At 36.9% G+C, this 72,089-nt stretch overlaps 4 protein-coding genes and 1 pseudogene across 7 annotated transcripts; 1 reads left to right on the plus strand and 4 right to left on the minus strand.

Moving 5' to 3' along the window:
• The first annotated feature begins 15,218 nt into the window (after nucleotides 1-15,218).
• Nucleotides 15,219-19,055, plus strand: LOC112733078 (U-box domain-containing protein 26-like). Of its 2 annotated transcripts, XM_072212426.1 has the most exons (3): nucleotides 15,219-15,726; nucleotides 17,616-18,000; nucleotides 18,523-19,055. In XM_072212426.1, exons 2-3 carry the CDS (start codon nucleotides 17,634-17,636, stop codon nucleotides 18,888-18,890), a joined length of 735 nt encoding a protein of 244 aa, XP_072068527.1. In that variant the 5' UTR covers nucleotides 15,219-15,726; nucleotides 17,616-17,633; the 3' UTR covers nucleotides 18,891-19,055. The 2 variants fall into 2 exon arrangements, with proteins under 2 accessions (XP_072068527.1, XP_025637729.3); XM_025781944.3 differs by having other exon boundaries at nucleotides 17,616-19,055.
• On the minus strand, nucleotides 18,458-21,147 carry LOC112733079 (uncharacterized). The gene is made up of 3 exons (XM_025781945.3): nucleotides 20,539-21,147; nucleotides 20,307-20,445; nucleotides 18,458-20,224 (listed from the first exon to the last, which is right to left on the minus strand). The coding sequence occupies exons 1-3, from the start codon at nucleotides 20,878-20,880 to the stop codon at nucleotides 20,040-20,042; spliced, it is 666 nt and encodes a 221-aa protein (XP_025637730.1). The 5' UTR covers nucleotides 20,881-21,147; the 3' UTR covers nucleotides 18,458-20,039.
• Nucleotides 21,148-21,531: 384 nt separating this feature from the next.
• Nucleotides 21,532-23,698, minus strand: LOC112733080 (ras-related protein RABC1). Of its 2 annotated transcripts, none has more exons than XM_025781946.3 (7): nucleotides 23,441-23,698; nucleotides 23,210-23,355; nucleotides 23,058-23,126; nucleotides 22,906-22,971; nucleotides 22,595-22,716; nucleotides 22,169-22,297; nucleotides 21,532-21,830 (listed from the first exon to the last, which is right to left on the minus strand). In XM_025781946.3, the coding sequence occupies exons 2-7, from the start codon at nucleotides 23,343-23,345 to the stop codon at nucleotides 21,723-21,725; spliced, it is 630 nt and encodes a 209-aa protein (XP_025637731.1). In that variant the 5' UTR covers nucleotides 23,346-23,355; nucleotides 23,441-23,698; the 3' UTR covers nucleotides 21,532-21,722. The 2 variants fall into 2 exon arrangements, with proteins under 2 accessions (XP_025637731.1, XP_025637732.1); XM_025781947.3 differs by having other exon boundaries at nucleotides 23,210-23,347; nucleotides 23,441-23,669.
• A 6,364-nt stretch (nucleotides 23,699-30,062) lies between these two features.
• On the minus strand, nucleotides 30,063-37,220 carry LOC112735343 (GDP-mannose transporter GONST1-like; annotated as a pseudogene).
• An 890-nt stretch (nucleotides 37,221-38,110) lies between these two features.
• On the minus strand, nucleotides 38,111-43,482 carry LOC112733082 (mitogen-activated protein kinase kinase kinase 3). Of its 2 annotated transcripts, XM_025781948.3 has the most exons (11): nucleotides 42,571-43,482; nucleotides 41,592-41,903; nucleotides 41,136-41,223; nucleotides 40,982-41,044; nucleotides 40,686-40,846; nucleotides 40,520-40,595; nucleotides 39,597-39,656; nucleotides 39,390-39,497; nucleotides 39,048-39,287; nucleotides 38,846-38,949; nucleotides 38,111-38,695 (listed from the first exon to the last, which is right to left on the minus strand). In XM_025781948.3, the coding sequence occupies exons 1-11, from the start codon at nucleotides 42,987-42,989 to the stop codon at nucleotides 38,431-38,433; spliced, it is 1,896 nt and encodes a 631-aa protein (XP_025637733.1). In that variant the 5' UTR covers nucleotides 42,990-43,482; the 3' UTR covers nucleotides 38,111-38,430. The 2 variants fall into 2 exon arrangements, with proteins under 2 accessions (XP_025637733.1, XP_025637734.1); XM_025781949.3 differs by lacking the exon at nucleotides 40,982-41,044.
• Between the last annotated feature and the right edge of the window lie 28,607 nt (nucleotides 43,483-72,089).

Below are 72,089 nucleotides of genomic sequence, written 5' to 3' on the forward strand. Positions count from 1 at the left end.
TCAGCTCATTATCATGGTGCAGCAAAGTTGCCAGTATTCTGGTCTTCCACAGGAAGAACCTACAGAGTTTCTGGCACAGTTTCTACAGATTGCTGACACAGTACATGATAAAGAAATAGATCAGGATGTCTACAGACTATTACTGTTTCCATTTGCTGTAAAAGATCAAGCTAAGAGGTGGTTGAATAACCAACCTAAGGCCAGCATAAAGACATGGAAACAGCTGACAGAAAAATTCCTGAATCAGTACTTTCCCCCAAAACGGATGACACAGCTAAGGCTGGACATCCAAGGCTTTAAACAAGGAGATAATGAATCTCTTTATGATGCCTGGGAGAGATACAGAGAGATGCTACGAAAATACCCCTCTGAAATGTTTTCAGAGTGGGTTCAGTTAGACATCTTCTATTATGGGATTGCAGAAGGAGCTCAGATGTCTCTTGATTACTCGGCTGGTGGATCTATCCACATGAGAAAGACAATTGAAGAGGCTCAAGAGCTCATTGATACAGTTGCCAGGAATCAGCATCTGTACCTAAGCAGCAACCCTTCCATGAATGAAGAGGTTAAAACAGTAACTACTGAACTCAGTCCTGTAAAACAAGCTGCTGAATTCAATCAGCAATTGGACTTTCTAACAAAGCAGCTAGCCGAATTTAAAGATAGGTTACAAGAGACAAGGATGGCTAATATACATATGGACGAACAGTTCAAGCAAACAAAGCAGCAGCTGTCAAAGCAAATAGCAGAGGAATGCCAAGCAGTTCAACTAAGAAGTGGGAAAACATTAAATACCCCACCTCAAGGCAGCAAAAAGCTAAGAAATGAGCAAACCACCCAAAATTCACCTGAGGACAGTAAGAGCCCAGGGAAAAATAATTCTGGCGCTAAAACGCCAGAAAATTGGTGGAAGGCTGGCGTTGAACGCCCAGACCATGGCCAAAACTGGCGTTCAACGCCAGAAATACAGCAGGACTGGCGTTCAACGCCAGAAATGGGCAGGATCTGGCGCTGAACGCCCAGAAAGAGCACAGTTCTGGCGTTCAGACGCCAGGAGCAGACAAGGAGCTGGCGTCCAGTTTCACTCCAGCTTCTAACTCTGGCACTCAAGTGCCAGTGAGGGAACAGACACACACAAATACTGATAACAATCCCTCTAAAAAGGCTTCTTCAACCACTTCTGTAGGCAATAAACCTGCAGCAACTAAGGTTGAAGAATATAAAGTCAAGATACCTTATCCTCAAAAACTCCGGAAAGAGGAGCAGGATAAGCAATTTGCTCGCTTTGCAGATTATCTCAGGACTCTTGAAATAAAGATTCCATTTGCGGAAGCACTTGAGCAAATACCTTCTTATGCCAAGTTCATGAAAGAGATCTTGAGTCATAAGAAGGATTGGAGAGAAACAGAAAGAGTTCTCCTCACTGAAGAATGCAGTGCAGTCATTCTGAAAAGCTTTCCTAAAAAGCTTAAAGACCCGGGGAGTTTTCTGATACCATGCATACTAGAAGGTAATTGCACCAAGACAGCTTTATACGATCTTGGGGCAAGCATCAACCTAATACCTGCATCCACTATCAGGAAGCTTGGCTTAACTGAAGAAGTTAAACCAACCCGGATATGTCTCCAACTTGCTGATGGTTCCACTAAATACCCTTCAGGCATGATTGAGGACATGATTGTCAGAGTTGGGCCATTCGCCTTTCCCACTGACTTTATTGTGCTGGAAATGGAGGAGCACAAGAGTGCTACTCTCATTCTAGGAAGACCCTTCCTAGCAACTGGACGATCCCTCATTGACGTCCAACAGGGGGAAATAACCCTGAGAGTCAACGATGATGAGTTCAAGTTGAACGCTGTCAAAGCCATGCAGCATCCAGACACATCAACAGACTGCATGAAAGTTGATCTTATTGACTCATTGGTAGAAGAGATCAACATGGCTGAGAGTCTCGAATCAGAGTTGGAAGACATCTTTAAAGATGTTCAACCTGACTTGGAGGATTCAAGGGACATGAAAGAGCCTCTGAACTTTCTTCTGAAAGAGGAAAAACCTCCTAAACCCGAGCTCAAGCCACTACCACCATCCTTGAAATATGCATTTCTGGGAGAAGGTGACACCCTTCCAGTGATCATAAGCTCTGCTTTAAATTCACAGGAAGAGGAAGCACTTATTCAAGTGCTAAGGACACACAAGACAGCTCTTGGGTGGTCCATAGGTGACCTTAAGGGCATAAGCCCAGCTAGATGCATGCACAAAATCCTATTGGAGGATAATGCCAAACCAGTGGTTCAACCACAGAGGCGGCTAAATCCAGCCATGAAGGAAGTGGTGCAGAAAGAGGTCACCAAGTTACTAGAGGCTAGGATTATTTATCCTATTTCTGATAGCCCCTGGGTGAGCCCTGTTCAAGTCGTCCCAAAAAAGGGAGGCATGACAGTGATTCATAATGAAAAAAATGAACTGGTTCCTACAAGAACAGTTACAGGGTGGCGCATGTGTATTGACTATAGAAGACTCAATACAGCCACCAGAAAGGATCATTTTCCTTTACCATTCATAGACCAGATGCTAGAAAGACTAGCAGGTCATGATTATTACTGCTTTTTGGATGGCTACTCAGGCTATAACCAGATTGCAGTAGATCCCCAGGATCAAGAGAAAACAGCATTCACATGTCCATCCGGAGTGTTTGCTTATAGAAGGATGCCATTTGGGCTATGTAATGCGCCTGTAACCTTCCAGAGATGCATGCTCTCTATTTTCTCTGACATGGTGGAAAAATTTCTGGAAGTCTTCATGGATGACTTCTCAGTATATGGAGACTCATTCAGCACCTGTCTTGAGCACCTGAAACTTGTTCTGAAAAGATGCCAAGAAACCAACCTAGTTTTAAACTGGGAAAAGTGTCACTTCATGGTGACTGAAGGAATTGTTCTTGGGCATAAAATCTCAAACAAGGGAATAGAGGTGGATCAAGCAAAAATAGAGGTAATTGAAAAATTACCACCACCTGCCAATGTTAAGTCAATCAGAAGCTTTCTGGGGTATGCAGGATTCTATAGGAGGTTTATAAAGGATTTTTCAAAAATCGCAAAACCTCTAAGCAATCTGCTAGCTGCTGACACGCCATTTGTGTTTGACACAAAATGCCTGCAGGCGTTTGAAACACTGAAAGCTAAGCTGGTCACAGCACCAGTCATTTCTGCACCAGACTGGACATTACCATTTGAGCTAATGTGTGATGCCAGTGATCATGCCATTGGTGCAGTATTGGGACAGAGACATGACAAGCTTCTGCATGTCATCTATTATGCCAGTCGCGTTCTAAATGATGCCCAAAAAAATTACACAACCACAGAAAAAGAACTACTTGCAGTGGTTTACGCCATTGACAAGTTCAGATCATACTTAGTAGGATCAAAAGTGATTGTGTATACTGACCATGCTGCTCTTAAATATCTACTCACAAAGCAGGATTCAAAACCCAGGCTCATCAGATGGGTATTGCTTCTGCAAGAGTTTGATATAGAAATAAGAGACAGAAAAGGGACAGAGAACCAAGTGGCTGATCATCTGTCCCGGATAGAGCCAGTGGAAGGGACGTCCCTCCCTTCTCTTGAGATCTCTGAGACGTTTCCTGATGAGCATTTATTCGCCATTCAGGAAGCACCATGGTTTGCCGATATTGCAAACTATAAAGCTGCAAGGTTCATACCCAAGGAGTACAACAGGATACAAAAGAAGAAATTAATTACTGATGCAAAGTACTACTTGTGGGATGAACCTTATCTCTTTAAGAGATGTGCAGACGGAATTATCCGTAGGTGTGTGCCTAGAGAAGAAGCACAGAGGATCCTGTGGCATTGCCACGGATCTCAATATGGAGGCCATTTCGGAGGTGAGCGAACAGCCACCAAGGTCCTCCAATGTGGCTTCTATTGGCCCACACTCTATAAAGATTCCCGAGAGTTTGTACGCAATTGTGACAGTTGCCAAAGAGCTGGTAATCTGCCTCATGGTTACGCCATGCCTCAACAAGGAATCTTGGAAATTGAGTTGTTTGACGTATGGGGAATTGACTTCATGGGACCTTTCCCACCATCATACTCAAACACTTATATTCTGGTGGCAGTTGACTATGTATCAAAATGGGTTGAGGCTATTGCCACACCCACCAATGATACTAAAACAGTGCTGAAGTTCCTCCAGAAACATATCTTTAGCAGGTTTGGTGTCCCTAGAGTACTAATCAGTGATGGGGGCACTCACTTCTGCAATAAACAGCTTTACTCTGCCATGGTTCGGTATGGAATTCGCCACAAGGTGGCCACTCCATATCATCCACAAACCAATAGGCAAGCTGAAGTCTCTAACAGAGAATTAAAGAGAATCCTGGAACGGACAGTAAATACCCGTAGAAAGGATTGGGCACGGAGCTTGGATGATGCTCTGTGGGCTTACAGGACAGCATTCAAGACCCCCATAGGGACATCTCCATACCAACTCGTGTATGGTAAGGCATGTCACCTGCCCGTGGAACTAGAACATAAGGCCTACTGGGCAACCAGATTCCTAAACTTTGATGCCAAATTAGCAGGAGAAAAACGATTGCTCCAGCTAAATGAGCTAGAGGAATTCAGATTCACAGCTTTCAAAAATGCCAAGCTTTATAAAGAAAAATAAAAAAATGGCATGACAGAAAGCTGTCATCTAGAATCTTTGAACCAGGACAGAAGGTCCTGTTGTTTAACTCTAGACTCAGGCTATTCCCCGGGAAACTAAAATCCCGGTGGAGGGGACCATACGTGATTACAAGTGTATCACCATATGGTTATGTGGAGCTTCAAGATATTGATTCTGATAAGAAGTTCCTTGTCAATGGACAGAGAATCAAGCATTATCTTGAAGGCAACATTGAGCAAGAATGCTCAAGGCTGAAGCTAGATTAAAAGCTCAGCAAGGTCCAGCTAAAGACAATAAAGAAGCGCTTGCTGGGAGGCAACCCAGCCATGGGGCAACAATCCTCTAAGCATTTTGCCCTATTTCTATTTTTATTTTTATTTGTTTATATGGAGTTCATTGACAACAAGGTAAATAATCATTTACAGAAGACCTCGGCACACAAAACAAAGAAAAAGAGCTCATTGGCAAGAAAACGCCAGTAAAAGTATATTTTGGGCGTTCAACGCCCAAAATGGGCATCCACTGGGCGTTGAACGCCAGTAATGGTAGCAATCTGGGCGTTCAACGCCAGAAAGGGGCACCCACTGGGCGTTGAACGCCAGTAATGGCAGCAGCTGGGCGTTGAACGCCCAGAAGAGCAGCATTTGGGCGCTGAACGCCCAAAACAGGCAGTGTTTGGGCGTTCAAACGCCAGGAGAGCATGGTGGAGCCAAATCCATTTTTCTACACGTATTTCCATTCTAATTTCAAATTTTATGTTTCAATGCATGATTTTTACATAAACATGTTAAGAACCCTGATTTCTAAAATCCTTAAAATCTAAAATCCATCTTTCCAAATTCAATCCAACTCTTTTCAAATCTTTTCTGAAAACAAATCTATCTTTTTCACTCTAAAATCTTTTCAACTAATCCATATCTTTTTCAAATCTCCATATTATCTTTTTCAAAAATTCAGATTTATCTTTTTCAAAAATCTATCATATCTTTTCAAAATTAAACTATATCTTCTATCTTATCTTTTTCAACTCAATCTTTTTATCTTATCTTTTCCAATTTTTCAAAAACCCACCCCCCATCCCTTTAAATTTGGGTTCGGCCTCCCTCCTCCTCCATCAACAACTGCACCTATCTCTCCTTCTATCCCTCTCCTTTCTTTTCTTTTGCTTGAGGACAAGCAAACCTCTAAATTTGGTGTGTTTATCCGAGATCACTAAGATCATGGCTCCTAAAGGAAAACAACCCACTCCAAGAGGCAAGAAAGAGAGCGTTCCAAAACCACTTTAGAATCAAGGGAAGTTCTTATCTAAAGAACATTCAGACCATTATCTTAAAGTAATGGGTCTGAGATCAGTGATCCCGGAAGTTAGATTCGATCTGAAAGAAGATGAATATCCAGAGATCCAGGAGCAAATTTGAATCAGGAACTGGGAAGTCCTAGCTAATCCTGAAACGAAAGTGGGAAGGAACATGGTCCAGGAGTTCTATGCTAATATGTGGCAGACTGACAAGCAAAAACTATCTGGAACTGCCTTCTATGAATTTCGGACCATGGTCAGAGGGAAGATTGTTCATACCACCCCTGACAAGATCAGAGAGATCTTAAAGCTACCTCAGCTAAAGGATGATCCAGACTCCTTCAACAGGAGGATGATGAGAGCAGACATTGACCTGGATAAGATTCTAGAGGACATATGTATCCCTGGAGCCAGGTGGACCACCAACACAAAGGGTGTCCCAAATCAACTCAAGAGAGAGGATCTCAAACCAGTCGCCAGAGGATGGCTGGACTTCATTGGGCGTTCTCTGTTGCCTACTAGCAACCGTTCTGAAGTCACAGTTAAAAGAGCAGTGATGATCCATTGCATCATGATGGGAAAGGAAGTGGCGGTTCATCAGTTGATTTCAACTGAACTCTACAAGATTGCTAACAAAAATTCAAAAGAGGCCAGGTTGGCTTATCCAAACGTGATTTCTCTGCTCTGCAAGGACGCTGGAGTAAGGATGGGAATAACTGAGTATATCCTAATTGAAAAGCCAATCACCAAAGCATCAATGGAAAAACAACAAGCACAGGAGGATCCCATCAAGAAGAGAGCACAGGAATTCCTCCCAGAGATCCCTCAAGCTGAATACTGGGAGTATCTTGAGACGTCCGTTACCAAGATACGGGAAGCTATGGAGCAAATAATAAAAGAATAGAAGGAACACAGTCAAATGCTGACCTATATGTTTAAAGAACAAGAGGAACAAGGGCGTGACTTAAGGGAATTGAAGCACCAAAAGTCTTCTCTTGTAGGACCAAGCACCCCAAGGATCAGAGGAACCCCCGTTCCCCCAGAATAAAGGTTGTTAAATTCCAATCTCTGCCTTAACTCTGTGACAGTGTCCTTATAGAAGTTTACCTTAGGAGTCATATAGTAGTAATTAGTATCTATTTTGATTTTATCTCCAATTAAGCTATAGTTTATTTTTCTCATCATCAGCAAAAATGAATAAAGTATTAGATCTTTTGAATAAGAGGCAATAAAATTTCGAGTTTTAATAAGAGAAATTCTAATTAGTTAAATGTGGTGGCAATGCTTTCTGTCTTCTGAATGAATGCTTGAACAGTGCATATGTCTTTTGAATTTGTTGCTTAAGACTGTTAAATATGTTGGCTCTTGAAAGAATGATGAACATGAGACATGTTATTGATAATCTGAAAAATCATAAAAATGATTCTTGAAGCAAGAAAAAGTAGCAAAGAACAAAGCTTGCAGAAAAAAAAAAGAGAAGCGAAAAAAAAAGATAGAAAGAAAAAGAAAAAGCAAGCAGAAAAAGCCAATAACCCTTAAAACCAAAAGGCAAGGGCAAATAAAAAGGATCCCAAGGCTTTGAGCATCAGTGGATAGGAGGGCCTAAAGGAATAAAATCCTGGCCTAAGCGGCTAAACCAAGCTGTCCCTAACCATGTGCTTGTGGCGTGAAGGTGTCAAGTGAAAACTTGAGACTGAGCGGTTAAAGTCAAGATCCAAGCAAAAAGAAGAGTGTGCTTAAGAACCCTGGACACCTCTAACTGGGGACTTTAGCAAAGCTGAGTCACAATCTGAAAAGGTTCACCCAATTATGTGTCTGTGGCATTTATGTATCCGGTGGTAATACTGGAAAACAAAGTGCTTAGGGCCACGGCCAAGACTCATAAAGAAGCTGTGTTCAAGAATCATCACGCTGAACTAAGATAATCAATAACATTATCTGAATTCTGAGTTCCTATAGATGCCAATCACTCTGAGCTTCAATGGATAAAGTGAGATGCCAAAACTGTTCAGAAGCAAAAAGCTACTAGTCCCGCTCATCTAATTAGAATCTGAGCTTCAATCAAAAACTCTGAGATATTATTGCTTCTCAACCTATTAGTCTTCTATTTTATTTGTCTAGTTTCTTGAGGACAAGCAACAGTTTAAGTTTGGTGTTGTGATGAGCGGATATTTTATACGCTTTTTGGGGTTAATTTCATATAGTTTTGAGTATGTTTTAGTGAGTTTTTAGTCTATTTTCATTAGTTTTTAGGAAAAATTCATATTTCTGGACTTTACTATGAGTTGTGTGTTTTTCTGTAATTTCAGGTATTTTTCTGGCTGAAATTGAGGGAGCTGAGCAAAAATCTGATTCAGGCTGAAAAAGAACTGCTGATGCTGTTGGATTCTGACCTCCCTGCACTCAAAGTGGATTTTCTGGAGCTACTGAACTCGAAATGGCATGCTTCCAATTGTGTTGGAAAGTAGACATCCAGGGCTTTCCAGCAATATATAATAGTCCATACTTTGCACAAGTATAGATGACGTAAACTGGCGTTCAACGCCAGTTCTCTGCCCAATTCTGGCGTCCAGCGCCAGAAAAGGATCAAAAGCTGGAGTTGAACGCCCAAACTGGCACAAAAACTGGCGTTCAACTCCACAAATGGCCTCTGCACGTGACTCATTTAAATCCCAGCCCCAGCACACACCAAGTGGGCCCCAGAAGTGGATCTCTGCATCATCCATTATAGTCTACTCATTTTTTGTAAACCTAGGCTACTAGTTTAGTATTTAAACAACTTTTAGAGACTTATTTGGGACCTCATGACATTTTAGATCTAAACTTTGTATTCTCTGACGGCATGAGTCTCTAAACCCCATTGTTGGGGGTGAGGAGCTCTGCTGTGTCTCGATGAATTAATGCAAGTATTTCTGTTTTCCATTCAAAAACGCTTGTTCCTATCTAAGATGTTCATTCGTGCTTAACTGTGATGGAGGTGATGATCTGTGACACTCATCACCTTCCTCAAATCATGAACGTGTGCCTGACAACCACCTCCGTTCTATATACGATTGAATGAGAATCTCTTAGATTCCTTAATCAGAATCTCCGTGGTATAAGCTAGAACTGAGGGCGGCATTCATGAGAATCCGGAAAGTCTAAACCTTGTCTGTGGTATTCCGAGTAGGATTCAAGGATTGAATGACTGTGACGAGTTTCAAACTCCTGAGGGCTGGGCGTTAGTGACAGACGCAAAAGGATAGTAAATCCTATTCCAACCGGATCGAGAACTAACCGGTGATTAGCCGTGCTGTGACAGAGCGCGTGAGCATAGTTTTCACTGGAAGGATGGAAGGTAGCCATTGACAACGGTGATCCACCAACACACAGCTTGCCATAGGAGGACGTGCGTGCGTGAACAAGAAGACAGAGGAAAGCAGAGATTCAGAAGACAAAGCATCTCCAAAACTCCAACATATTCTCCATTACTGCATAACAAGTAACCTTTAATTTATGCTCTCTTGGTTATTCGCAATTCAACTGATAAACATAATTGACTTCCTGACTAAGATTTACAAGATAACCATAGATTGCTTCAAACCAACAATCTCCGTGGGATTCAACCCTTACTCACGTAAGGTATTACTTGGACGACCCAGTGCACTTGCTGGTTAGTGGTACGAGTTGTGAAAAGTGTGATTCATAATTCGTGCACCAATATGCCTTCTGCAATTTGCTTTATTTGCAAGCCTAGAAAGAAATTGAGCTCTCCCATCATGCTCATATCAAATTCATTTGTCATAAGCTTAGCAAAATCTACACACAAGTCCTCATTAGCTGAACCAAAGATAATATCATCAACATAGACTTGCACAAGAATAAAATGATCATTATAATTCTTAATAAATAAAGTGGTGTCAGTGGCTCCTCTTTGAAATTGGTTTTTCAATAAAAATGAGCTAAGCCTCTCATACCAAGCTCTAGGAGCTTGTCTCAAACCATATAAAGCTTTAGCTAGTTTGAAAACATGGTTAGGAAAAGATTTGTTTCCAAACCCAGGTGGTTGAGCCACATAAACCTCTCTATCTATTATGCCATTGAGAAAAGCACACTTTACGTCCATTTGAAATAGCTTGAAGCCACAATGAGCTGCATAAGCAAGGAGCAATCTGATGGCTTCCATTCGAGCTACTGGTGCAAAGGATTCATCGAAGTCAATCCCTTCTTCTTGATCATAGCCTTGAGCTACTAATCTGGCTTTGTTTCTGACAATGGTTCCATCTTCTCCCAACTTGTTTCTGAAAATCCATTTAGTGCCAGTAACCTTCTTCCCATTTGAGTGAGGCACCAATGTCCAGACCTGATTTTTCTCAAACTGCTGCAATTCCTCCTCCATGGCTAACACCCAAGATGGATCAACAAGAGCTTCTTGGACATTTTGAGGTTCAATCTTTGATATAAGAGCTAAGTTGTTGGTTTCATTTCTTTTCAAAGATGATCTAGTTGATATTCCTTTGTAGGGATCACCAATTATGAATTTCTTAGGATAGTTTTTAAGAAACTTTCATTCCCTGGGCCTTCTGTTTTGGGTTGAGGATTCAGATTCCTCTTGATCAACAATGGCCTCTGCATCAGTATTTTCTGTTGCGACAGGAGATAATTCCAAATTGTCTCCTGCAGAATTGGGATTTTTGCTGCTAGCAGGTGTGGCTTCATGAGAACTTGAATTTTGTGGAACTGACTCAGCATTCTTGGACAAGTCAGCTTCAAAACCTGGACTATCATCAATGCAAATACTAGAAACAGTGTTAGACTCACAGAATGTGACATGCATGGTTTCCTCAACAGTTTTGGAGTTCTTGTTATAAATTCTATAGGCCTTACTAAGAGTGGAATAACCCAGAAAAATACCTTCATGTGTTTTAGGATCAAATTTTCCTAGATTTTCTTTGATATTCAGTATGAAACACTTGCAGCCAAACACATGAAAATAACTAAGATTGGGAGGATGCCCTTTCCAAAGTTCATATGGGATTTTCTTCAAAAACTTCCTAATGATGGTTCTATTTAAAACATAGCAAGCTATATTCACAGCTTCAGCCCATAAGAACTTGGGAATTTTATATTCACATAACATAGCTCTAGCCATTTCTTGTAAACTTCTATTTCTTCTTTTCACAACACCATTTTTTTGAGGTGTTCTTGGAAAAGAGAAGTTATGTGATATGCCTTGTTCATCACAAAAGGATTCAAAGTATTTATTTTCAAATTCTTTACCATGATCACTTCTAATTGAAACAATTTTTAAACCTTTTTCATTTTGAATCTTTTTGCTGAATTTCTCAAAAACAGAAAAGGCCTCATGTTTATGAGCAAGAAAGAACACCCAACCAAATCTAGTATATTCATCCACAATTACCATGCCATAACTCTTTCCTCTAAGACTTTGAGTCCTAGTTGGTCCAAACAGATCAAGATGTAACAACTCCAATGGTTTCTTAGTAGAGACATCTTCCTTGGGTTTGAAAGAGGTTTTTATTTGTTTACCCATTTGACAAGCATCATAAATGATGTCCTTATCAAATTTTATATTAGGAAGACCTCTAACTAAGCCTCTCTTTACAAGCTTAGAGATTTGGAACATGCTAGCATGTCCTAACCTCTTATGCCACATCCATTTTTCAGATTCCATTGAAGAGAAACAAGTTACATTTTGAACTTTTAGATCATCTAGAGTGATACCATACACATTGTCACTTCTTTTGACAACAAATAAAACAGCCCCTGTTTTCTCATTTATGACTCTACAATCAGATTTCCTAAAAGTTACAGGCCTACAGCATATCTAAGGTCACACAATTGACATATGGTCAATAGATTATGCTTCAACCCATCAACTAAAAAGACACTATCAATGCAAGTAGAAAAATCTTTGCCAACCTTACCAATGGCAATTATTTTACCTTTACCATTATCTCCAAAAGTGACAAATCCTCCATCATACTTGTTGAGTTTAATGAAGAAAGTATCCCTTCCGGTCATATGCCTTGAACATCCACTATCAAGATACCACATGTCCATTTTCTTCTTGGATGTAAGGCAAACCTGCATGCTCTTCAACTAACCTTAGGTATCCAAATCCATTTGGATCCTTTGATGTGAATTCTTCTTGGTTGCCCAAGAGCATTAAAATCATGAACAACTTTATATAATTTACTATCATTACCAAAGGACTTAAAAAAGATGAAACATTGAGGAGGATTATGACCATTTCTATTGCACTTGTAGCATTGATTCTTGCTCACTAATTTTTGAGGTTTGCTGAATCCTTTTGGTTTGAAAAGCTTGGAAGAGGAGGCTTCGGATTTTTTAAAGTTTTGTTTGAAAACAGCCTTATTTTCCTCTTTGAATCCAAGTCCAGATTTTTTAGACCCAAACCTTTGACAAGCAAGCAGTTTGTTCAGATTTTGAGAACCTTGAACAAACTTTGCTAAGTCTTCATTCAAATTTTTTATTTGTTTATTCAACTTTTTGTTTTCAGAAATCAAATCAGTGGAAGCAGTAACTTCATGCTTGAGTTTGAATTTCTCTAATTCAGCTCGCAAAGAACTATTTTCTTCTTTTAAAAAATTTTCATACCTGTTTCAGTAGCTTTAACCTTTTTCAAAAGAAGATCATTTTTTGTCATCAATGCCTCGTTTTCTTTCTTGTATTTAGCATACTTATACAAGAGTTTCTTAGAGTTCACAGAAATGTCTTTGATAATATAGTGAAGTTCATCAATAGATAAGTCAGAGAGATCTACCTCATTTTCATCATCATGATCTGCCATCAGACATAGCTGAGCTTCTTAATCTGAGCTCTCTGAGCTGGTGTCGTTCTCCAAGTCCTCCCATGTTGCCATCATCACCTTCTTTTTGTCTTTCTTGGATTTTTCGCCTTTCTTAAGTTGAGGGCAATCTGACTTGAAGTGACCTGGTTCTTTGCAGTGATGGCATGTGAACTTGACTTGATCCTTTTTGACGTCTTTGGATGAAGAGCTTCCTTTGCCTTTGCTTTTGAATATAAGTAACCTTCTCATTTTTCTTGCAAAGAGCACCATTTCTTCATCTAAGAAACTGTCATCAGATTCTTCTTCCTTTGCTGTCATTCTTGATTTTAGTGCTATACTTTTCTTTTTGTCATCTTTGTCTTGAGACATGTGAGTGGTTTCATAAGCCAGCAGCTTGCCTCTTAGCTCATCATAGGTGATTTTGATCAAATCATTCCTTTCAGAGATGGTTGTGCTTTTTACTTCCCATTTCTTAGTAAGACTTCTCAGGATCTTCCTTACTAAGGTTTCTTCAGAGTAGTTTCTTCCCATGGCGTCCAAATTGTTGATGATTATTGAGAACCTTTCGAACATTTGATCGATGCTCTCATCCTCCTTCATACTGAACATTTCATACTCTTTCATCAGCATGTCGATTCTGATTTTCCTCACTTGCTTAGTGCCTTCATGAGTGAGTCTGAGCTTGTCCCATATTTCTTTAGCCGTCTTGCACCTTGACACTTTTCTGAATTCTTCAAAACTGATTGCACAGTGCATCAGGTTGATAGCCTTGGCCTTTAGTTCAACCTTCTTCTTTTCTTCCTCTGTCCACTCATTGTCTTCTTTTGCCACAACTTCTCCATCAGAATTTTACTTTGTGGGAACGTCTGGTCCGTTGAGGATAATCTTCCAGATGTTGTAGTCGATTGACTACACGAAGATTCTCATTCTTTCTTTCCAGTAGGAATAGTTGCTGCCATTGAAATAGGGAGGTCTATTATTAGACTGTCCTTCAGTGAGAGTGAAAGCCACGATGTTGGGATTCATGTTGTTGGCCATGGATCTTTACTCCAAGCTGTGAAGCTTGACTCCTTGAGACCTTGCTCTGGATACCAATTGATGGTTCTAGTTGAACTTGAGAAGGGGGGTTGAATCAAGTTGGCTTAAAACTTAAAGTTTCAAACTCTGTTTCAGCTGTTGCTCGAGTTGCAGGAGATTATTTTATTTTATCTCATGTGCAGAATGAGTAAAGAGTAGGGATGAAAAGATGAAGACCAGCATATATCCTGGTTCGGATTCAACGTGCAATGAATCCTACATCCAGTCTCCACCACAAACTATGGTAGAATTTTCACTAAAATTCTCATATTACATACACCAATACTATTGAATTACTCCCTAATTCAACTAGTATCTACCCCTAAGCTTTCTACACCAAAACTTAGCTTCCCATAGTGCTGACCCAACTAGGAAGGGGAATCTAAACAGATTCAGACTCACCAAGTGCTCACCCAACTTGGCAAAGGGCAATACATCAGAAATCAGTGGCTATTCTGCATCACTCATGCCTTTTCTCTCTTGGCTTTTTCAACCTCTCAATATTTGCCTTTTAAAACAGAAAATGACACAAGACAACCGTAACACAAAGATCAGAAATTAAGCTCGAGTAGAAGAAAAAGATTCCAGCTCAATGTTTGAGATGGTGCTCTGAATGTGTGCTTTCTTTTTCTTGCTTTGAAATGATGGAATGAAGCTTCTTATATATCTTCTGCTTGCCTTGATTTTTGCTTCTTCCTTTTGCTTGTCCTTGCTGCCCGTTGTAGCTGTCACAACTAGCAAGTAGTCCTTCTTCCTCATGCTCTACTATCTCTGCTGGATGAGGAGCTCGTCCACTACCTCTGTGGTCCTTGGCTTGGCTTTCTTCCTTAGCATGCTCTCCTTTTTTATTTTGCTCCATTTTTCTACTGCTGCTGCTCTATGCAAGTTTGTGTTTTGCTCAACCACGATCCAAGGTGGTGCTCTGCTGATGTCCTTGGGTTAGTGGGGTGTACCAGCTGTCCTTCTTGCTTTATTAGAGTAACACATGTCCTTTCTCTTTTTTCCAGCTGCCCTCTTGTTACTTTTAGCAAATACATAACCATATAATTGCTGAATGGTGACACAAGGAGGAGTTTTGGCTCTTTTACATTGCTGAAACATAAGCTAGTTTTGGGCTTGTTTATATGCTTGAATAATCACATGGACCAGCTTCATTGTTTGTTTGGTAATGAGATGTGTTATGGGTCTGACATAATAAAGCACACATTAAACAATATTGGGCTTTCAATCCAAAAAATATTTGTCATCATTTATACAATTCAAAATCAACTTAAACTTAACAGTAGAAATGAAGGGGTTGATGAATTTGAAATATTAGGACTGGGACCATTGTTGCGCAGCTTTGCTAATGTTTTTTTCTCTGTGAATCACTAATAGGAAATTTTGTGTTGTTAGAAAAATTTCAACCTATTTTGACATCGATAATGAAATATATGGAAACTGCAGCTCACCACTTCAATAGAGATAATTTGTATGAGATAACTACAGATAAGTCGCAGATGATCCAGAAAACAAGCTCAAAAACTGTACAGCAAAAAATGCAATTGAAATCTTTAAGGCACCTATGTTGTCTGATTTGAGCAGGTGGTCTCGCTGGGTTTTTATGTTTGAACCCTTCTTAGGCTAACTTATATCATGGTTGTTTAATGACGTGGATACCAAGGAGCTGTTGTGTTGTTCTGTTCAATGAAGGGGTTGAAAATTCAAATGTTGAATCTATCAGTGGCTCCCCCAAATAGTCATTTAAACTTGTTGAAGATATTGATGCAACATGTTCAATTGGGGAGAGCACTGTGTTGCCTTTCAGATGAGCTATTTTATTTTCCCAGGATTCACATTTATTCCTGCATTGGTAAGGAATATCTCTTTAATTATTTTTTATTCTATTTAAAATGAAAGAGGAATGGATGGATATTCATTGGTTCCCTGTCAACTGCTCTTGCTTCATTTTGTTAAGACTGAGGTTTAAAGTTTATAATCTGATTGACATCATGTGTTGATTTTTGTTTGTCATATTTGATTGAATTTCTTGATGTAAAATGTTGATAACATCATAGCCACTTCATTTTAATTATTTTCTGTAACATTCCAAATACACTGTATATATCTCAACATTACAATTAAAAACTTAATTAAATCTTTAAACAAATAATTTTTTTAGAAGAATATTCCGTTAATTTTAATGTTTTTGACACAGAAAGAATCTAATTACAGAATTAAAAAAAGTGTAAGAATCCAATTGAAAGAAAAAAAAAAAGTATAAAGACCTAATTATAAATTTGGTAAAACTATAGAAACCAACAAAATAATTAAACCTTCTCCTTAACAAGTTCCCTTGGAGGATTTGTTAGCTAAATACATACTTTCTTTCAGTTCTTTCTTATACCACCAGAATTGCTTCATAGCATCATTTTCATTTTTTAATATTGCTCTAGTTCAAACACCAATTATTCAGGATATGGTTCAACTCACAGAACCGAAAACAAATGACAGCCATCAAGATTGCTTTCACTAGATAGTGGACTAGAGAGCTCGATTGAGTAGTGGAAGACAAAATAGTGTTCAAAGGCAAGAATTTCTACACACTAGAAATATTTAGTACTAGTATAAATCAGTCGTTTGCCTCTTTGTCAATTCCAGTTTCTCCCTGTGGCCAAACTCACCTGCTGTTCTAGGCGAATTAAAACACTTAACCAAGTTAATAGGCTTTTGCCCCACCTACTCGTGTGACAAAGGGCACAAAGATGTGGATTAAAATTGATTGCTGGCAAATGACTTAATGAAGATGAAAAAACAATTCACTTATGAAAACTAGGAAATCTGATAAAAAGTTTGTTCGATTACACTATATTTCTTATATACTACAAAAATATGGAACGATAAAAAATACTCTTTTTTTTTTTTTAATCTATGCGAAGATCATTTTTCCCCCCTTTCTCTCTCACAAAAGCCAAGCGACAGTTGTCCCTGTAGGTGTATTTAATCAAACTTTAAATATGTTAACTACAATAAATTTCTCCATTTTAGTTGGGCAGTTTGACGGCATTGATTTCTTTTCTTCTTCCTTTTCTTTTTGTTTTCAATTTCTTGTTTGACTGGTTGATAAAGTAATATGCTGGACTGGGGACCATTCTCACAGCTATTCTATAATTTTTGTTCTACAATAGTACTACTATTAGGCTTTGCCTTTTTTGTATTAGTACTACGTTTAGTTACAATCCCACTTTGCTATAATCGGATTCGTTCTTTTGCAATTACTCTTTTTGCAAGGTTGATTATTAACTTGTACAAAAATTGTATGGTTAATGAAGTAAAATTAATGATAATGAAATTTTAAAAAAATGTAACTAATAGTGGTACCTATTAATAGTACTTGATAGATGGTTTTTCAAATAGTTCTATAAGAATATTGTTATTTAATGTATGGTAATTGGTATTTATTTTATTCACTTTTAATTGTCATTTTCTAATGCAATATTTTATTCACTTTTAATTGGTATTAATTTATTTTATTTTATCCACCATCCCACTTCCAACGTATCATTCACTCACCACTTTTTAGTTTCTGTTCTCATTCTTCTCCTTTTCTACTTTAATTCTGATACCATTTTTAATATCTTCCTGAAATTAAGCCCCACATCATATGTCAAGAACTCAATAAAAGCACCTTTTGAGATCTAACAGCTGTTTATTTTTTCTTCTTTGTTACTTGACTTGGAATCATCAATCAAACATCCTCAGGTTGTCATTTAATTTTCCATGAGTGAACCTGAAATGACCATTCCACACGTATTCAGATGCCCTATCAGTTTGGACTTGTTTGAAGATCCAGTGACTCTATGCACTGGTCAAACCTATGACAGATCAAGCATAGAGAAATGGTTAGGTACAGGTAACCTGATATGCCCTGTCACAATGCAGAAGCTCCATGACCCTTCCATTGTTCCCAACCACACTCTCCGCCACTTGATCCACCAGTGGCTTCAACTTGGTCCTCCATTTCACCCTGGTAACTCTGCAACTATTGATTCTCTAGCTGCTTTGAAACACACCCTTCAATCTCAAGAGGATGATACCTTAGAGAACAAGCTCCAAGTACTTGAGAAAATCAATGTCTTCTTTTCTGGTGAGTATAGTTCTTTCAGCAGATCATGTTTCGTACAACTTGGTTTTTTGCCTCTGCTCTTGGAACTAGTTTTTAGAGGAGGAACAATAGAAGAATCTCATGCTGTATCAAATAATGATCGCATGAAATTTATAGAGATTGCACTTGGTTGCATTGTGAAACTGCTGCATCTTGGTTATGATTTGGAGGCTCTAAATATTATCAAAGATGATGAGTCTAAATTAGCAACATTTGTGGTGTTATTTGAAAAAGGCACAATTTCTGTTAAATCTAGCTTATGTCATATTATAGAGTCAGCATCATCATCTGAGACAACACAAGAGTTATGTTATGTTTTTGGAAACACTCAGAAACTAATGCATGAGATTGTTTTAGTACTTGTTCAAAATTGTGATGCTTCTGAGGATGCAGTTAAGGCCATTTTAGCACTGTGTTCATTGAATTCCAACAGAGAGAGTTTGGTGAGAGAAGGAGCAATAGAAGGGATCATAACATACATTTCAATGATTTCATCATCATCAGGTAATGAGATTACTCAAATTAGAGGACAAAACAAGAAACTTCTGACTTCAATAGCAATGGGAATAGCAGTAAAACTACTGGAGCTAGAGAGTGGTAGAGAGACATTGGTGAGTCACCCAAACGGGGTTGATACTTTGGTGAAGTTGGTGTTCAGTGTAAAATGTGATCAAGATTGCAGTGATAGTGCTGTTGAGGCACTTTCCATTGTTTGTGGTGATTATATAAGTGCAAGAGAACAAGCCATTGGTGCTGGGGTTATGACAAAGTTGCTGTTGCTTATGCAGAGTCATTGTGCCACCACTACTAAATCAAAGACCAGAATGCTCCTCAAATTGCTCAAATCCAAGTGGGTTCAGGTGCCAAAGTAGGCATGGATGATGTCAATGTTAATTAATAATGCGAGTTCTGTAACAAAAAAAGGTATATAGTGTGTATAATTTATGGGGTATAATGCCGCCATATTTGTTCCCGTATAACATGTAAGATCTATGAATAATTGAACGGAAACACAAACTTCTTGAGAATACTAGAAATTCATCGTGCACTATTATCGTATCAAACATCTTTTGATCTTGCGTTGAATTGCTGGCATCAACTCAACTCAATGGCAAATTCTTTTTAATTTCCATTTATTACCTTTTCTGTGGTCAAATGTTCGCTGCATGGACCACACACCATGTACGTTGACCATTGATGGGACTTGGTTTGAATGGAATGTATGTTTCTCATTAGCTTTCTGCCCCCGTCCTCTAAATTTGAACAGAAAGCAACAAAAACAAGTACTGAATGTGCTATCTCGATCTCAGGACACGAGAGGGTTTTTTGTTTGGTAAGCAATGAGTTTAGGTGTATCGTTGCCCTCCTCAAAATAATTGGCGATACATATAAATCAACATGTATCTATCTTTTTTAAGTTTTGAAGGCTGTGATTAGAGATAATAAAGGATTATGATTGGGCTTTGGCACATTGACAATTGACCGTCCAATAAGAATTCTCCATTCCAGTAAAAAACAATAACAGTGACTAATCGCTTTGTGTATACAGCAACTCATTGACCAGCGACAAACCCTTAAATGGAATTCAGTATCAGTATCACAGTGGATTAGTTCTTGGCCTGCCAGGTTGGAGGACTCCCTTGGAAACTAAAAAAAAAACTAGTCTTTATAACTAAATATGCGTTGTTTCTAACCTGGAAAAAAAAAACCATATTACTATGAGTGTTAGGACATTTGGTATTTATCTTTACTAGATCAGTATGCATCCACATACATTCCAATGATAGATTAAAATTTTCTGAAGCTTTAGTTCTTTAAGATAAGATCATATGCTTCAGAATGTTTAAAAACTAGTTTATCGATATTTATGTTTTTTGAGATCAAAATTTATATCAGATCACAGTTTATTACAATTCAGAACAAGAGTTAAAATAATGAATAAAAAAAAAAGAGGGTTATACATTTAGGTGACACTACTAAGTACTAAGCATGGGTATAGTACAATATGTATGAATGAAGTGCTAAGATAGTGTGATGAAGTGCTGCAGAGAACTAATCAAACTTGGAGGCCAGTGCTTGGTGTCTCTGACATATGAAAGGTCTGTGAAATGGGGATCAAGCAGTGTCGCAATGGTGAACTGGTTCTCAGCAAGCAATGGAGCATGCTTATCTGCATATAAGGCTGCTGCAAGAGCTGCATGTACTTCTGCAACCATGCCATTAGAGAAAAGTGAGAATCTTTCTTGCCGTTTCTGGAATGCATATGCTCTATTATAAAAATAGAATACCTGGATAGCCCTTTAGAGATACGGAAACGTCTTCCATCTCTGCAATGGCTTCTTCTCTGTCACCAACTTCATAGAGTGCAAGTGCTCTTCCTACCCTTGCGTACTCTGAGAATGCCAAGTCTTTATAGCTTTCAATAACCTTAAAAAGTGAGAAGTGAACCACAGGTTAAGACACCAAAATTTGCATTTAGAATATTAGAAAAAAAAAATTATATGAAATTGGGTAGCAGACCTTGGAAAAGCAGTCAAGAGCGCCATTGAAGTCACCGCGAGCTTGCAATTCTTTGCCTTTTTCCAACAAGTTCACAGCTTCAGAGACTCTGAGTGAAATCAAAGTGCTTGCATCTTTCTCAGAAGGGCTTACTGGGTCATACACTGTGGTGGCAGCATAGGAAGATGATTGAAGGAAGGCTGAAGAGAGGGGCAGAGACAAGAGGAACACGCGCCTGCTTAAAGAAGATGGGGTTTTGGGGTTCCATGGAGGAAGATGGGAAATGGGAGGTGCTCTGCACGCACGCACCATGCTTGTCTCTGTTTGCAATTGGAAGGAGAAGGACGGAGTCACCACAACCATAAGCTTAACTAACTCTGACGCCTTTTAGGAGATATTTTGCAACATCACTAAATATTTAATGGTCAGAATTAGTAGACAGTAGCTACTATTGCATATCAACACTTATAAGTTATATCCTTTACATACTCTCTGTCTTTCCTCAACAAATTTAATACACATATAAATTACATTAATTGAGAAATTATTTTGATAGTTATCATAGACTCGCACATGATATAAACTCGCGGACGATTGGTAGGACTAGCAAAATCAAATGTAGGTTGTTTTATGTTTAATGTAAGGTTAAATGTATATAGTATATTTCAAAGTGAAATATTAGAACTTTATAGCTGCAAAAGGTAAAATTAAATGTATAATTTTCGTAATAGATCATCAATAACATTTAAAATTCAGGTTTCGGATGATTCGATCATTCAAGTAGCCTTCAGATTACCAAAAAACATATAGCTTTAGTATTTCCCACGTCAAGTAATGTCAACAGTTTTAACATGACATCAGGTGGATAACCTTGTGGAACCTTATCAGTTATCAGTATGCATACAGTATAAAACCGCATTCCTTGAAAGTAATAACATCCATGATTTGTTATAGATTTTGCATATCTACACATCAAACTAAATGTGCTAAAATAACAAAAAGAACTAAAGAAAATGTAGACAACAACCCTCATCATCATATTACTCGTAATATTCTGGACAAAATAGTGAACAATGGTTCCATCGTTGCTAAATTACAATAGATGTTAGGAATCTGATTTTGAATATAGATGTATTGCTATGCTCTCTCAGATCTTAATGGTCAAAAGGTAGGTTTTGACTTTCGAGTGAGATAACTTCTTACTATCAGCAACAGCTACTCGTGGATGTATCAGTTTCGGGTGGCCTCTCCTTGAAAATGTTCTTCTTGACCCCTTTAGAACCCTCGGCTAAGAGGCTAGGTGTATCCAAAATCTGCATACAACCAAAAGAAGAAAAGAAGAAAAGCAAAACCATGGTCATAAACTGTTAATTTGTTAATCACAATGCAAGAAAAGCAATCCATTTACATGTGCCCCCCCCCCCTCTCTTCCCCAAAAAAGAACAAAAAAAAAATTTAAACATTTCTACCCTCCATATCTCATTCAACAGAAAACAGAGCAGAGAGCCAGAGAGAATACAGAAAAAGAATAATCATAGCCTTCAAAAGTGATAGTAGAATGTTATTTGTATGGAGCAAGAGGAATCTATGATGCAGCATGCTTAATTGTCAAAGATAATATTAGGAAATGCGCATAAGTCGCTTAACATACCTTCAAAACAAGCTCTTCAAAGCATTGTTGTACATTAACCCGAGTTTTAGCACTGCATTCAGTAAACAGGCAACCATATTCCCTGGCAAATTCTATTCCCTCTTTCTTTGTCACAACTCTTTCACTCTCCTGAAAAACATGCAAGTCAAAAAGTCAAGTTTCCTCTATTGGCACAAGAAAATGATAAGATGCAGGAATCAAACAAGAAACTGAATGTGATATGTTTTTTTTTGGCCAACTATACACATCCAAAGTTTAAGGTGGAATCGAAAAACCGGTAGCAAAATCAATGATATGAATGTTAACAACAGAATCCTCTATAAGAGTACATGAAATTCAAGATTCACGCGAAAGCCCCCACTGAATGAGAAAAGGATTTATTGTATTTTCTTATAAATACCATGTAAAAACCCCAAATGAAGGTACCTTGTCTACTTTGTTTCCCACAAGCATCTTGATGCAGTCTTGATTTGTTGAATAGAGGTCAATTTCCTTTGCCCATATGTCAGAAAGATTTGTAAATGTTTCCCGTCGCGTTACATCATAAACTGCAATGGTTAAAGGTACAAAACATTGAGAATAAGCAGCAAACCCTAAAATACAGATCTCAACAGTGAAACCACCTTGGGGGATGGGACATGTGAAACCAAAAAGCATTCTTTCTATCCAATGAATTATTATTCTCTTGTATTAGGTTGCAATGAAAATTCAAGTGATTCAAGAGAATAGAGATTTACCCATAATGATCCCTTGTGCCCCTCGGTAGTAAGAGCTTGTGAGCGTTCTGAATCTCTCTTGACCAGCTGCATTATTAAAGTTAAAGTATAGACAAATGGAGATATATATATAGAGTGACTCAGACATTAAATCAAACAGAAAGAATGCATACCAGTATCCCAAATGGCAAGCTTGAGCTGTTTACCACCGATAGTAACATATTTGATCTTAAAATCAACACCTGAAGAAGGAAACTTCAAATCAAACAACACATAGAAACAGTGAGTGACATAATCAAAGATGCAGAAGAGAGAGCACACTGACCAATGGTGGGGGAGAGATCTTGAAAATCATCAGAGGTGAAACTGAGGAGTAGGCTGCTCTTGCCAACACCAGAGTCCCCAATCATCAACAATTTGAACAGATAATCGAATTCCTGTTGCCCTAAACTCGAATCCATCCCTTCAAAACTGCAATTAATCAATCAATTAAATCTATGGCACGCAAAGTAATAACAATAATGATTTCATAAGAATAGTGGTTATACTGACATACCTCAGGCTCAGAATTGAAAATAGGACGAAATCTTAGGAATATAAGAGAAAAGAAGAGAAGAGAAGAGAAGAAAGAGGGTTAGATCGGCGGTGATCTAGTTTGATCACTTTGACGTTTCAGTTTCTTTTTCTTTGCGACTTCCAATGTTATGCTATCCCTTTTGCTTCCACTGCGACTACTCCAGAAGCGCTAACGTGCCTATTGCTTAACAACCAAGCACCCTGAAATTAGTATTACTACGAGTCTACGACAATTATTGACTATAGGATATTACTAATTAAATTTGAATCCTCTAAATTTTTTATTTTTAATTTAAAGGGTAAAATGTGATCTTTTATTTTTAAATAATTTTTTTCTCATATTTATTCTTGATCCCACTTATAAAATAAATAGTGAAAGATTATACTTTATTCTCTAAAGTAAAATTTAAAATTTAGAAGATCCAAATTTTTACTAATTTACTAGGGTTTTTTTTAATAAATAAAAGAATTTTGCTAAGAATCAAGAGGGGATTTAGCTAACTCCTGCCAACTTTTTAATGGGCTGGACCTCAAAATTCATCTTAATAAAAATAAGTTAATATACATGAATGTTTCTTCTGCTAAGTATCGAAATGTTTCTTTTTCATACTGAAATGATGTTCTTTTATATATTTTTCGATTTTTTTTGTATTGCAAATATGAATGTTTCTATTTCTTTAAGAATTTCATAATTTTTTTTATTTTATAGATATCTAATTATTTTTGCCAAAATATAATTGAATATTTCTTTTGTTAAGTATTAAGGATTTTTTTTCATATTAAATGAAATGTTTTTTTTATATTTCTGTAATTATTCAAGGACAATTCGTGCTCCATCACTGCTTCCTTAAACAATTCCTGAAGCTGAACCAAGTGCAAGGTAGAGACCGATTTAAAGGTATCTACGTGATGTCTTTGACACGCACCTTCCCTATGGGCAAAGCTTCATATTTCTTCGCTACCCGAGAAGGCCTTCGGTTCGGGGTCTCCCATCTGGCTCAATGGGGACCTTTAATTCTACGACTATGACAGAGCTAAAGAAGCTTACATGCATGGCATCCGAACTCTCATACACATTCCAACCACTGATGGCGTTCTTGAAATGGGTTCCTACGATCTCTTCACTGGAAAATGGGCACTCCTTTAACAAACTAAGTCACTCTTTGGATCGCAACACCAGCAACTCAATGCATTATTGCGTCACTTTCAGTCTGAGAAGTTGCAGAATATTGGGTGAGGGCAGAGGCGGAGAGGGCCTAACGGTGAGAGAGAGAGAGGTCTGTGTGTGTGGTTGTTGGAGGTGGGTAGGTTAATGTGAGAGAGAAGAGAAAGATTTTTATAGATTTTAATTAGGTTTACTTAATCAATTTTAAATTTTTTAAATTTTAAATTTAAAAAATTTAAAATTAATTATTAATATAATTATAATTAATTAAGTTATTCCATTCTTGGCTGATTAGGAGTTGTTCTATATACTTTTCCTAAATAAAATAAATATTAAATTTTACACTTATAGCTATAGACACCCATAAATTAATTTATGATTATATCCTTTATTACATATTTTGTCCTCAGCATGGACGAGTTTCTTATAAACTATTTTGTTATTGGCATAGTTGAAATAAGCAAGAAAAGACTAGTAATATTTCTAATTTACAAATGAGATAAGATACTATCATCTTTATTAATGTATTTCATGTATGATGAGAACAAGATACATGTATAAAAAATTACTGATATAATATCTTATCTAAAACAATGTATTAGCACAAATAATAATTCTTAAAACATAATCTCAACATAAAAAAGACATAGAAGATAACATAACATAAGAAGCACAATTCCATTGATAATATACAATACAGTGTAAATACAAACTAATACATGTAATCACAGGTTTTTTGTGGGGTGCATTTTAGACAACCTTCGACTTTTGTGACTCACCTACCTACACAAGCCACAACACTTCTTCTAACGCACAACAAGGTTTATCTCATTTCTAATGCTTGTGGACATCGGTCAACCTTTAACCTTTCTTCGCATAACTGGGTCGGATAGCAACTTCATACCATATCATTCTGGCCATAACTTTTCATCCACAATTGACGGCCAATCCATCTCGTACACTTTGAATACAAACTCCATCTTGGATACAAGATCGACATATCTACTCCACTCAATACTAGTCGTTACGCATGCTGCAATTGTATGGAGATATAAAAAATGCAACAACTGGAACATGCAACAATCACATGTCTGAGAGTTCAATCTAACACGATACGATATCTGGCTCCACCCTTCTAGGGACGCAAGCTCCTCCACACTGTACACCCGTGATCATCTGTGACAGTGTGTGACACACATCTTCGGTAGATCTTTCAAATTCTTTTCGAATACTGCAAGGTGACGCTATGAAAACTATTGGCCACCTGTAAGTTGCGCTTGTGCCTCATGGCCCTTTCATATCCACAACTGATGAAACATCCCATAAGTAGATTGGACAATCACAACAACTGTCTGCCTTGGTGGGTACGCTATATTTATAAGATATCGTTTTCCTTTCGCGGACTTAAATCGAGTCATGAAGTTGGATGCCATGTGACTGATACAATAAGCATGATGAGCCATACAAATGAGTCATGTCTACGGAAACAAATTGCTTGCAATATTTGAAAGCTTCAATGCAAAGCAGAAATGACTAAAATACTTTGTCATACTGATAGGATTTGCTATCAAGCAAATCATCAACATAGTATGGCACAACCTGGAGGTCAGCAATGGTCTCCGGGAGGCACTGCTAGAGCACTTGGAGAAGTCCAGGGAGCTTGTTGTAAGACTCCTCCCAATTACCGTATATCTTTGCAATTGTTTTCTATTTTTCCAGCCATACTTTTCGATAGGAAGGTTTGAAGTGATATCTCTATAGTATGGCACTCTACAACATCGGGATGGATACTGAAGAGTTGACTTGGATGATAGGCAAAATAACGCCACTAATTATCGTGCTATTTAGTTGGGCATGGTCAGCAGACATTGTCGGTGCCAAGCATGTGTGAGGTCCACCAAACTTACGATTCCTTAAAATACAACATGACGATAAACATGTAACTCATGACTAAATAGTAGAAATCATCATAAATGACGTAAAACAATAACGGCGACTAATTACTTAGTAATAACTAAGATTTTGTTTAAGTGACACGCGTATGCTCCACGAACACCTAGGTGAACTTTGTTTGCATCTGTAACATCCTTACTTTTAACACATTATGATCGTACTGAAAATTCAGGCGTTACTTATCTTTTCGTTAATTTAATATTATAATTATTTAATATTGAGCCTTCGCGAATATAAACCGAATCCTTAGTTATGAAATCGAAAAGTCTTTACTTTAATTCACTTAATCGCATAATTATATTCACATATTAATAATAAATACATAATCTTTTTCAAAACTTCTCAAATACAAGTCCTGTCCCTCTAAAATCTCAAAATGACAATTAATGGGGAGTAAAGTCTCAACTAAACCAACAAACATAAAATACAACACATATATATAAAGCTTGTAGATCGGTCGTGGCTTTGCGCACCAAACTTCCTGAACCTATCACTGAAAAGAAAATCTATAGGGGGTGAGAATATCGTCCTCGAAAGGATTCTCAGTAAAAGGTTTAAGAATTGTCATAAGAGAATACGTATGAAGAGAAGAATTGATTTCAAGGTATTGATTATCGTTCGTCCTATGATTTTTTAAAAACCAACGGCTAATCATCCAAAACTCTTTTAAAAAACTAATATTTAATTATCCAAAAAATCCAAAATCTTAATCAATTTTCTAAACTGTATGAATGACCAATCTGTTCCAAGCATAGGTTCATTAAGTCTATGCTGAACCAGCTTGATTTTTCATACTTTACTAAAACCTCAATCAGAAACCAATCATAGCCTCCAGCCATCACATAATCAATTAACATTATCATCAATTCATCACTAACACTCAATCTCAAAAGTACCACATCAGAAACAATCCTCAACGCTTCCTCCACCTGCCAGAGAGATTCTCTCAAAAGCAAACACAGGCAAAATAGATAAAGAATGCATAGGTATAGATAGCAGTTACAGCAAATAACTCAGATAGCAATTAATAACAGTTAAGCAATTAGGCAAACCAAAACAAATTCAAACTCAAACAAAACATACGAATGCATATGATGAATGCCTATAATATGGCTAATGATATCATCTGTTGGTTACATAGCCAGTCCGACATATCCTGGTAGCTAGCCATTGGACAGTCCCTCTGTATGCGCATTTCCAAGCTCAATAATATCTATGGAAAAAATCCCAACATCATCCATGGAGGAGACAACCCCAAGCTCAAATTCATATATATATATATATATATATATATATATATATATATATATATATATATATATATATGCATGCCCATGGAAAAACCCGAAAAATTAAAGTACCCGGTCACATCTTACGTACAAAGGGTCAACAATTTGTCTCAATTTTGCAAGTCTTGTACTTTTAATTCATTATGATCATCAATTCATATCTCATTAAATCTCAACTTTATTATTATTCTCATCATCACTATCATCACTTCATTCAAATTCAATCATTATTATTCCTCATTATCACACTCAACCTCATCACATCTCCCATTCCATTCATCAATAATTCATTCTTTTCTAAATAAATCAAACTAAAAAAGAAGTCCTTTTTTAACAACTCAAAATCAAATCATAAAATTCATAAAATCCAAATTTTCTAAATAACCATTTCAAATGAAATCTCCAATTTTTATCAAAATTTCGACAGCATCTTCTCTAAAACTCGGACTCTGCCACCCTTCTCGGGTCCCATCCAAATATTCCTCAAACCCCTTTCAATAATTTCCAAACAGTAACTCATTTCTAATAATCAAACCATTTCCAATATCAAATCCTTTTCAAATTTGTTTTAAACCAAATTTCAATATTCAATCTTTTCTAATACAAAATCATTTTCAGAATTAAACTAAATTCCAATATTAAATCTTTTCAAAAGTTAACTCATTTTCAATAACAAAACATTTTCAAATCTCAAGAAAACAAATTCGACAACCGCCAATTTAATAAAATCAATAACTCAGAATATTCAACCTTCTCAAACAGTCAATAGTTCCATCAGACAAACAATTACAATCATTCAAAACAACATAATTCAGTCCATATGAGTTACGAAATCACAAAAATATACTTTTCGCATTAATATCGACTTGTAACAACTCTTGAAAATAAAATAAATTTAAGAAAAGTGCCTCTACCTCAAATAGTCAAAATTAAGAGAAATTGAACTAAAGGCGGGGTTGTGGTGTGACGACTAGTTGAACCGCAACCAACAACGCAGCAGCTTTATTTCTTCGAACAGAACCAGCGGCAGCTGAGTAACTCACAGTAACAATTTCATTCAATATAAACACTTTAACGACAACCCTCACAACAGTAACGGAACAACTTAAGCGAACAAAGAGAAATCAGAAATGTAGATGAGTATATTGTATACCATAGTGTGAAACAAATTTTCAGTGCTTAAAATTTGAGCTAAATTAACTCAGTAGCATATTTTCTATATCGTCCAACATAAAGTAAAAAATAAATAGCTTTGCCGCTGTTACATGGAATGCAACTGCGATTAGGCTTTTAGCTTCGCATGATAGGACTCTATGGCACCAGAAGCTTCAAGGCTGGCCAATGGCAGATTTCTCATCGTCGAACGCCACAAGTTAATTACAGAGTTGATTTTGTATGAAATCTCATCCAAACCAAAACACGAAACAACGCAGGAATTGAATATTCAAGTGGAAGACAAGTGTTTAAGAAAAAATATGCATAATATGGGTACGTATGATGCATTTTTTATTTTGGAATGGAATTACCTTCTACTTTAAAATAAAAATTGTGTTGAGATTAGTCTCTTAACTATATCATTTAAGTTAAAAAATTAGTAGTTAACGCAAATCTCCCTCCTAATGACAAAAAAAAAAAACCCACATTCCCCTCCTCTAGAAATTAGGTTCATATAGCACCATGTTGTATGATTAATTTGATCCACATCCCATTTCTAACAGACATAACATTGAGAAGCGATTACATAACATTAGTTTTTATCGGTCTAGCAAAAAAAAAAAGGAATATAACCTAGTAACAGTAATACTCATTTTACTACTACTAAAATCAAGATGATGCCTAATTCAAATAAATATAGATAGATGTGGACAATTTTGCAAAAGGTTAGTAACAATTTTGCTGCCACTGCAACCCAGTTAGCTTCTACCTCAGAGATCCACATGACAAGGAGTAGACCAACCACTTCTCAGTGAAAGAAATGCTCAGCCACCCTAGGTGCTTTTGAAGTCAAGAATCAACAACCAATCACCCGAGGCTACATGTTTAAGTGGCGTGAAGTTTAGATGATACCATCTCTCAAAGATGCATGTCAGAACTGCATTGAACTTCACAGTTCCACCTTCATTCACAAAATTGAATCCCATTGAGGTAGAGATGATCACTTCAAGTGCAAAGCGCCCTTTGAATGCCATTCAGGTTCAAATTTTGTCTTGCATTTTGGCTTTAGCAAAAATTACTCCTGCCAGAAGACCTACAAGTCACACTTCTTAGTGTTGCAACAAGATGTAATATAGGAACACTACGACACTATCGCAGGAACTAACTGAATAAAATGCTAGCAGAGTTCTCCAAACTAGTAGGAGCTTTGAATAGAATAATTCCAGCTACAGAAAGTGGGAACTTATTCATCGAACCAACAAGGCTGCAAATAGAAAATCAGTGGTTGGATATGCGTAGAATAATGTTCTAATTTCGATGCTGATAGGGAACTGTAATAGTTGAGAGAAACTGCCAGAATAGTTCCCTCTTATCACACCTGTAAGTTGTTGCTCCCGTGTGATGAAGAAACCACATGGATGAGAAGCTGATCGCCAGATCCAAAAATCCACTAAAGGTCATTACTAACCAAAAGCTAGGCAATTGTAGTAGCGGTTTGCCAATTAAAGAAGAGTGAGTAGCTTTTGCTTCTGCTATCAACATAATATTTATTTCAAAAATTGTGGAGAAAACTCACGTTCTTAAGAGATAGTCCACCTCACTGAAAACAATAATCAAGAAAATCCCCAAAGGCAGAGAAACGGTGTTGTTCAACAATACCACTGTAAACTCATTTAAATTTCCTGATTTTGTGACTTGCTTTGCCAAGTCCATGACCCTTCGCAGGGTCAGCTGCAGCGCAAAATATAAGCAACTAATCAACCAGTAAGCATTACCAAAAGCAAACAATTATAGCTCATCTACAAATATACACATTATCAAAGTTAACTAATCTTTCTCCGCTTTGGAATAAGTGCCCTCCATTAAGTACAAACCTGAAACATCAACGCGCGCTGCATCCACTTTCATCAAAATAAGTGAATAGTGGTAAAGCCTTAGTTGAATAAAATGATTCACTGACTTCATCCAGAGTAACATATATCAGTGAAATATAATACTAATAACAAGAAAAGAAAAGTATATAAATATCCAGATAATTTTAGAAAGAAGAAAACCATACTGACAGAATAAAAGAAAAGAAAGTTCAATGATCATTTGGAGGGGGGAAAAAGGATTTTAGCAAGACAGAGGGCAGATGATAATGAATTTAATATTGACTTGTCAGCTTTGATATCTCAACTCCCTAGTCAACGGACGAAGTTTCTAGCAAACAAGGAATGAATCCTTGTAGGTGTTAGGAGGGGCAGCTTCTGCCACTAGAACCCATGACCACCAACCAATTCACAAGACTATGCCTCCCATTGAACCAAAGCTTACCCCCAAATCTCAAAAGGTCTATAGTCACAGAATATGATGCAGTTAAGAAACAGTTAAGTATTTGCCAAGCATAGCCAGTAGCATGAAAAGAAAGATCAGTAATCCCTCCAGTTATTGCTGAAAGGATCTGCAACAGAAATACAAAAACTCTATCAGGTCATCTTACTAAACAATTTGTGATGGTTTATAAAATAAATAAGGACATTTTTATAGAAAACAAACACCACTGAATAAACCATGTTCATGTTCAATTCACCAAAAGGGATGGAAAAAGAGTAATGATACCCCAAATAAAGTACATTCGAAAAAGAATAATACAAAATCCTAACATTTCCTTCCTACAAGCTACAACAATAAAGCCTTTTTTTTCTGTTTTCACTAGGTAGAGTTGGTTATAGCAAACTAGGAATCGAAGTATGCCCTTGTATCCTATTGTAAGCCAAACAATACATAGGCACAACAAAGTAAAAGGCTTTATTGTAAGGATCGAAATTCGAAATACATAAACCACCTAGAAATATGCAAAGCAGCATAGCGCAAACAAAATATTCCAGGGATCACAAGGCTCTAGTGTCAAAGGATGTTTGACATACCATTAGAGACAAAGCAGTCCAGACTCTACTATCGTGGTGCTTCTTGAACAAATATGTTTCACCAAGGACAGTCATGACAATAGTAACATTCTTCAATATTGTTACCATAGCTACATTAATGTACTTCAAACTGCACATAATACAAGTCACATGATAAAGAGAAAAATAAACCAGTCAAAAGCATCCATCCCATTTGAAAAAACGATCCAAATATTATAATGACTCAATGAAAAACAGAAATAAAGCATCATATCAGCTAAGATAATTAAAATCAGCATACCTAAACATGCTAGTGACGAGCATTCCTACAAACATAACATTCACTGGCAACCTAACTTTAACCAGTCTCCAAGTTAGTGGCTCAGTTGAAACTAAGCCTAGAAGGTTGAGTACAGAAACAACAATAACTGAAATCAAACTCTGCAACCACACAAGACATAACACAAAAGTCAAAAGGCACTATCACCAAACATGCATTAGAATAATTAAAAGGGAACAAAATAGGTGACCTGGTAAAACATCAAGGATACCCCAGCATTGAAGTCATAACTGGAAAGCACAAACTGTTAGGAAATTATTTTATTTTCCTAATTTATTTGTGGGCAATACATATATTAATTGTAATCATAAATTATGCTATTTCAAATTAAATGACTTATATAATGATGATCTCATTTATTGTTATAAATACTAATTGAATAAGTCATTATTACTTTTGATTTGGAATTAAATGAGAATAAAACCAGATATTATCTTTTGTTCCTTAAATAATTATCTTTTTGGATTTTAGATATATTATCTTTTGGGTTTTAGATACTATTTTATTTGGGCTTAAGGGTTTAATGGGTGCCATGCTCAAATATAAATAGACCTTCAGGGTTTCAGTCCTCAATATACCAAAGCCGCCTTTGTTGCTCTTTTTCTATCAAAAGAGTTGCAGTTCAGCCACCTAGGAATACAGAAGGTTTTGGTTGAGGAAGATCGAAAGAACCACAAGATCCAAATTCTTCCATCAATTTCTAACTCTTATGAGTAAAAAAGTATGCTTCCGCATTATGTTATATTTTTGGTGACTCAATATGGATGATCTGGGTTATTGAAATTAATTTATTCCAACAAGTGGTATCAGAGCCATCCATAATTTAGTCATCAAAAATATTTCATTTTTTATTTTGGATCGATATATGCGTATATATGCGTCTACGTTCAATGTTGCCGTACAGTAGAATTGTAAATAATGTCTTTGTGATTCTTTATTATTGTCACGCATGTAATACATTTAACTTTAACATATATGTTTTGTGTGTGCGTCACATGTAATTGCTTCTGTTGTACAAACGTAGAGATTGATATTCTTTTGTTCTAATGTTGTGATTGCAATTCTTTATATATATATATTTTATATGAGTCCGATTTCGCATTTAGTTTACATAATAAACAAATGTTTTATTCTAAAGGATTAATAGAACATTATTAAATTATAATTGTCTCATATTTAATTATGTTTATATCTTTAATTTGGTATAAAATTAATGGATTATCCTCTTGACATATAAGGATTATTATACCCACTCATTTTATAAAAAATTAGTTTTGGAATAAATTGATTGAACATTATGCTGCCAAAGTAGCCTCTTTTGTGAAAATTGATTTATTCAAAACATAAGGAATATGACGATATATAATTCATGCGAATATTGGTCAGCCCAAAGGAAGGTCTATATTTGGCTGAATTATATACAGATAGTAAATACATGTTTGGGTAATTAATTAAGAATAAAGTGATGCTTATTATTTATGCGAATAATAATCGGCCCAAAGGAAGTTTATTGTTTGGCCAAATAATAAGCATTGCACATTTTTGTTTATTTTCTATTAATTATGCGGTCAATAATCGGCCCAAAGGAAGGTTATTATTTGACCAATTAATAGAAAATATATGCGGTAATAAATAGGTTGCAAAGTTTAAGTTTTCATGTGCGCATTCAGTCGGTCCAAAGAAAGACTTAATGTGTGACAGAAATTTTGACAATATTTGATTACTGCAATGAGAGTATCACTTACAGTTAATTTTCTATCCAAAGGTTGAAAATTAATGTTGTTCTAGATATCTCAATATGGACTTTTTTCCCATTATTTAACGAATGTTTACTGCATGTTTTTTGTTCTAATCCAGAAACTATGGCTTTAGCTACCAATGTTTCTGCACAAATTAGCAGTATTCCTATGCTGAATGGTTCAAACTTTAAAGTTTGGAAGGATACCGTAGAGATTGTCTTCGGTTGTATGGATCTAAATATAGCTCTTCGAGAGGAGAAACTCACTTCCACTCCGGAAAATCTCAATGAGGTTAAAATAGAGAAGTGGGAGAAATACCAATATAGTTGCAGTCGAAACTATAGGAACCTTTAGATTATGTTCCACGAGTGGATTTTACTTGGATTTATTAGAGACATTTTATGTACTGTCATTTAGGCGGAATTTGGTTTCTGTTTTTTGTTTGGACAAATCAAGTTATTTTTGTTCGTTCAGAGACAATAAAGTCAGTCTCTTCTATAATTCGAATAATATTTGCTCTGGTCATTTGGTGGATAATCTATATAGGCTTGATTTCACGGGGGTACAAGTTTTACAATCCCGCATCAAGGTCTATTTTTGAGACGAAAAATGCGAGATTTCTTGAGGATATTGAGTTGGGGGGGAGGAAATATTAGAAATGTTGCTTTTGATGAGGATTCTATAACTGACAATGATCAGGACCTTGTGCCTACTATTATTCAAGATACAGTTATAGTATAAGAGCACAATGATAATCCTGCTAAAGATCCAGTTACAGTACAAGAGAACAATGAGAATATTGTTGTTGCTCAAGATATTGGTATAGTACCGAAAAATAATGAGAATCCTCCTCAACCCCAACCCATACAGCAAGCTCAACAACCTCAAGAAGTGTCATTAAGGAGATCCAATAGAGAAAGGAAAAAATCCATCTATGGTCTCAAACAAGCTTCCCATCAATGGTATCACAAGTTTCATCAAGTCATTACCTCATACGGTTTTGAGGTAAATATTATAGAGAAATGTGTATACCGCAAGTTCAGTGGGAGTAAATACATCTTTTTGGTCTTATATGTTGATGATATTCTACTTGCTGGTAACGATATAGGCTTGTTGCATGAAACTAAGAAATTTCTATCGAACAAATTCGAAATGAAAGATCTTGGTGATGCCTCTTTTGTATTAGGAATCGAGATACTAAGAGATTGCTCTCAAGGTATTCTTAGATGATCACAAAAGAACTATATCGAAAAGATTTTAAGTAGACATGGCATGAAAAATTGTAGACCAATGGACACACCCGTAGCTAAAGGAGACAAGTTCAGTCTCAAACAATGCCCTAAAAATGATCTTGAGAGGACAGCAATGCATGATAAACCTTATGCATCAGCACTAGGGAGCTTAATGTATGCTCAAGTCTACATACGTCCCGATATATTATTTATAGTGGGAGTGTTGGGTAAATACTTGAGCAATCCAGGCATGAATCATTGGATAGCTGTTTAATGCGTAATGCGTTATTTAAAAGAGAACAAAGGATTACATGCTTACTTATCGGAGATCAGAAAATTTGGAGATCATTAGGTACTCTGATTCCGATTTCATGGCATATGGTTGTGAAACTTTGTCATTGAGCTTCATATAGTAGATGACATTGAAAGGCCGTTAAAGATATTCTGTGACAATAAGTTAGCAGTATTATACTCCAACAACAATAAGAGCTTGACAAAATCGAAGCATATAGACATCAAGTTCTTAGTTGTCAAGGAGAAAATTCGAGAAAAACATATTTCCATAGAATATATAGGAACAGAGTATATGCTAGCAGACCCATTAACCAAGGGATTGATCCCTAAAGTCTTTCATGAGCACACTGCTCGGATGTGTGTCAATATTTGTGATGCCTTGGTTTAGTGGGAGTTTATGCTATATGTCCTATGACAGATATTGAGTTATTTTTCTGCAGAATTAAGTTGATGGTTTATTTCATGTTATGTGAAATGTTCATTTTGCAAAATTTGTTTTGCGTTTGATCTCAATAAAGTTTTAAATTTGGACCAGCTGGAAATAGACATGCATGAGATCACTTGGCATGTAATTTCCATATTACTCATCCAAATTTGATCTATGTCGTTAAGTATATTAGGATGGTGATTGTCGTGGTTTAGTCACGACATTAATGTGATAAAAGCTGCGGTAGTTCCATATCTAATATATGAGACGGACTAGATTGTTAATGTAATGAGAGAAATAGCATTCAGATGCGCGCATAAAGTTTATAAGGTGTGATTATGTCAAGAAAGAATATATGTATAGCCCAAGTGGGAGATTGTTAGGAAATTATTTTATTTTCCTAATTTGTTTGTGGGCAATACATATATTAATTGTAATAACAAATTATGCTATTTCAAATTAAATGACTTATATAATGATGATCTTATTTATTGTTATAAATGCTAATTGAATAAGTCATTATTACTTTTGATTTGGAATTAAATGAGAATAAAACTAGATATTATTTTTTGTTCCTTAAATAATTATCTTTTTGGATTTTAGATATATTATCTTTTGGATTTTAGATACTATTTTATTTGGGCTTAAGGGTTTGAATTTGGATCTTCTAAATTTTGAATTTGTACTTTAGAGGATAAAGTGTGATCTTCTACCCTTAAATAGTTTCTCTCTCATATTTATTCTTGGTCCCACTTATAAAATAAATGGTGAAAGATCACACTTTACTCTCTAAGGTTAAATTCAAAATTTAGAGGATCCAAATCCTAAGGGTTTAATGGGTGCCATGCTCAAATATAAATAGACCTTCAGGGTTTCGGTCCCCAATATACCAAAGCCGCCTTTGTTGCTCTTTTTCCATCAAAAGATTTGCAGTTCAGCCACTTAGGAATACAGAAGGTTTTGGTTGAGGAAGATCGAAAGAACCACAAGATCCAAATTCTTCCATCAATTTCTAACTCTTACGAGTAAAAGATACGCTTTTCCATTATATTATATTTTTGGTGATTCAATATGGATGATCTGAGTTATTGAAATTAATTTATTCCAACACAGACTTGTTAACGAGAATCATGCTGCAAGATAAAGGCAATAGGCAAGGCCAGAAAAGAAGGGTTGATTATGAGGTTTAGGTAGCCTTCTAGTTCGAAGAGGCTTGTCACTCTTCTTGCCCAACTTGCCATCTTCCAAGTCCAGTCCAATGTTGGTAGAAAGCTTCATTGCTAGTTGAAATTTGGAAAGGAGTTACCAGTGAAGGAGGGCAAGACAAAAGAGAGTGCAGAGTTTCTCCATCCCAATGTTAAAGCTATCATGTCTTTTGTCATGCAATTGGGGAATGAACACTTTAAAATACCCAAGATCCGCAATTGCTTTCTTTCTTTCTTGTTGCCTACACCCCACTCGAGAACCCAGGAACGTCAAGGACTCAACACTCAAGTCAAGGGTATTCCCAAACAATTTTTTAATAATGTTTTATAAGTATTTATTTAATATAAGAACATGGGTTAAAAGAAAAAAATTGCAAATTTGTATTATTTAAATTAATTTAGAAAATAATTTTAATGTGTAGCAAATTATTTTACAGATTATTCTCAATAAAATCTCTTAAACTATTATTTTATTTAAAAAATACGAAAGAACCAATATTTTTAGTTAAAAAATTAATTAATATTAATTCAAATACAAAATAAAAAATATTAAAAGAATATCGAAAATCAACTTTTAGTTAATCAATATTCGTTAACTTTTGTTTTTTAATTCTAGAATTTTTTTTTAATTTAAGATTTATAACGTAAGAGTATAAAATAAAAAATTTATAATTTAAAATATAAAATTTAATATAAATAAAATAATTAAAAAGAAAAAACTGACTAATATTAACTCATAAAAATTGACTCCCTATTATTACTTGAATATTAATCACCTAATGTTTCTCTTAAATGAGTGTATGTCAAATCTTTCTGGGTTACTTTATCACTTACGTAACGATGCAATTGTTTTAAAGTCATAAATGCAATTGTTTTAAAGTCATAAATTCAGTCGTCTCTCATTTTGGGTTGATCTTTCTAGCTATAGGTTAGTATTAACATAGTAATATACGAGAGTGGAGCTTCAAAAATTTCCATTTTTCTTTTTTTTTTTTTTTCTTTTCCTTCTTCCATGAACTAGCAATATACATCGTAAACGTCACTACAAACATTGTAAGCACACTACATTTACAATAATCAAGAAAAATGTTACAAGCAGCATGGTTTCCCCAGTCCTTTGTCGTCTGGTTCTCACATATAAAGAATGGACCAGCATGGCAGCAGCATCTTTCGGTGCTTCAGAGTTCGGAGTCAGGATTGAAGTCCAACCAAGCACAGTTCACAAGGCATGCATGCTGGGGAAACTCTCAGATTTTAATGCTAACCGTATTTACAATCAAAATTCAAATGAATCTCATTCTTGGAGATCCACCAAGTGGTGTTTGGGCTTTGTATCGAGACGTTTCATGCCAAGGATCGAGAGTGAATGCTGCATTTGATCTTACAGAATATGGCGACGTGTCACTCAAATTGAAATTATTTTGCCCCATCATTGTGTAAGTTGGATGAGGAGGAGAAAAGAAACCGCTCTTTTGTGCTGTCCCATATTGTCTCAATGGACTTGAAGAGGGAGACACTGGCAAAGATGTGATTGTTCTTGCGTTGTCTCTGAATAAGTGCATTACAAAAGAAAGTCAACTCCAAATAACAAGAAAATAATGAAGCTATAATCACAAAAAAAAAAAAAAATGAAGCTATAAAGTATACTGACACACTAGTTCATGCCTTAATTGAAATTAACAGGTGGGATTTTTTTACCTTGGGCTCCTTAATGCGTGAGAAGCTGCTCGAGCTGTCTTTGTTGCATGATCTCCATCAAGTGACGTTATACTTGTTCTATTGGATTGATGCTCCAAAACAGGCTGCAACCAGAAACAATGAGAAAGTTAGTTCCAAGCACAACAACAGAAAGTAATGAGAATGGAATATCAAAGGAAATAAATGAATACAAAGGCCATACTGGCGGAGTCCGGCTTCCATCTAACATGCGGGGGAAAGCATCTCTGGTTATGCTAACATTTACAGCTTTTGTTGCTGATTGGTCACGAATGAAGGGATGGTCTAGTAGCATTTGAGCTGTTGGGCGTGCTAACGGGTCCCTATTTAAACATAGCTTAATGAAGCTTTTGGCATCATCTGAAAGATGTTCAGGGATTTCAGGCATATCTTTGCTGTTCCCAATTTTAAATATGGCAGCTACCTGCTCAAGTCGACACGAAAACAATTGTGGCTCTCAGTACTTATTACACAACAAACGAGATCATACAAATGAAGACCATTTCTGGTATATCCAAAATCTCACCCCTTCATATTGATTCCATGGAGGCTTCGATGTTGCCATTTCAAGAATTGTGCATCCCAAGCTCCATATATCAACTGGAAGACCATAGCCATTGGTATTCATTACAACCTAAGAGAAAGAACATCAAGCTACAGTAAGCATGGTGAGAGAGAGGAGAATAAATTCCAAGATTTGAAGGGGAAAAAATAGTGGGGGAAATCATTTCACCTCAGGTGCCATCCAGTATGGACTTCCTTTGAATGAAAGTACTGAGGCAGCAGAATTTATCTGGTTCAGAAAGAGAAGTTAGGGATATTCTATTGTAAAGGATTTAAAATTTTAAATATATATAGAATCCTAACATTTCTAAATCACATTTCTTCCTACCACTAAGATCTTATCGATTCAGTCCGAATTGAAAAACACTGAGTGGAGATAAAGAAATCAAGAAGGTTAACAAAAGAAAAAAAAACACGAAAGAAACAGCGCAAAAGAGAGAGGGGGGGGGGGGTTTCGAGTCTGTATTAGTGCAAGGCATCCTACTCAAATAAGAGTTGTGTGTGTGTGTGTGCTGGCGCACGTGTCTTCTCCGTGCTATGGGTGTGCCTGAACGTGTGACAAAGGGAGCATGTGCATCTGATAGAGAAAGACAGACACAGTAATATCTCGCTGAAACTAAGAATCAGTAGAATTGCAAATTTTAACCTTGAGCAAAAGATATATTCTCAACTTTCTAGCAACCATTCTTAACTAATTTCATATCTTGTAATTCGATCAGTTATGTTTTTCTGTACCATAAATACATTTATTTATAAGTAAACTACTATTTCTATTTATGGAAGTTCGGAACCAACAAATCTATCCATAAATGAATAGAACTAGCTTTGTACCTACGAAACATGAGTAAACTACTATTTTTACCCACGAAAGTTCAAAATGCTAACAAATTTAACCAAAAATGAAATTAACATTTAAGTACTTTTGTCACGACCATTTTTCGTGGGTACAAAGCAAGTTTTGTTCATTCATGGTTAAATTTGTCAACATTTTTGAAATTTTGTGGATAGAAATTGTAGTTTACTCTTCATTTAACTATTCTTTTTAAAGTGACTTTGAAGTAATCCGTTGCTTGTCAAATAATATGCACTTACTAGTTTAGCCATTCCAAAGTCTGCCAGCTTGATTTCACCATTAGGATCAACAAGTATGTTAGCTCCTTTGATATCTCTGACAAAAGAAAACAGGGAGAATGATTTCAAAAGGAGAATAAAGAAGCATCAATGGAATGTGATAAGCTGAGTGGCAATAATAAATTACCTGTGTACTGTATTTCTTGCATGCAAATAAGCAAGCCCAGATACAATCTGCCTGGTATAATTTTGAATGACAGGCTCCTTAAATGAACCATATTCCTGTAGCAATTTATGGATAGAACCACCAGAAACATATTCCAAATAAACTGAAAGTGTTTCTTCACCCTGAAAATTAGCATGTATTTTACTTAGTCAGGTTCTATTTACTGTGTGCAAAGATGCAGAGTGCACACAGCTATATTAGGTGTAGACACGGTATGAAGTACAAACGATTCAAGACTAGGAAAATGCTATCAATACCAGTTCACTCCCATAATATTGAACAATGTTTGGATGTGAAAGCTGATTAAGCAAGTTTATCTCCTGTAAACGTATAGAGTTTGTTAAAATAACCTATGACATTTTAAAGCAAATTAACTGAACTATAGCATGTGTTAAAGAGCAGCAAAATTACCTGATTAAGTTGTCTGAGGCACTCTTTTGATGTTGGATCATCAGAGACAACCCTGACTTCCTTTATTGCACACATTTGTCCACTCTCACTATGAAACATAGGAAGCATAATAGAAAAAATTTCAGTTATTTGCCCGAAATATGGACATTAGGCTGAAATTACAAATTCTGGAAGAAGGTTGATGACATAATTATGTAAACATAGTATTACTTCAGTATCAAACTCGGATCATTGCAATAGCCAACCACCTCAGTAAATATTCAGTTCATAACCTAAATATATCGACATAAATTACAATCACAGATGACAGAGACCGCAGGTTTAGTTTCAGCCTTAGAATATTTGATGGAACAAAACTTGTATATGATACAAATCTGTTTTCAGGTAGCAAATCCCTTCAACATCAACTGTTTTCTAAAACAGAAGAAAAAGCAGAAAACAAAAAACCAAAATTACCTATTAAATCCAAGATAAACATGCCCAAAAGTTCCCCTTCCTAGAAGCTTTCCTTTCTTCCACTTCGACAGATTACTGGCGTTGTTTTCTAAGGATCCATTTGCCCGTGGGGTGGAAAGGGTGGAAGGACTAGTAGGAGAGCCGGGGGGAAGAGGCAACGGGTGACATTCACTTTTTCCATCCTCTTGCTTGCCTGTAGGAGAGTCGAGACTCAAAATCCTCTGATGAAGTGGCGATGTAGGGCTTGTCGGCCCCCTTGACCCAGCACCTGGACTCTTTGGCCTCACATGGAATTTGATGTCACCTTGTCCTCTGCATAAAGAAAGAAATAAACAGGGATTAGTTTAACACTAGATTGGAGAAGCACACACCAAAATGCATATCTGAATCTTGTTATTTCTGTTCCTTATAGAGTCATTAAGGACGGACTATATACCCCTGAATTCATTTCGATAATGATAAATCATTAGAAACAGTCAAACAGTAGGATGCATGGATGTTGTATAGATAATATATGTAAAAATAGTTGGATTATGGCCAACAAGGCTAGAGTTAACTAACTAGCTCCTCAAAATTAACATATATGTTCACTGTGATTTTTCCCGAGATAATCATTAATTGACAAAATTTTTAGGGAACTAAATAGTTCAATAATCAAGATCCCTCAAAGTAAAAATAGATTGGGAGTCATAAATCACACACCATCTATCCTCTTATCCCTTTTACAAAATTGCTTATTTGACGGAGCAAAAAGTATCTTTTTCGTGTAGATCAAACGGAAAAAGGAAGTGGGGAAAAACTATAAGCCATAACTGAAGCTCATAAAGCAATTACAGAGAATCTGATCAATGATTACAATATAAGGCTCCTAAAGAAAAGCGGATCAATCGATCAAACACGAAAATTGAGCTGAACAAAGAGAAGGACAAAATCCACAAAGTGGAAAGAGGAATTGAGTCAATCGTAGGGGGAAGGAAACCTGTTGTTAATGAATTGAGGAGATATAGGGTGGTCATCGTTAGAGGTTGAGGAGCTGACGCTGGAACCAGATAGCGAAGTAGATCCGAAGACGAGGCCCTGATCGTTGTTGAAGCTGTGATTGGCCGAAACCGTAGGGCGAGGCAACGGAAGCCCTCTGTCTCGGTCTCTGTTATTGTCGTTACCGTCGACGCTGGCGAATTCCTTGCTTGTCCTCGGTGAGTTGCGAGAGGCGATAAGCTCATCGAAGCTCTTGTTGTTCTTGTTCTTGTCCTTGCCTTTCTTCCTGCTGCTGATAATGCTAATCGGCGATCCTATCAGATTGAATTTCTGCCTGCCACGTGTCTCTTCCTCATCTTCAACCTCACCCTGATTCTGCTGTTTGTTCTTGCAGGATTTTCTACTCCACCACGCCGGCATTCTAGAACAGTAGAAACCACAAGTTTGAAGAAGAAGAAGAAGAAGAAGAAGAATAAGAAGGAGAGGTGGTGTTTGGAATTGGAAGGTGAAAGAGGAGAAGATGCGAGGAAAGATAGGGAGAGAGGTGAGTCACGGTGGTTGGATAAAGCGGGGAAATGACGTGGCTATTTCGTATAGAGGGAGAATGCAAGTGAGTGTGTTTGTTACAGCAGTTTACTTTGATATGGAGGAATCAGAATGGAGTGAGTGGTATTAGCGTGTCCCAATTGACAGTATAACTGTGTCTCCTTCCTTCATTTTCTCTATAAATATCTTTTCTTCTTATTTTTGCATTTTACAAAATAGAATGGGATTGGTTGGTTCTGTTTGGTGGCGGTGCTGTTACCTGTGAAGGGAGTAGATACATACATACATGGACATATATATACGTGAGAATCCACATTGGCTATTGTGCTATTTCTTTCCAAATCCGATTTTTACACTACACACTCGCAGACGGTTTGGCCTGCAAGGCATTATAAAAAAGATTGTGTTTTAAAAATATTTATTTCAAAAAAAATGTGATAAAAAAATATTTTATTATAAAAATTTTATGTTGATTTTTTTATAAATATTTAAATAATTTTTTAAAAAATTATAATTTAATTTTAAAAATTATATTAGATATTAATATTATTATTTTTTATAAGTTAAAAATTTAAAAAAATAAAATTTTTAACTTTTCAAATAAGTTCTTAATTATCGTGTGTCTTTTTTGTATTTTAAAGGCACATATTAGATTTATAAATTAAAAAATCATTAAAAATATAAAAAATTTAAATTTTTTAAATATTTATTTTATATTTATTAAATAAAAAAATATTAAAATTTTTTTGTTCATCGTAAATTTATCATATATTTTAAAATACATATTAACTAAATCCTTATAAATATAATAAAACACAAACTCAAATATAGACGAGCATAATTTATTGTTTTTACGGCATTTTTAATTAATAATTTAATATATTTAATTCATTAATTTAATATTATATTTTTAATTAATATTTTAAATATTATTAATTAATTATTAGTCAAAAATAGGAATTTATACGAATTCTATACCATTATTTATAAATAATTTAAGAATATAAAATGATTAAGAATTTTTATTCATTTTTTAATTTTTAAATAAAAAAATTGAATTTTTTATTTTTTGATATTTTTAAAAGATAACATATATATTTAAATTTTTATCTGTTAAGAGAATACTTAAGATAATGAATTAAGATTCTTAATTATCACTATTTAAGAAGAATAAAAAATATTTTTATTTTTAAAATTTGTCAAAAATTTAAAAAAATATTTTTAAATTTTGTTTTAGAAATTTTTTATTTATATCAAATATACCCTTGACAATTAAATTTTTAAGAAATTTAGGATCAATTCATCAATCATATTTGACAACTAAAAATTAATGACAAAATCTCATTCTAATTTGTTTGTATTAAAAATTATCCTCATAAAATTATTATTAAATTATTTTTATATTTTTTAAAAACTTAGTTGTTAAAAATATATTATAAATAAAAAATTTTAAAATAAAATTAAAATAAAATAAAATGTAAAAATATTTTTAAAATTTATAATAAATTTAAAACAAAAAAATACCTTATTCCTCCTTTTTTTAGGACAAAATATTGCCTATGTTAAAAATAAGGTAACCTAACTGGGATGGAAAATAAGGGATCAGCGGGACCATGGTTGTAAAAAATTCGATTGGATATTCGGATTGTTTGGTCAGACAGGTCCAATTAGAAATCAGAAGCTTTTGCAATTTGGTCCAAAAATAAAATCACTATTTCAGAAAATCATTTTTGAATCGCTAAATCGATCAGTCGATCAAATTAAGAATCAGCCGATTTTTATAAAACGTTATTTTGGGATTTATCACGCGCCCTTCTCCTTTACACAGCCTCATTCTCACATCTATTCAGTTTAATAGTTCAGAACTTTTCCCTTAAAAGAAACCCTAGCCAGCTAGCCATCATCACCGCCATGACTGTTATACTTACGCGTCTGTCACGCTTAAAATCTTCCGTCTTCATCTAATCGCCGTGCTCTAAAACCTCCTCATTCACCAATCACCAACCTCTTTCTCATGGTCGTCATGGTTCAACCCCTCCACTGTCCAATCTATCATAGTTGGAATAACACAATGATCAAACAAAGAATCAAATCTAACATAACTTTATTGAATTAATTAAAAGATTGAAAATTTGTATTCGCTTAGTTAATTCAATAAATTTTTTAATTTCTTGTGACTGTTTTGATGAGATCAATATTCAATAGTTAAAATGAAATTGAGGATGATCTAAGTGAAATAAATATACATCAAGTTTTTATAAATTTTGATGATTAATAATAAATTTGAATGTTAATATTTTATATTTAAATATTTTTTATTATTTAATTTTTAAATTTATAGTTAGATAAGGTTATAATATTTTAGTTGATGTAATACTTTTAATTTGAATAATATTTTATAATTTATATTAGATTATAATTTATTTTAATATATTTAATATTTATTATAAAACGATTATTTTGATTAAACTACCGTTAAAACAGTTGAATCAATAAACTAATAAATTAGTAGTTAAAAGTCTAGAATGATCTAACTATCAATCCGGTTTTCAGTGTGTTTGGATTATAGTTTACAAACGAAAATTTGCATAAAATTAATTTTTTAAGTTTGATTTTGAAAAAAAGTAAATTTGTATTAACATGATTTATATTTGACAATCTTTATATCAAAATGAATTATAGTAAAATAAATGTTATTTAGATTACACTACTTAAAATCACTTTTAGATAAAAAATTACTAAAATAAACATCAATTTAAATAATTTTTATATTATCTTATTATTTTAATTTAGATATTTAAATAGATCTTATTAATTAATCTTATAATAAAATTAATATTTAGTTACTAAGTTAAAATAACACATAAAAATTAGAAAAATATATTTTCTATTAAAAATAAAAAATATATGAATAAACTAATAATTTAATATGTTAATGTAAATAAATATTAAATTAAAAGATAAAATACTAATAAAATACATAAAAAATAATATCTTATACAAAATTAGTACATAAGAATATCATTATTTCTACCGCATGTAATTAATAAATTTTATAATTATAAATTTTATAGAACCAAATAAAAAATAAAAAATTTTAACCAAAAACAAAAATAAAATATAGTAAAAAATAGAAAAAAAGAACTCATGTAAACAAAAAACGATAAAAATTTTATAAAATCAACCACATATATCATATGAATAAAAAAAATACAATAAAAAGTAAAAAAGGGTCATAACTATATAAAATAAAAAAAATAAACTTCATATAAAAGATATTTATCATATGAATAAAAAAATATAATAAAAAAATAAAAATCAAAATATAAAAGATAATACTAAAAATAATAAAAAAATTAAAATATTTATCTTAGTCTAAAATTTTTTGATAAAAAAAAATATTGAAACAAAAGATCACAAAAAATTATTGTGAAAGTAGATTGTTATTTGTAGAGTTAGTAAAAAAAAATTTTTTTATTTAATTTTTTAGCGATAATAAACTACCGTAAACGTGAATGTAAAAATTATAATTTTTATTTTTTAGCTTTATCTAAACGTACATTTCGAAGTAAAATTATTTTTGCATTCAAAAAATAAAAAATTATCAAACATATAAATAAAATGTTCAAAAGACTCAAATACACTTTTTCTCTCTTTTTTTTTTTTTTAATGCAAAACCAAAGACACCCTTAGATAAAGCGTGTGGATTGGGTCATTGGGACAAGATAAAATGGGATAGGCATCTGGAGTCCGGACCGTATTTAGATTTTAGAAATTTGAGGTAGTGAAAGAGTGAACGAATTATTCTAGATTTTGCGTTCTAGAGGGAGTAGTAACCATCCTGTGCTGGAGGGTCCATCCGTGGCCCGTGGGACGTGTGATGATGCGTCACTCCTTTCGTCACCAACATCCCTCACCCACTTCAACGGGACGTTCACCTTTACCTCCCAATTACAGTATTCTTTTTGCTAGGTATATATCCACAAACAGAAATTAAACATTTATACAAGCACAATGATCTCTAACTAAAAATAGAGACAAACATAGCTTTTCTGTTCGTTAAAGCTTAACGATACGTGTCACATTAATTTGGGGCAATTAAGTAGCACCATGTTCATAGATAATTGGTTTGGAATTAGTTAGACTTCGTTTGGATTATATATATATATATATATATATATATATATATATATATATATATATATATATATATCTTTTTACTTAAAAAATACTTTTATATTCTTATAAAGGTATTTAGATATAATTTTAAATACGCAGCATGTTATTTTTTAAATAATTAAATTTAATAAGAAACTAATGAATTATGCACTAAAAGAATTTGTCTAATATTTTTTTATCTAAATACAAAATGATTTTTTATAAATGTTATGTAGTTTTTAATAAATTTGAGTTGGTTCAATATTTAATGATTTGAGAACAAAATTTATTCTTCTTTTAAATGAGTATCAATTTTTAAATGTCCATTAAAGATTTTTCTTTGAACGAAGCAAATAAAAAAGGTTGAATTAAAAGGAAAGTAAATGCAGGAAAACTAAAGCTAAGAAATAAAAGCAAGCAAACAAGGACCTTCGACAAAATCGAAGGACTATGGAATTAAAATTGCTAATTCGAAATTCAAAGAAAAAAAAAAGAGTACATTGCCTTGCATAAAAAAAAAAAATTACAGATGAATTTAAAAAGAAATATAAAAACATAAAAAACAATCTCTTGGTAAATTTAGAAAATCGCTAGAGATGTGTGTACGAGTATTTTTCAAAAAAATTCTAATCACATTTTTTCAAATATTTGTACATTTATAAACTTTTTCAACCAATCATATTTTACTACATGTCTCTATGAAAGACCTTAGAAATAACCATTTCCGTCAGATGCACAGTCATGTAACCGTTTTCAGTTTTTTAGACCATCAAACCTAGCACTATTTAATTATTCTGTTTCACTTTAACTCGATAAACCTCATCGAACCAATTACTTTTTTTCTATTGACAATCTTCCTTCGTAAAAAACTCATCACACTCAACAAAACTTGTCACATACAACCTTCAACATCAGTGCAAAATCTTTAACTAATAATTTATTTTATTTGACTAACAAATTGCCCCTTAAAATTAACGCGATCATTGAAAATAGATCTGAAGATGAAATCCTTAATCCTAAATGAAAGAAATTCTTTAAGTATTAAAATAAATTAGAGAATTGGAAAGGTTGGTTCAAATATCTCTTAACTGTCCATATCTCCACAATTTCAATAAATGCGTTCACAATACAAGTTTCTCAATGATTTACCTTCTTCTCTCTCTTCCAAACTTTATTTTTCCAAACATTACGAGTTTAAACTCAAAATCCTTCATCTTCAAACAAATCTCAAGAGTTTGATCGCTCTATTTTGGCGCTCTTCTCTCAACATTATCATCGCAGGCAACTTCAAACTCTAACCTTCTCCATACTTTTTCACTTTCTCTAGTATGTTTCTACTTCATCTCATGTGTTTCATTTCAATTACTTTATCATTTCAAATTTTCTTCCAACATGCATTTCTTAAAACCTAATTTCACTTCTTCTATTTAATAAAGATGGATGCATCAATCTCTCTTACTACAACCTCTCCAACAAAAATTAAAGGGAAACAACCTGCAAAACAACAAGAAAAACAAACCACTACCAAAGATTTTGAACATTTAAGTTTAAAAATACTATCTCACGTAACAGATACCATCATTAAGGGTCCAAATAACACAACAAATGACAAGAAAATTCTCTTCTCCTTTTTTGTCGAAAATGAACTCCATTACTTCTTAAGTCCTCTGAATTCTCCTGATCAAGCCAAAAAGATTTTCCATTATATCCTTAGTATCGAACGTAAGAATTTACTTATCAAACAAGACTTGTTGTGGCTCCCTTTGTTGAAGCATATGACTATTTTGCAATAATCCCAACATTTCCTTCAAAAACTCAAGTTTCCTTGCTTGGTACAAGAGAATTGAACCTCTAAAATTAGAAGAATGGAAGTTTCGGAAAATCTATCACATTTTTCACCAACAATACATTATTAGATGATTGGAGCTGCACTATATTTTAAAAACAAAATCACCAATAATTTTCATCTTCCATGTGGTATGATCGGACCTACACTCTTTGATGTTGTAGCTATCACAGGGCTTTTTGTAAGTGGACCTACGGCTACCTTTGATATGAAGCCTGAACGAAGATGCAACATTATTGAGAAAAATTCTTACGGAGAATTTATCAAACACAATATGGGAGATGATGGTAGTCCATTTACAGATGATGAGTATGTTGCCTTTTTATACTACTGGTTCAATGCTATTGTTTTCTGCTTAAGAAGTGTTTCTATGCAAAAATTGTTCATCCCATTAGCTGGCCTAATCCATGAAAAGCGCAAATTCAGCCTAGCCAAGTTACTCTTAGGAAGTCTCTATGACGAATTAGGACAAATGATTAACAGCCTTCGAAGTAAGACTTTAATTAGTGCCGGAGGTCCTCTTTGGTTATTACAACTTTGGTTGAATGCTATTTTTGAAAAAACATATAAAACACAAAGGAATTGCCTCCACAGAAAAACAAAGCACTGAAGGACTTCGAGTGATTACCTTGGAACCAAATTTTGTCAACTCTCACTCCACTAGTGAACTCTTCTGGGAAGCATTCTCAAAACTTCATTTGTGCCAAATTTCAAAATAAACTTGCTCCGTTTGTCGACCGAAAATGTGGACCAACCTAGTTTTGAAACTCTATGGTTCAAAAAGATGATGATAAGGAATAGCAACACCTGACTGACTCTATGTGGTCCAATTTCCTTGTCATCCAAGTGTTTCCACAGGGATTCCTCAATACAAAAAGGAACAATTTCGAGTCACACTACATGCTCTCCATTATGTTGTAAGACAAATGCGTTTTTCTCAAGCTATCCCAGCACCATTTCCAAGCAAGTCTCCTCCTCTTTGCCAAATAAATTTCAACAAAAAGAGAGAAATTGACAAATGTTTTTAGCACAACGAGAAAAATCGAAGCCACTACTTCCCACTTGATGTGTGAGCATCTTTTCTTTGTTTTCTTACTATTTTAAATATGAATTTATTGAGATTTTAGTGTTTGAAGCCTATTTGGATGTTACTTTGAGTCGCTTTATTATTTTAATTATTTCAAATAAAATTTGGATCAATTTGGTAGAGTTCGTGTGCAAGAAAAGAGAAGAATTTTGAATCTACTGAGCTGGCGCTAAACGCCACATCTAGCGTTTAGCACCCAAGTGTCTCGTAATGTGTGCAACCATTTTGTGAAGGCGGCATTAAACGCCAAACCTGGCGTTTAGCGCCAGGACACCCGAAACTTCACCATTTGATTCTGTTCAAGCGGCGCTAAACGCGGACCTAGGCATTTAGAGCTAGGTTCTTCATGACTCGCTGCCTCATGGGGCTCTAAACGCTGAGCATGACGTTTAGCGCTAGGAACACAGCAACAAAAGGGAGCTTTCTGCCACCTGGGGTGCTAAACGCCAATTCTGGCGTTTAGTGCCAGTAGCGCGGATCCAACTTCAACAAAGGGGCTTCATTAGTTAGATTGGATTATAATTATTATATTTTATTTTATTTTAAGTATTTCTATTCCCAAACACAATCTTTTGGACTTTAGTAATTATTGGTTTATTCTATTTTCAAATAAAATTAGGTTAGATATAAAAGAAAAAAGATTCAGCCCTTCGGACTCTCTCTTCTCTTCTACCTCATTCTAGTTTTCACACACTTTTGAACCCTAGCTTTTCTCTGAGTCATGAGCAACTAAACCTCCTTAGTTAAGGTTAAGAGCTCTGTTTATTCTATGGATTAAAACTATTGACACTCTATTTTGATTAATGTATTGATTTAAATTCAAGGATTACTTTCATTCTTCATCTTATGAATCTGAGTGTATTGGAAAATAACTCTTGTTCTACATAAATTCTCGTTGATTCTTGAAAAAGTTATCTCACTTGAATACTAGCTTGAAAGTAAATTCTTCCTAAATTACTAATTGCCTAGACTTAATAGGATACGTGATATATAATCCTCTTATATTTAGGTAATTAGGATTTTTGTGGATAATAAACTAGAATTGAACCTAACTCTTTAATCTATAGGAATTGGCGATCGATTAGGTTAAAGGAGACTAAATCACTAAGGAATTAGGGTTTAGTCAATTACAGTTTGCCATGAAATTGAATCTTATATGATTAAAATAGTTGGTAAGTGTTCATACCCTGGGTCGAGCTGTCCGACCCGGGATGTTTAGCGACAAGGTGACCGACCTCTTCAGGTCAGACTATCCGACCTCTTCTCAAAGAATTTGGTCAAATTGCTAGGAAAGCCCAATAAAGGGCCCAGATAGAGGAACACGACCCAAATCCAAAGGCAGCCCAAGCTTATAGAGATAAGCGCGGTTCCCTTGAAGATAAGATGACCTCACTCAAAGATAAGATAAGATAACTATCTTATCCCCAAAAAGGTCATCCTCTACTATTATAAATACACTGGAGCACCCAGGTATAACTCATACTCTGATTCTACTAAAAAACCTGCTTAATACCCTTGCTAACTTAAACATCGGAGTCCCTTGCAGGTACCACCACCCTCCGGTGACAAAGGATCAGCAGCGTAGCCAGTCCAGTAAGTCGAGCACGACAGCTCCGGCCACCATCCACCAGCTGGACACATCAGCTCCGACCAGCATAGAAGATCTCGTCCGAGATCGACCTACAGTTTCAGGTAACCCTCGGAACATTAGTGCCGTTGCCGGGGAACCTGGAAGACATCCCATCACCATGGCGGACGACCTTGATAACGACCACGACTTGGATCTAGAAGATAGAATGCCGCACAAAACACGGACACTACACCAAAAGATACTCCTCAACCTAACGGAGATAAGAGTTCGCCAAACCTGGGAGCCCTGGAGGCGCTTCAAAACCGCCTAAAACAACTCGAAAAAGTGGTGGAGCATCAACAAGAAGCTGAGAGAGACCTACAAAGGGAAGTTAGGTGACGCTGCGAGTTAGAGGACAAATTCCTAAAATTCGAAGTAGATCTCAAGGCCAAAAATACTTGATCCAAGCACGAAGACGACTCCTGTAAGGACCAAGACCCATTCACCAAAGAGATCATGAGGACCAAAATCCCAAAGGACTTCAAACTTCCCGATATGACTTTATACGATGGCACAACAGATCTCGGCCATCATCTCAGTAATTTCAAAAGTAGAATGTACCTCACCGACGCCTCAGACGCAGTTCGCTGCAAAGCCTTCCCGACCACTTTAACAAAGACAGCAATTAGATGGTTCGACAATCTACCCCCTAGGTCCATCTCAAGCTTCGACGACTTAGCCAAGAAGTTTCTGGCCAGATTCTCCATCCAAAAAGACAAAGCTAAGCACGCCCCTAGTCTATTAGGAAGCAAGCAAGGAGATCGGGAAAGTCTCCGCAGCTACATGGAAAGATTCAACAAAGCATGCCTGGACATACAAAGCCTACCAACAGAGGCCGCCATTATGGGTCTCATCAATGGCTTGCGAGAGGGATCTTTTAGCCAATCTATATCGAAAAAACATCCCACATCTCTGAACGAAGTGCAAGAACGAGTAGAAAAGTACATCAACATGGAGGAAAACTCTCGACTAGGAGAGACCTCAAAATCCGGATTCTCCTACTCCTCCCGAGATAAGGATAAAGAGTCCAAAAAGAAAGAAGACCAACATGGGAAAAAAAATAAAAAAATACCACAATTACACCCCTCTTTGGGTGTCCCTTGTGGATATCTACAGAGAAGTTTGCCATACTGAAAAATACCCCCAGCTCGACCACTCAAAAGCAAAAAAAGGGGAGGAAATCGGACTGAATATTGTGAATACCATCAAATCCGTGGACATTCCACCAACGAATGCTTTGACTTAAAAAATGTCATAGAAAAACTGGTAAGAGAAGGAAAATTAGATCGGTACCTAGCCAACCGAGTCGATGAGCAAAGAAAAAGAAGAAGGGACGAAGATGTCGGACGAACTGAGCGATCACCTCGTACACCAGATAGACACATCCACATGATACACGGAGGATTTACGGGAGGAGGAATCTCCAAATCATCTCGCAAAAGATATCTTAAAGAAGTATATCATGTCGAGGGAAAAGTGGAAGCACCCGACATCCCCACAATTACTTTTACCAAAGAGGACGCATCCGGTATCATCTCAGGACACAACGATCCCATGGTCATCACTATCATACTGGCAAACGCAAATCTCCACCGCACACTGGTAGACCAAGGAAGCTCCGCCGACATCCTGTTCAAAACTGCCTTCGACAAACTCAGCCTGGAAGAAAAAGAACTCAGAGTATATCTGAACAGCCTGTTCAGACTGGGAGACACTCCAGTTCAGCCACTTGGATACATCTCACTACACACAACCTTCGAAAAAGGAAACCAGTCAAGAACACTCAAGATAGACTACATCGTGGTCGACGTGAGTTCAACCTGCAATGCCTTAATAGGTCAGACAACATTAAATCAACTTGGTGCAGTAGTCTCGACTCCAGATCTATGCATGAAGTTCCCAACTACAGAAGGGATAGCTACAATAAGAGCAGACCAGAAGACGGCATTCTGCTGTTACAACGAAAGTCTAAACTTCAGAGGCAGAGGAGAAGAATTCCATACCATCGAACTCGGTGGAGTTCAGAGGCGGGAAGAACTCCTCCCAAAATCCGAAGGTGAAGTAGAAAAAGTCCAGATCGAAGATATCCCAGACAAAACAACCAATATCAGTACAATCCTAAAAGGAGACACAAAAGAATCACTCGTACAGTTCTTACGAGATAACGTCGAACTCTTTGCATGGAAGGCTGCAGACATGCCAGGCATAGACCCCAAGTTAATGTGCCACAAGCTAGCAGTCTACCCAGGATCTCAGCTAGTACAACAGAGACGTAGAAAGCTCGGACCAGAACGATCCCAAGCTGTGGAAGAATAGGTACAAGCTCTACTGGAGGCAAGATTCATAAGAGAAGTCAAGTACCCACTATGGCTAGCTAACGTCGTCTTGGTAAAGAAATCAAATGGGAAGTAGCGGATATGCACCGACTACACTGATCTCAACAAAGCCTGCCCAAAAGATCCTTACCCACTCCCAAGTATCGACGCTCTAGTGGATGCCTCCTCCGGATATAAATACCTCTCATTTATGGACGCATATTCGGGATACAATCAAATCCCGATGTACCCACCCGACCAAGAAAAAACTTCATTCTTAACCCCAAAAGCAAACTACTACTACATCGTCATGCCTTTTGGACTTAAAAACGCAGGAGCTACTTACCAGAGATTAATGAATAAGGTCTTTACGGATCACATCAGAAAAATCATGGAAGTCTATGTGGACGACATGTTAGTAAAGATACAAAGTGAAGAGACGTTACTGTCCGACCTCACCCAAGTATTCAACACTATAAGAAGGCATGGGATGCGACTTAATCCTGCAAAATGAACCTTCGCAGTAGAAGCTGGCAAATTCTTGGGTTTTATGCTCACACAAAGAGGAATTGAGGCGAATCCGGATAAATGCCAGGCTATACTCGATATGAAGAGCCCGACTTGCGGCAAAGAGGTACAACATCTCAATGGAAGATTTGCAGCCTTGTCCAGATTTCTAGCGGGATCAGCCATAAGATCTCTCCCCTTCTATGCTACTCTAAGAAAGGAAAAGAGGTTCGAATGGACAACGGAGTGCGAACAGGCCTTCCAAGATTTCAAAAAGTTCCTGGGACAACCTCCTATCCTAACTCGACCACGGGAAGGAGAACCCCTTGTATTATATCTCGCAGTAGGAAGTCGGGCAGTAGCCTCAGCATTGGTCCGAGAAAATGATAGTGGGCAAGAACCTGTATACTTCATTAGCAAGGCACTACAAGGATCCGAGATGAAATACCAAAAAATAGAAAAATTTGCCTATGCTCTCATATTAACATCTCGACGACTTCGTCCATATTTCCAAGCCCACAGCATCAGGGTTCAAACCAATCAGCCAATAAAAGGCATTCTGCAGAAAATAAATTTAGCAGGAAGAATCTTACAATGGACAGTCGAGTTGTTTGAATTCGACCTTCAATATGAAGCTCAGACAGCCATCAAATCCCAATATTTGGCTGACTTCATTGTAGAATTTACAGACACCCCGGAAATCCATACAGAATGGAATCTCTATGTAGACGGTTCCTCAAACAAAACTGGAAGCGACGTGGGTGTGATAATTGAAAGCGATCAGGGAACCCAAATCAAACTTTTTCTCAAATTCGGGTTCTCTGCCTCAAACAACCAAGCTGAGTATGAGGCACAACTAGCTGGTTTGAAGTTGGCTAGAGAGGTTGGAGCTCAAAAGCTCATCATCTTCAGCGACTCACAGGTGGTCACTTCACAAATAGCAGGGAGCTACCAAGCCAAGGATCCCACCATGAAAAAGTACTTGGAAAAAACCAGAGAACAGCTCGGACAACTCGGGGAATATGAGGTCCGCCATATACCCCGAGAACAGAACGCCCGAGCTGATACACTCTCAAAACTAGCCAGCACTAAAACAGGGGGCAACAATAGAAGCCTCATCCAGGAAATGCTGCAGAACCCGTCAATCTCGGAAGAAGAAAAAGTCCTAGCCATAACAGGTCTGGATCAAGGATGGATGACTCCCATAATTAACTACCTCAAAACAGAAACACTCCCCACAAATAAGAAGAAGGCAAAGAGGTTAAAAAGGGAGGCACAATATTACACTATCATAAACAATACTCTATACAAAAGAGGGATTTCAATACCATTGTTAAAATGTGTACCAACTTCCAACACAAAAGAAGTTTTAGAAGAAGTATACAGTGACATCTGTGGCAATCATCTTGGAGCACAGGTTCTTGCCAAAAAAGTACTCCGGGCCGGATTTTATTGGCCAACTCTACAAAAAGAAGCCACAGAGTTCGTAAAGACGTGTCCACCATGTCAGAAACATGCCAACTTTCACATCGCCCCGCCAGAGGAGCTTATCAGCGTAACCTCACCCTGGTCATTCGCAAAATAGGGACTCGACCTTCTCAGACCTTTCCCTCAGGGATCAGGACAAGTCAAATTCCTCATAGTAGGGGTAGACTACTTCACAAAATGGATCGAGGCAGAACCTCTAGCTAACGCCACTGCTCAAAGAAGTCAAAAATTCCTATATAGAAATATTGTCACAAGGATCGGGGTTCCATACTCCATCACCACAGACAATGGAACCCAATTCACAGATGCAGGCTTCAGAAAGTTAGTGGCCGACTTGAACATAAAACACCAATTCACTTTTGTAGAACATTCCCAGGCCAATGGACAAGCCGAAGCTGCCAACAAAGTCATATTGGCTGGGCTAAAATGGAGATTACAGGACGCAAAGGGAGCCTGGGCTGAAGAGCTCCCACAAGTCCTATGGACATACCGAATAATACCACATTCCACCACAAAGGAATCACCCTTCCGATTAGCTTGTGGAATGGAGGCAATGATCCCAGTAGAGATTGAAGAAGGGTCGCCCAGAGTGATCCACTATAATGAAGAAGCCAACTTCCAACTTTAAAGGGAAGAACTCAACCTACTTCCAGAAATCTGAGAAAGAGCTCGGATCAGGGAAGAGGCATTGAAACGTCGAATGGCTTCGAGATACAATCAAAAGGTAGTGCCGCGAAGTTTTACTGAGAATGACCTCATCCTAATTCGAAATGATATCAGAACAACTCGACCTGGAGAAGGAAAGCTGGCAACAAATTGGAAAGGACCCTACCGAGTCATAGAAGTACTTGGAAAGGGCTACTACAGATTGTCCGAACTCAAAGGATGAGAGCTTCCTAGGTCATGGCACGCCTACAACCTAAGAAGGTACTATAGTTAGGGGTGATAAAGGATCTTAGGATAAGGCACACTCTTTTTCCTGAAAGGGTTTTTTAATGAGGTGCCAAGCCAAGACCTACAAATTGCCCGACTTAGAGGGATAAAACTCCCATATGTATATATCTGCATTTTCTTTTGAATAAAATTTGTTTAGATCTTCTACAAATTCTCAAGACGCATTAATCTGAAATGCTAAAATTTCATCGCCTGATTATAAAGCTACAGATCGGCAGAAAGTGAAAATCAAATTCACTGCACGATCACGATAAAGACCAACAAAGATGAAAACCAAATTCATTAAAAGGTCGACCAAACGGGGATTAAACCCAATTTCTACAAAATCGGCAAAGATGAAAACAGAATAATGCAAAAAGTTATCGAAAGTGATCCATAGAAAGGACCTGACGAGGTCTTAATAAAATGGATTGCTAAAAATAACTTAAAGACCGGCCAACGTAAAGAAGTCGGACCAGTCGACCATAATAACCAAAGTTATAAAAAGTAAATCCCTGGAAAGAGGTCTGGCCAGCCCTATAAAAGAGGATTACTAAAATAACTTAGAAGGGCCCGACATGATGAAGTCGGCCCAGAACATAAAGTTATAAAAGTAATCCCTGAAAGAGACTTGAACAAGGTCCAAAAAAGAGGATTACTAAAATAACTTAGAAGGGCCTGACATGATGAAGTCGGCCCAGAACATAAAGTTATAAAAAGTAATCCCTAAAAGAGACCTGAACAAGGTCCAAAAAAGAAGATTATTAAAATAACTTCGAAAGGCCCGACATGATGAAGTCGGCCTAGAACATAAAGTTATAAAGTAATCCCTAAAAGAGACCTGACAAAGGTCCAAAAAGAGGATTACTATAAATAACTTAGCAGAGACCGACATGATGAAATCAGACTCCCACAAACGTTATAAAAGTAATCCTTAAAAGAGACCTAACAAAGGTCCAAACAAAACGGATTACTAGAAATAACTTCAACGCGAAGTGGGGAAGTCGGCATACAAGTTGAACCCAAACATCCACAACCTCAAAATAATCAAGCCATAAGCATGAAAATACAATGGCAAATCACAAGAGGTCGGTCAACAAGGCTCCAACACTCCCAAAGACCTAAAAAGGTATTAGACAGATGCAGACAAACATGTTATGCAAAACACAAGTTATAATAATAACAAACTCAAGAGGCTACCAAAAGTCACCCCCAAGAGCTTGAGAAACTACTTTGTTTTTCAAAATAAAGTTGCTAAACAAGCAACTAAAAGAGTATCAAAAAGTCAGAACCAATTACAAAATATAAAAAGTTCAAAGCCCACAAGTTGGGCTATATACACAAACATCCAGAATAATCATTAAGGATCTGAAGACTTCTCAGCTGCATCAGCACGGGGTGAAGGAGGGCGAGTCTGAAGAGGCACCGCATCCACTATCCCATCATCCCGGTTCAAGAGTTGGCAATCAGGATCCGAATGACCAACCTCAGATGAAGGAATTGAAGAAGTCGGCACAATAAAAGTTTTAGCGGTAGGCACAGGAGGAGGTTCGATATCATCATCATCAGGGTCATCAGGGACAATCTTACCGTCCTTCACAACGTTCTCCAAGCTGAAGAGAGTAAGGTCAAGCTCGGGTGCAAGAACCCGAACCTACTCCTTCAGGTTCTCATAAGCAGCAGTTACGCTGCCTACAAGGTGACCCTGGAGTTCGGCATAATCAGCCCGGGCAGACTCCAAATCATCCCTGAGACGCATCATCTCTCTATAGGTCATGACATAACTCTCCTTGTGCCTCAACGCCATGTCTTCAGCCAACTTCACAGAAGCCGCCAAGACAACAGAACTAGCCTTTCCACCCTCCAACTTTTTCTCTAACTTGGTCACCTTCACCTCGAGCTCCTCCTTCAAACCCTTCATTCGATCGAACTCCAACTTGGCCTCCTCCATAAAGGCCTTTGTAGCGTGAAGAGGAAGATCTTGGGCAGTCCGATATAAGGCCGCCCCCATGTGCGCCATCTTGATGCTGCTTCGAGTAATAAAATCCAGATGGCGAAGAAGAGAAACATCATCAGTAGGGATGGTACCATAAGGACCGATTTGCTGGTCCACAAACTCGACAACGTCGAAATCAGGGGCATCAAGGTTAAAGGGCTCGGCTGTTTTTTGCTTTTTTGGAGGAGGAGCACCGGTAGGAGAAGAGGTAGTAGCAGAAGCCTGCGGGGGATCAACCAAACAGACCCGAGGAGTAGGGATCATCCTCCTCGGTCCTGGAGAGCTCAGAACAGATAGCTTCAACGGAACCTTTGAAGAACCTTCCCCAGCCACCTTGGCCGAGATGTTTTGAGCCGCAGTAGCCTTCCTCGCCTTCTTAAAGGCTTTCATGGAGTCATTGTTCTTGGCCATCTCTGAAAAATAAAATCAAACCATAGAAGCAGATTACACATTGGAAAAAAAAGGAAGCAAAATCAAAACAAAGCAAGACATATCAAATACCCAACGCAGTTCGGACAAGGGACGGGTCCCTCAGAAATTTCTTAGTGTCAAGATGAGGAGGTTCCCCCCAAATATCCTCCAAAACATTTACAAAGGCCTACTCAATTTCATCAAGCATTTCCCACGTGTATCGAGACACTACTACATTTTGTTGCCAACATAAGGGGAAGGCCGGTTCATCGTTCGCTTCTAGAAAAAATGGTCGAGCTCCCTCAACCGCTCATACCTTAAAGAAGTAATTCTTAAAGTCCCTAAAGGACTCATCATACATGGCAAAAATTTTATGTCCCTGGGCAGATCTAAAGGAAATCCAAGAGGCTTTCTTTTTAGAAGAAATCCCGGGTTTGGTTAAAACAAAAAGATAAAGGAATAGAGTCTGAGAAGGAATAACGTCCAACTCTTGGAAAAGTAGCTGAAAGATCTTGATAAAATCCCAGGAGTTCGGATGGAGCTGGGATGGAGCTACATTACACAACCACAGCAAATCGGTCTCAAAGGAAGTGAAAGAAAAAGTAATATTCAACTGGTTGAAAAAATAGTCATAAGCATAAAAAAAAGGGCGCTCCCCCCGGGTCAGAACAGGAAAACAAACCCTCTCCTCGGAATCTGGTGCTACCAATTCATAGTTCTTTTCCTGATCTCTACTCTTACAAAGACGGTGATGTTTCCTAAGCTCCACACAAAACTCGGCATTCACCACAGAAATACACATTAACACAAGGGAGTCCAACCAGTCGGACATCCTCTCAGGAACCTTAGAAGACGTCTCTACAATATTTTTGCGAGAAGACATGGCCAACTAGTCCTACAAACAAGAAAGAAAAATAAATTACTAACCAAAAAACAGCCCGGGCGATATCAAAATAACTCGGACAACATAATCCAGAGCAATACAAACAACAAAAGGAAACCCCAGGACCCACACCAAAGATCCAGGGGCATCCTTTGGAGGCAGTTATGGAACAAGGACTCAGGAAAACCTACAAGCCTACACCTCTACATGTCCTAACAGGAAGATAATAACCCTTTTTTCAAACAAAAGTGACACTCTGAGAAGAAAGCCACGAGCCACAAATCAAATAAAGTCATAAAAATAACTACCTTTCAAACTCACAGTCTCAGTTTGTTAACAAACGGAACTACCAAGCAACAAAACGTATCAAGAAGAAGTCATCAAAGACGCAACCTTTTTCAGAAAAATAAATCCCCCAAACAAGCAACGGCACAGAGAAAATCAAAATGAGCCACCAGAAAAATTGTTACTTTCTACAAAGGTTCATCAGCAAAATTACCAACATGGCGAAAGACATCAAAAGAGTAATCTTTTGGAGGAAAGCAAACAGGTTCATAAAAGCCTCAGTAACAACATGCATTCAAGCAAAATCAAAACTTTATCAAGAACCGAATTCAAAGCGACGAAGAAAGTAAAGAAGCAGAAAGAAGAACCAACCTGGAAAAAGGAAAAAGTTTTGAAGAAAGTTGAAAGCCGGAACGACAAAATGTGGAATCACCTCTCAAGCAAAGCACCAACAAAGTACCAAAACAAGCATCGTAGAGAAAATGCGAAAATACAAGTTTCAGGCAAAACAGAAAGATAGAGAGAAAAGAGGGGAAGTTACAGAGAAGAGAAAACCGTTTTTTGAGTGTAAAATTCAAAACAAAAGAGGCAAGAGAAACAGGGCATTAAAATCAATTAATGAGGGTATTAAACCCTCGCACATTTCTAAGACGAGAACGCTAAATGCAAAAGCGCGCGCTTTAGAAGAAAACAAAGGGGAAAACGCTTCACATTCAAAAGCTTCAGCAAAGTCAACAAAATGCTCGAGTTCGGCTTCACTAGAGAAGGATCAAAGTCCTAAAACTAAGAGTCGACCTCAAAAGAAAGACCGAGCTCGAGCAGGGCACTGTTCATACCCTGGGTCGAGCTGTCCAACCCGGGATGTTTAGCGACAAGGTGACTGACCTCTTCAGGTCAGACTATCCTACCTCTTCTCAAAGAGTTCGGCCAAATTGCCAGGAAAGCCCAATAAAGGGCCCAGATAGAGGAACACGACCCAAATCCAAAGGCAACCCAAGCCTATAGAGATATGGGCGGTTCCCTTGAAGATAAGATGACCTCACTCAAAGATAAGATAAGATAACTATCTTATCCCCAGAAAGGTCATCCTCTACTATTATAAATACACTGGAGCATCCAGGTATAACTCATACTCTGATTCTACTAAAAAACCTGCTTAATACCCTTGCTAACTTAAGCATCGGAGTCCCTTGCAGGTACCACCACCCTCCGGTGACAAAGGATCAGCAGCGTAGCCAGTCCAGTAGGTTGAGAATGATAGCTCCGGCTACCATCCACCAGCCGGACACGTCAGCTCCGACCAGCACAGAAGATCTCCTCCGAGATCGACCTTCAGTTTCAAGTAACCCTCGGAACAGTAAGAAATCTTAATTTGGAAAATAAACATCTCTGAAACCTTAACTGTCCTCTCACATACTTTTCACACCAAATCTACTGTTTGCTTTCTTAATAACCAAATTACTGTTTAATGATTTTGAACATCACAACACCATTTTCTGCTTGTCTAACTAAGTGAATCATTCAATTGTTGTTGTTTGGTACGACTTGGTACACTTGCCGGTAAGTTGTGGTTTTGAAAATTTGCAGCAAGTTTTTGGCGCCGTTGTCGGATTTGTTAGCTTGATTTCTGTAGTGATTTTCGAATTTCTAGTACCATTTACTTATCTTATTTTATTTGATTTCTTTTGCTCAAGTTACCTCACCGGGAATTCTCTTCACTCTGACGTAGAGATTCCCACTTCTTTTTATTTTCTGTTCATTTATGAGCAGGAACAAGAACAAAGAACCTCTTCTCGACTTTGATCCTGAGATTAAAAGAACCTTGAGAAGGCATTTATAGCAGGCTAGAGCTTACAAAGTCGATGAAAATCTCAGGGACAATTTTGAAAAGGAAGTTGAAGAGCTCACTATGGATCCTAATAACAATCTTGTTAATCTGAATGCTCTTCATGGTCCTAATATTCCTGAGCAACCCAGAAGGACACTTGGTTCATACACTACTCCCAGTCCCAATTTCTATGGGAATAGTATTGTTGTATCTCTTGTGGCTGCTAACAACTTTGAGCTGAAGCCTCAGCTCATTACCTTGGTAGAACAGAATTGCCAATTTCATGGACTCCTGTAGAAAGATCCAAACCTGTTTATTTCTAATTTTTTGCAGATCTATGATACTGCTAAGACCAATGGTGTTCAGCCTAATGTTTATAAGTTGCTCCTCTTTTGGTTTGTTGTACGGGACAGAGCCAAGCAGTGGCTTGATATACAGCCCAAGAAGAGCTTGGATACTTGGGATAAGTTGGTCAACAAAATTTTGACCAAGTTCTTTCCACCTCAAAAGCTAACTAAGCTAAGGATAAATGTTCAGACTTTCAGGCAGAAAGAGGGTGAATCACTCTATGAAGCTTGGGAGAGATACAAGTTGATGCTCAAGAAATGTCCCACTGACATGTTCTCAGGCTAGATTCAGTTACAGATCCTTTATGATGAAGTCACTGAGATCGCCAAAATGTCTCTAGATAATTCTGCAGGCGGATTCCTCCACATGAAAAAGACCCCTGAAGAGGCTATGGAGTTAATTAAAATGGTTGCTAATAACCAGTACTTGTATTCTTCTGAGAGGACCTCTGTGAAGAAAAGAGTCATGGAATTGGATGCTTTAGATGCCATTCTTGCTTAAAACAAGGCCATGTCTCAACAGATCATACTATTACTTAACACTTGAGTGAAATGCAAGTCTCACCTGTTAATACTCAAGATACATCTTATGATATGAGTGGTGGCTTCCCTCAAGGTGAGACTTATAATTATGCTCAATTTTTTTCTGAACAGGTTAATTACATGGGTAATTCCTCTAGACCCCCAACAATGATTTTTTCTCTAAGACATAATCTGGGATGGAGGAATCATCCTAATTTTGTAGGAAAAATCAGGCACAGAGACAATAAAATGTTGGCAACAATTCTCAGGGCAATTTCAAGCAAAACAACTTCAACAACCAGTAATTTCAGCCCTTTCAACCACAGTAAGCACATTTTTAGTCTCAAAACTCTCTTGACTTGGTATTTGTTATTGCAGAACTCTCCAAGAATACTCATAGTTTTATGCAGGAAACGAGAGCTTCACTGAGGAACTTGGAGATTCAAGTAGGTCACTTGAGCAAGTAAGCACCTGAAAAGCCTCCTAATACTCTTCCTAGTGACACAGTGCCCGCTTAATCCAAGAGAAGAATGCAAGGCCATCCATCTGAGAAGTGGTAAAGTAGCAGGTTCAGAGGCAAAAGTTAGTGAGGAGTCAGTTGAAAAAAAAGCTCCAAAGAAGAAAAATAAAGAGGCAGAGCATGCCATCTCTAGACACTTGGACAAATCTTTTTTGGTTGATCTTGAGAAGTATCCAGCGTTGCTTAAGGCTCCTGAGTACAAGCCTAAGATGCCTGATTCGGGCATAAATTGGCGAATTAAAAATTATTAGAATATGTACGTTGCAAGTACAGTTCTTAACTCGCCAGAAATCCACCGCTCAATTTAAAAAGGTGTCACAGAAAATTGAAATTTAAAATACTGGGAGTATGAATCCCAGGTCGTCTCCCAACGAGTTGCAGAAAAGTGTGCTATTTTATTAATCAGAGGTTTTCAAAAAGGTTTGAGTTGAGTAAGCAGGAAATTAAATTGATGAATTTGAATAATGCAAGTAAAAGCCTTGACTGGGAGTTAATTAGTTGGAATCCCTATTATTGTTGGAATACTCTCAAGATTAATTTATAATTAAAGGTTGTCCTATTTAGTTATCCTTTACTAGGTAAGGGAAAGTCAAACAAGTTGGAATGCTACGTCTATTCACAAGTTGCAATCCACTTAATTAAAAGGGATTGGTGTTAGTGACTAGAAGGCAATCCAACCATAAACCCAATTACAATCTTTCTTTTAAGCTTTCCAACTCAAGAGTTTCTTTCAATCAACTCCCCATCAAGTTAGGGGACTACTCACTCATTGTGAATGTAAAACTCATAACACATGAAAGAGAATTAGAGAAAGACATTGTAAATAAAAATCAAAATAATAACTTAAAAATAAAATCAATCCTTGTATTAAATAAGCCTAAAAATATTCCAATGGTAAAATTAAACAAAGCAAAGAACATGGAAGAGTAAGACCAGGTAAAGAAAATGAACTAGAATGACGAAGTCTTGATGAGGTAATAACTCTTCTCAATATCCCAATGCCAAAAAGTAAAATAATAATCCTAAAAAACTATGAATGTGTGTGGAGAGAAAACCTAGAGGAGGAGTAAAAAAAACTAGATCTAAAACTAAAACTGTGTAGAATGAATGTTGTCTTTGGTTTCTGCATGTTCTCTGGCTCTAGTCTGTTGTTCTGGGCCGAGAACTGCGTCAAAATAGGGTCCAAAATCGCCCCCAGCGAATCCTGCAGATTATGCAGACCGCGCGTGTCACGCGATCGCGTCATCCATGCGGACGCGTCATTTGCGCTTTTCCTCGCCACGCGTTCGCGTCGTCCACGCTTCCGCGTCGCTCGAGCTTTTCCAATCCGCGCGGTCGCGTGAGCCATGCGACCGTGTCACTTCTCGCTGGTTATCTCCTCAATTTCTTGTGTTCCTTCCATTTTTGCTAGCTTCCTTTCCAAACTCCAACTCATTCATGCTCTATAAAGCCTGAAACACTTAACACACAGATCACGGCATCGAATGGAATAAAGGAGAATTAAAAATACATAATTAAAAGTCTCTAGGAAGCAGTTTTCAAACATGTAATAATTTTAGGAAGGAAATATAAATGCATGCTAATTTAATGAATAAGTGGGTAAGGATCATGATAAAACCACACAATTAAACGCAATATAAACCATAAAATAGTGGTTTATCAACCTCCCCACACTTAAACATTAGCATGTCCTCATGGTTAATTGAAGGAGATAAAGTAAATAAGTATGAACATGCAGAAACTCATGCAATGCAATGCAATCCTATATATATATATATATATATATGAATGCAACTATATGATTCTTGTCCACTTGATCAAAAGTAAATAAGCTCTTCAAAACAATTACAAATCAAATTTCACTAATTCTATCATTATACAGTAAGACAGATAAAAGTACAAGAAGATAGCTCATGAAAGCAGGGAACATAGAAATTCAAGCATCGAACCCTCACTGATGATGTATGTACGCTCTAATCTCTAGTGTATAGGGTAATCACTCTATCCTTCTCTAATAATGCTCTCTAACTTTTGTTTTTCTCCTAATCAATCAACAACAGTTAACATACCAATGGAAACATCATGAGGTCTTTTTCAAGGTTGTAATGGGGCTAAGGTAAAGGTAGAGATACTATATGGTCAAGTGAGCTTATAAATTGAGTCTTTAATTAACCCAAGCTTCAACCCAACCTATATATTTTACATAACTTTAGAATTCATACCGAGCTAACCAGAGTTCCCCTTTTACATTCCATACTCATGTATCAACTTTTTATTTTAATTTTTATCATATGTGCATTGATCCTTGAATTCTTAATTCAGCATTGGGGTAATTTTGTCCCCTTATTTATTTATTACCTTTTTTTTAACATAAAAATAAACATAGCTTATCAATGCACATAGATTTTTAATTCTTATAGTTTCACATGAGTAGGTATCCAAATTCCCATTGTATTATCATGACATATTCCCTTAATAACTTTTGTTTCCACAATTTCCCATACTTAACTAGCACACACAATTCTATCTTAAGCTAACCAAAGATTCAATTTTGGATATACAATTATTTTTCCGCTTAAGGCTAGTAATGTGGTGAAATATAGAACAAATGGAATTTAAAGGCTCAAAGTGGTTAACAAAGGTAATTGAAAAGGGTAGGCTTAATTTGGATGAGTGAGTTTAAACAAATAATGGCCTCAATTATGTGCAAGCATATAAATATAATAAATATTGGACATATAAGATAAAACAAAATATAGATTACAATCATAGAGAAGTAAACACACAAGAATAAATTAATTATGGTTAAATAATGTAACCATGCATAAAGGCTCAAATCTTCACAGGTTGTGTGTTCTTTGGCTCAAACATCATGTTTCAAATACAACTTCAAGCAAATTTATCATAAAAATTTTAAAAATTAGTGAAATTTTGTTCCAAAGATAGAGTCTTAGAAGAAACTTATTATCTTTTCAATCAAGTAGAACATGCATGCAACTAACCTATTACTATGCAATTTATCCTATTCTATAAAAGAAAGAAAAACTAACTAAAATCCTAATTTATTGGTGCTAGGGAAGAGAAATTACCTCCGGAAGTCAGGTACTGACCGACCTCCCCACACTTAAGGCTTTGCACCATCCTCGGTGCCATCTGTCAGGAACAGGGGTGGGCTGGTAGCAGTATCTCCACAGTCGAGACCATCATGGCTCCCTGTGCTGGTAAAAGAAGTGGAGTCCAGGGTGTCTGAGTCCTTGAATTTTCCCATGATAAGCTCCTTGAGGTATGTGAATCGGCGCTTGTTACGGCGCTCTCTTAACTTCGCTTTTTGTTCATGCTGATCCAACTTTTCAAGTATCTGCTGGAGCAGTTGGGATGTTGTAGGTGCTTGTGGTGTTGAAGAAGGAATATCTTCAACCGGTGCAGTAGGAAGGCTTGTAGTGGCTGCGGGAAGTCTGAGGTATTTCCCGTTAGGGACATACTGATCATCCCGTGGAAGCATGGCTTTGGTGTCCCCAACTCTGTAGGAGACTCCGGCTGCTGAGACAAGATCTGAGACCAAGGCGGGAAAAGGTAAGTTGCCCGCAATTTGTACGTGTCCCATGGCATTCCGGATGTGTCTTGGTAGATTCAGAGGTTGGTCTGTAAGGATGCACCATAGTAGAACGGCCATGTCTGCAGTGAAGGAGGACTCGTTAGTGCTCGGAAAGACGTAATGGGACATGATCTGTGCCCATACGCGAGCCTCCAAGGTAAGTGCTGAAGCCGATATTCCCTTAGGGCGGGTACGATGGTATCCGTAGATCCAACGGCTGCCAGGTAATGCGATAACTCTGAGAACATCTTCCCAGTCAAATTGGTACTGCTGGCGCTGGAGTGTAGCTTCTTGAAAGGCGTCCATTCCTTCTGGAATAGGGGAAAGATCTAGAACTTTTTGAATGATCTCTTCTGTAATGGGGACTTGCTTCTGACGAACATAGACAGACTGCAGAGTAGGCATGTGGAAGTTAGAGTAGAACTCGACTACCTAAGAAAGATTGACTTGCCTTGGCTGTCTCTGTAGGAAACCCCATTGTCTTCGTTCAATTTGCGACTCAACAAAAGTAGCAATATTGGGCGGGAGGAGAAGAAGGTATTCGTTGTTATAACTCCTTTCTGCCAGGATGGGGAACATCTGCTCACAGTAGCAATTGGGAAATCGCGCAGTGTCCTTCGCTAGAAAGGCTTTCTCCTTCTCATCAACCTTGATGATCCTCTTAACTCGTTTTGTTGAGGGCTTGACTGCAGGGGCTCTGCCACTAATGCTCTTTTTGTTCCTCTTCTTGCTGGTTGTTTGGGGGTAGCTTTCTCTTTTCCTTTCTTGGTGGCCATCCTGAAAAGGGGAAGAGAAAGTAATTTAAATTCAAAGAGATATATAGCAAGGAAGAGAGTGGAAAAGGTGGTGATGGATGCACATTAGGAGGTAACTGACATTAACACCCGCTCATGAGTACATGTGAAAAGTCATCAAAGGAAAATAGCTAGTGCATATAATGACAAGTGAATGCAAGGTGTTTATTGGTATGCCGGAAAAGGGCATGAGTAGCATAGACCAAGCATTACTTTGTAACAAACCATCACGTTTGTATTGACAATTAAATTCAATTAATATAATAGTAAAGGGAATTTGTGAAAAGCAAGCATTGAATATTAGAATAACATAGAGAAGTGCATAATGCCATATGGGCTTTTTCACAAACACATAGCATGCATGGTAGATAAGGTATAAGAAGTATTAAGGTGAGCATGCAAGCAATCCTTTAAAGAAAATAATACATAATTGCCAAACAATTTGCAACAATCCACAAGCATATAATGAAGAATAATGACTCACATGAATTGATAACACCATGTAAAAAGGATAGAAGAAGAAAGAAAATATGAATAATGAAAAGAAAAAGAAAAGAAAAGAAAATAACAAAAAAGAAATAAGAAAAATGGTAGAAAAGGAAAGAGTGAAGAAGAAAATAAAACCTTGTTAATGGAGGTGAGAGAGAGAGAGAGTGAAAGGTGAGATAGAAGGAAGAAGGGAGAAGGAAGAAATAAGGAGGGAAAAGAAAAATTAGGATTGGAGAGGAAAAAGAAAAGATATTTTGGCAATTTTGGTTGAGCTGTGCGGCGCAAGCGACGCGACTGCGTGGGACACGCGATCGCGTGATTGCGCTTCAAGTAAGGTGACGCGGTCACCTCGGTCACGCGGTCGCGTGACCCATGTTGTGCTTCTGGCACGAGTGCAACTTCGCGCCAGCACAACTCTCTGTTCGAATTGATATATGTGCCCAATTTGGGGTGACGCGATCGCATGGGGCATGCGATCGCGTGAGTGGGCTTCAGAAGGGAACGACGCAGACGCGTGAGCCATGCGTCCGCGTGGATAGAATTGTGCCATTGGCACCAATCCAGCACCACTCGCGCACAATAATTCGTTGTGCACCCTTCTTACATCGAAAATCAGGGCACGCGGCCGCGTGGGGCATGCGTCCGCGTGGATAGAATTGTGCCATTGGCACGCCTCCAGCCACGCTCCAGCGTGACTCTCTGTTCGTTTTTATTTTTCTCCCCTCTCCTTGCGACGCGGATGCGTCGCTGATGCGGTCGCATCGCGTGCCATTTTTTTTTAAATAAAAGTATGTGAATACAGATGCATGAAAGTACTGATAAAGAGAAGAGTTATTGAATAGGAAAAACTGAAAATAAAGAAAAGAACGATCATACCATGGTGGGTTGTCTCCCACCTAGCACTTTGCTTTAACGTCCGTAAGTTGGACGCTCCACTAGCTCAATCTTCTGTTATGTGGGGATCTTCCAAGAGGAAGATCTCAAGCTCCTTATTTTTCTGTATCTTCTCGCCATGGTATAGCTTCAAACGGTGTCCATTAACTTTGACAAGTTCAGAGTGTGAAGGATGGCTTAAGTGATAAACTCCGTACGGTTCGGCCTTCTCTACTCTGTATGGACCTTCCCATCTTGATCTCAATTTGCCTGGCATGAGCCTCAGTCGAGATTTGTAAAGGAGGACTAAATCCCCAGGTTAGAACTCTTTTTTCTTGATGTTCTGATCATGTACAGCCTTCATATTCTCCTTGTATAGTTTTGAGTTCTCATAAGCTTCTAGGTGAAGGCTTTCCAGTTCTTGCAGTTGCAACTTCCTTTCAGCTCCGGCTTTCCCAATTTTCATGTTGCACTCCTTGACTGCCCAAAAGGCTTTGTGCTCCACTTCAACTGGGAGATGGCAAGCTTTTCCATAAACTAAGCGGAAAGGACTCATCCCAATGGGTGTTTTATATGCTGTTCTATATGCCCAGAGTGCATCTTGTAGCCTGGTGCTCTAGTCTTTTCTATGAGGTTTGACTATCTTCTGCAAGATATGCTTTATTTCTCTATTTGACACCTCAGCTTGCCCATTGGTCTGAGGATGGTATGCTGTTGCAACCTTATGAATTATCCCATGCTTCTTCATTAATCCTATTAGTCTCCTGTTACAAAAATGGGTGCCTTGATCGCTCACGATTGCTTGTGGTGATCCAAAGCGACAAATAATGTGGTTTCTCACAAAGGAAACAACAGTGTTAGCATCATCAGTGCGGGTAGAAATTGCTTCCACCCATTTGGAAATGTAGTCCACAGCTAATAATATATAAAAATAACCATTAGAATTTGGAAACGGACCCATGAAGTCAATGCCCCAAACATAAAAAATTTCACAGAAAAGCATAATTTGTTGAGGCATCTCATCCCTCCTGGATATATTACCAAATTTTTGGCATAGGGGGCAAGATTTACAAAATTCAGCAGCGTCTCTAAAAAGAGTAGGCCACCAGAATCTACAGTCCAAGATTTTTCTAGCAGTTCTTTGAGGGCCAAAATGTCATCCACTCTCAGATGAGTGACAGACCTCTAAGATGGACTGGAATTCTGATTGAGGCACACACCGTCTAATTACCTGATCAGCGCCACATCTCCATAAATATGGGTCATCCCATATATAATATTTAGACTCGCTTTTCGGCTTGTCTCTTTGATGCTTAGAAAAGTTAGGAGGAAATGTGCGGCTAACTAGATAATTAGCTACAGGTGCATACCAAGGAGATACCTCAGATACTGCTTGCAGGTTATCAAATGGAAAATTATCATCTATAGGAGTAGAATCATCCTTAATGTGCTCAAGGCGACTCAAGTGGTCTGCCACTAAATTCTGGTTACCACTCCTATCCTTTATTTCTAAATTAAATTCTTGTAATAGCAGTATCCAACGTATAAGTCTTGGTTTGGACTCCTTTTTAGATAATAGATATTTTAAAGCTGCATGGTCCGAATACACTACTACTCTAGTACCAAGTAAATAAGCTCGGAATTTATCCATAGCAAAAACAATAGCAAGAAGCTCTTTCTCAGTAGTAGTATAATTGGACTGGGCAGCGTCTAAAGTCTTAGACGCATAAGCAATAACAAAAGGGTCCTTACCTTCGCGCTGAGTCAGCGCTGCTCCTACTGCATGGTTGGAAGCATCGCACATGATTTCAAACGGCTGGCTCCAGTCTGGTCCTCTCACAATTGGAGCTTGAGTTAGGGCGGCCTTCAGCTTATCAAACGCTTGCTTGCAATCTTCACTGAACTCGAACTCAATATCCTTCTGTAGTAATCTGGATAAAGGAAGTGCTACCTTACTAAAGTCCTTAATAAATCTCCTGTAAAAACCTGCATGGCCAAGGAACAAACGGACTTCCCTCACAGAAGAGGGGTAAGGTAAACTAGAAATAACACTCACCTTTGCTGGGTCTACAGAAATGCCATTATTAGATACCACATGTCCTAATACAATCCCTTGTTTTACCATAAAATGACATTTTTCAAAATTCAATACAAGGTTTGTATTAACACATCTATCTAATACTCTAGATAATCCATCTAACCAAAGGCTAAAAGAATCACCATAAATGCTAAAATCATCCATAAAAACCTCCATACAGTCCTTAATAAGATCAGAGAAAAGACTCATCATGCACCTTTGGAAAGTAGCTGGTGCATTGCACAAGCCAAAGGGCATTCGTTTGTAAACATAAGTCCCAAAAGGACATGTAAAAGTGGTCTTTTCTTGATCCTCAGGAGCTATATGAATCTGGAAATAACCTGTGTAACCATCTAAAAAGCAATAATGTGATTTACCTGACAGGCGATC

This window comes from Arachis hypogaea, chromosome 13, assembly GCF_003086295.3.
Source record: "Arachis hypogaea cultivar Tifrunner chromosome 13, arahy.Tifrunner.gnm2.J5K5, whole genome shotgun sequence".
Lineage (NCBI taxonomy): Eukaryota > Viridiplantae > Streptophyta > Magnoliopsida > Fabales > Fabaceae > Arachis > Arachis hypogaea.

Coding starts and splice junctions, on each gene's coding strand:
- LOC112733078 (XM_025781944.3), top strand. CDS start 17,634: ATGAGTGAACCTGAAATGACCATTCCACACGTATTCAGATGCCCTATC.
- LOC112733082 (XM_025781948.3), bottom strand. CDS start 42,989: ATGCCGGCGTGGTGGAGTAGAAAATCCTGCAAGAACAAACAGCAGAAT. Junction 41,904..42,570: donor CCTCAATTCATTAACAACAG/GTTTCCTTCCCC, acceptor TTCTTTATGCAG/AGGACAAGGTGACATCAAAT. Junction 39,288..39,389: donor CATGGAATCAATATGAAGGG/GTGAGATTTTGG, acceptor CGACTTGAGCAG/GTAGCTGCCATATTTAAAAT.
- LOC112733079 (XM_025781945.3), bottom strand. CDS start 20,880: ATGGTTGTGGTGACTCCGTCCTTCTCCTTCCAATTGCAAACAGAGACA. Junction 20,446..20,538: donor CTCTTGACTGCTTTTCCAAG/GTCTGCTACCCA, acceptor TCACTTTTTAAG/GTTATTGAAAGCTATAAAGA. Junction 20,225..20,306: donor ATCTCTAAAGGGCTATCCAG/GTATTCTATTTT, acceptor GCATGGTTGCAG/AAGTACATGCAGCTCTTGCA.
- LOC112733080 (XM_025781946.3), bottom strand. CDS start 23,345: ATGGATTCGAGTTTAGGGCAACAGGAATTCGATTATCTGTTCAAATTG. Junction 22,717..22,905: donor GGCACAAGGGATCATTATGG/GTAAATCTCTAT, acceptor TAACCATTGCAG/TTTATGATGTAACGCGACGG. Junction 21,831..22,168: donor TTGAAGAGCTTGTTTTGAAG/GTATGTTAAGCG, acceptor GGTTGTATGCAG/ATTTTGGATACACCTAGCCT.